The sequence below is a fragment of the Hyaena hyaena genome, unplaced genomic scaffold (assembly GCF_003009895.1).
Source record: "Hyaena hyaena isolate Hyena2069 unplaced genomic scaffold, ASM300989v1 scaffold_7, whole genome shotgun sequence".
Classification (NCBI taxonomy): domain Eukaryota; kingdom Metazoa; phylum Chordata; class Mammalia; order Carnivora; family Hyaenidae; genus Hyaena; species Hyaena hyaena.
This window is the reverse complement of record NW_024080639.1, coordinates 788735-860045: the sequence shown is the minus strand read 5'-3', so window position 1 is coordinate 860045 and position 71311 is coordinate 788735. Positions and strand designations below refer to the sequence as shown.

Below are 71311 nucleotides of genomic sequence, written 5' to 3'. Positions count from 1 at the left end.
GAGACTTCTTGGGATTCTTTCTCTTCCTTTCTCTTTCTCTCTCTCTCAAAGTAAATACACATAAAAATTTTTAAATAAAAATCAGTCTAGACTGTTCATTTAAGCTAACAAATTATGCCAACATCAAATCCGTTGGAGTGATTTTGCTTCTGTCGTAACCTATTGTACTATGCTAAAAATTCTGCCAAAAGTTTGCAGATTTCCTGGGCAGCTCAGTCGATTGAGCGTCCAACTTCAGCTCAGGTTGTGATCTTGTGGTTCATGAGTTCAAATCCCGCGTCGGGCTCTGTGCTGAGAGCTCAGAGTCTGGAGCCTGCCTGGGATTCTGTGTCTCCCTCTCTGCCTCTCCCCCACTCACGCTTTGTCTCTCTATCTCCTTCAAAAATAAATAAACATCAAAAAATTTTTTCAACAATTTAAAAATCCATTATTATATTGCTTCAAAATTCATGCAAAACATAGAGTAGAATGAAGTACGGATTGTGTTGGTTGGTGTCCAATAGAGAAGACTATGTAGAAGACCATAAAGGCCCTCTTTGAGCTCAGAGAACCTCACAGGCAAAAAAGAAAAGAAAAGAGCTTCAACAGGCTAACCACCATTCAGACTTCTAGGTACAAGGGGTGCCCAGCTAGCTTCTATTTATTCCAGCCTCATTCATGCTTTCAAGCGAGGCACAGTGAGGGTTTATAAACGGCACATTTCCTGTGCCACTCGGTAAGCGGCTACTTGGCGGACTGGCTTTGCCTGGTGCCCGTAGGACTGTCACACTGTGTCAAACACTCCAAGTGGCTGCTTTTTTTTTGCCCTGAAACAGGGAAAGAGATAAGCTTTTATATATAACAAGGATTTCCTTAACTGATTCAGCATACCTCCTGCTTCCTGACTCTTGGACCTTCCCAACTGAAATTACATTCAGTTATGCTTTCTTTTTAAGATGTGGCTTCTAAGAGAATGCAATCTCTCAGTCAAATATTGGGGCTCCCAGCACGTTATCTGAAGAACCCCCTCAAGTTCCTCTACCCTTCCGATTCCTGCAAGGCTGAGACAAGCACTGAGATGAATGCAGGCGGCGGAGGGGTAGTCCTGTCCTCCGACCATTTCCTCTTCTCTGCAAGCCCCTGGAATGCCTTTTGAAGTCTGAAGGAGCTCCGTAGGAGGTGAGGGCTGACTTTGGCCTCCAGCAAGCTGAAGTGTTCCGCTACTTAACACGGGGCCACAGCTCCAAATACACCACCAGGATGTGAAATCTACCTGCTTCAATGGTGTTCTTGCCCTCAATCTTTTCAAGCTTAAGGAATTGTAAGAGTAGATGAACTTGGGGGGGGCGGGGGGGAAGGTAGCGAGAGATAGATGTCTTGTGATTTCAGTCCAGAATTTGTACCGTACAGTGAATCTTGGAAGCAGGCCTTGCAGTTTGTATTCCACACCATCCCATGAGTCCGCGATCTTGGGGCGCTTGAGGGCTGCGTGCAACACAGAGCCCAGGGGCACAGGGGCTCTGGAAAGCCGGCCTCTGGAATCTTCGTGTTAAGCACTAATGTTAAGTCAGAAGGAAATGCATGTCCCAGTAGATTCCCCCGACAGTCTCTCAGGCTAAGCACTACCCTTATTTAAGGTACTCCAGAGTATGGGTTCCTTTATCCTGTGGACCAAGGGTTGTGTGCATTGCCGGAAATGACTGGCAGCTTTTTTTGTGCTGGCTTTTGAGCTCCTCTTTACCTGGGTAAGCTGAAGGTTCGAGTCCTACTTTCTTGGGAGGAACTAGCCGCACAAAGTAGCGTTCGCGCTACAGAAGGTCGGTGGCTTGGAAATGTCATTTTCTCCTGAGTGCTCTCAGGAGTTGGATTGAGTAGAGGACCTTCTATGATCTTTCCTTTCTCTGAGATGCCATGACTCCAGCCGGTGATTCTGTGATGCAGAAGTGGGAGGGATGGGGGTGCCTGGGTGTCTCAGTTAAGCATCTGACTTCAGCTCAGGACATGATCTCATAGTTCATGAGTTTGAGCCCCAGGTCCGGCTCCACGCTGTGTGGTGCCTGCTTGGGATTCTCTCTCTTCCTCTCTCTCTCTGCCCCTCCCCTGCTTGTGCTCTCTCATCCCTGTTTTTCTCTCTTAAAATAAAAAGAATTTAAAAATTAAAAAAGAAAAAAAGAAGTGGGAAGTAATCTGCTGGTAATCTACGGTAGAAATAATCTACCGTCATATGGGAATCAAATGAGATCATACATGTTTCACATGTAACAGGGTCCCCGGTACACAGTAAATGCACAATAAACGCGAGCACTCTTTATTTAACATTATGAGTCAACTCCCAACCCCAGAGCATGGATCTACACACTTTTTCCCAAGAGAAACAGATCTTAATCATCATAGCTGGAACACAGATGTGGGGCCAAGGAGGCAGGGAGAAGCAGACAGAATCTTCCACTCTGCACGGATCCCGATGTCAGCTCCTTCAGGAAGCAGCAAGTGGCTCCAGGTCTGGCAGCATGACAAGGTGACACACATAGGTGCTTCGGATGGTAGCCTCTTCCAGGCCAGGGACAAGGAAAACTACACACGTCTTGTGGTCTAGAATGATCCAGCCCTGCTTCGGTTCACCTTGTTTATTCACTCAACAAAGAGGTGCCAAGCTGGTGGCAAAATTTGAGTAGGGTGTGTAAAAGACAAAGCTCGCAGCTTCTAGAGGAGCAGACAAGATGCAGCTCTGGGAGGGGCTTTCTGACGAAGTGAGAGTGGAACTGAGGCCTGAAGGAAAAAGACAAGAGCACCAGGCAAGATCAACCCAAGACCTTGAGGCTGTCAAGGTCACTGGCGGGAAGCAGGAAAAGTCGGTCGGAAACAGCAAAACACCTAGGGGTGGCTCGCCAGGCATCCATGGTCAAGGATACCTCCTTCTAGAATCTTCCATATGGAGATTATGATCTCGCCCTTCCCCAGAACTCTGAGAGCACAAGCAGCCAGCAACTTTCAGAAGCTCCTCAGCTCTTCACTAGTTTCATTAAGATACTCTCTATAGGGGCACCTGGGTGGCTCAGTTGGTTAAGCATCTGACTTCGGCTCAGGTCAGGGTCTCACGGTTCGTGGGTTCAAGCCCCACATCAGGCTCTGTGCTGACAGCTCAGAGCCTGCAGCCTGCTTCAGATTCTGTGTCTCCTTCTTTCTCTGCCCCGCCCCTGCTTGCTCACTCGCTCTATCAAAAATAACTAAACATTAAAAAATTTTTTTAATTAAAAGGGAAAAAGATACTCTCTGTAATTAACCCTAAGGTGGATCAGACCGAAATTCTAGCAGGTCTCAGAAGTTTGCACAACTGGAAAATTACCACCAAAGTCAGCTTCCTGTGCAACAGTTCAGAACATGAGAAGTTGGGGGGGGGGAGGGGGGTTTCACGCACCTGTTTGCTTGCTTTGCCTGCAGTCATTCCCCATGCAGGTTCTTCCCTGGGAATTCAAGCAGTAGGTGCAGAAAGTCTAAGTTGTACACTAACCACAGCGACACAATAAAGAAATTTAATCCTAGCAGCCCTTTTCACTTGACATGGATTAAGACCAAAAACAAAAACAAAAATGGTATCACTAGCAAGCTACTGTTTATTCTGCTTTCCGAACCAGCCAGCGCATGTCTAAGTCTTCATGCACTAGTCTGTCCTTCGGGAAGCCCCGTTCTCCCCACGAGCGAGCATATCTGGAGCACCTGCTTACTGCGCATACAGCCTTGCGAGAATAGCGCTCTTTCAAGGGGAAGCACCTGCTCCAGCTCCTGTGGCAGTTACAGATCAGCAGGACAGATCATGCACATAAATCATGTATGCGACTGGCAATAGCCACCAGGACAGTGATGACCAGGACATCACCGAAGGGTTAGGCAAGGGGACTTAGAACAGATCTCTCCCTGAAGCCATGCCCTTCCTCTATGACCCCTTGTGCATTCTCTCTCTCTTCCCTGAGGATGTAAGCTCCAGGAGAGGCTGCTCAGAAAAAAGATCGTATGTTTGATTGTGGGTGCATTTTGCCACCATCCTGCAGGCAAGGCTCAGTGGCAACAGAGAAGGATGTAGACCGGGGGGGGGCACTCCAAAAACAAGGCACTTTCTCAGAGCCATCCTTGTTTGCGGAGCTCTCCTGCTCATCTCAAAGTCCAACCAAGTCATGATCTCAGGTTCATGAGTTCGAACCCTGTGTCGGGTCCTGTGCTGACAGCTTGGAGCCTGGAGTCTGCTTTGGATTCTGTGTCTCCCTCTCTCTCTGCCCCTTCCCCACTCTCACTCTGTTTCTCTCTCTCTCAAAACTAAATGAACATTAAAAAATATTTTTTTAAATATTTTTTATTTATTTCTAGGAGAGAGAGAGAGGCAGTGTGAGCAGGGAGGGTCAGAAAGAGAGGGAATCACAGACTCTGAAATTGGCTCCAGCTGGCAGTCAGCACAGAGCCCGACGCGGGGCTTGAACCCACGAACCACGAGATCATGACCTAAGCAAAAGTTGGACGCTTAACCGACTAAGCCACCCAGGCGTCCCTAAAAAATATTTTTTAAAAGAACTAATGACATTCAGGAGTTATCAGTTGTGAAAACTTCCCTGGCTGGCTAGAAAAAGAGAAAATCCTTCCTAATATCTCCCCAGCTCTATGGGAAGGCAGATAAAATGAGACGGCACTTGGTGATAGGCCCATGTTCAAATTCTGACTTTCTCAGAATTTGTCAAATTTAAAGTGTGGATAATAACACTCATATAGATTTGTTGTTAGGATTTATCCCAGGTGCTATCAAATTAAAAATAAAGCAAAAAAGATTCCATCAAATTATTAAGAACCTCAGAGACATAAGAGGAGTTGCTGTATCTATGAAACAAGAACAGGCTGTTACAAAACAGGAGCCATTAGAGTATAAAATAGAGCTTTGGGGAAAGTGTGACACCCACGGTAAGAACATTTTCAGGCAAAAATGTTTTACTTCCATGCATACTTCCTTAGAAAACTGTGGAAGGATGTGCTCCATGACAATGAGAGGCAAGAATGAGGAGGACAAAGAACCAAGGACACAGAGTCCAACACAGAAAAGCACAGAGATAATCCTTGACTCATAGCCCCATTCCTTCACCTGCAAAGCCAGCCATCGGCTATGCTCAGCTGAGCCTGTCTCATGTTGCATCACCCTGACACTGACCTTTCTGCCTCCCTCTTGCACATTTAAAGTCCCCTGTGATTACACCGGCCCACCTGGATAATCCACACTAATCTCCCTATTTAAGGTCAGTTGATTAGTGACTTTAATTCCCTCTGCAACCTTAATTCCCCCTTTGCCATGTAATGGAACATAATCACGGGTTCTGAAAATTAGGGCATAGACACCTCTCTTTCCCACAACTTTATACCTTTCGAAGCTGTTTGCATTGGTTAACATAAATCTGCTTTGCTTTTATAATTTAAGATTAAGAGTATTTGATAGAGACTGGGGTGCCTTAGTCAGCAAAGCATGCAACTCATGATCTCGGGGTGAGGAGTTCAAGCCCAAATTGGGTGTGGAGTTTACATTAAAAAGAAAAAAAGGTGAAGAGTATTTGATAGAAGTTTTTTTTAATTTAAAAAGGTTTTAAATTTTCTTTCATGTTTTAATGGTAAAAAGTGTGAGTTTTGCAGGATTAGACAAATGGAATATTCCAAAGAACTGGCAAACTAGAGACATATATAGGTAGAATGTAGCATTAGACAAATGTCATATATCAAACTACGGAGAAAAAAGAATGGACAGTTTACAAAAGGAAACTATGGTTGTTACCAGAAATAAAAGCTATGATCTTTATCTCACACCACACACCTAAATAAATCCCACATGGGTTAAAAGTCAAAATGTCAAAAAACATAAAAGTAGGGGCGCCTGGATGGCTCAGTCAGGTAAGTGTCTGACTTGGGCTCAGGTCATGACCTTGCAGTTTGCAAACTTGAGCCCCGCCTCAGGCTCTGTGCTGACAGCTCAGAGCCTGGAGCCTGCTTCAGACTCTGTGTCTCCCTCTCTCTCTGTCCCTCCCCACTTCATGCTCTGTCTCTCTGGGTCTTTCAAAAATAAATAAATGTTTTTAAAAACCCATAAAAGTAGAAGAAAAGGCAGGAAGCCATACTTGTAATCTTGAGGTATGAAAGGCTTTCTTACCCTTCAATCCATAAAGCAAAACTTAGTAATATTAAAATAAAACTAAGTAAAAATACAAGCAACAGACTTAGAAACAAAATTTAATGAAGTGTAACAAGGAGTCAATAGCCATTCTCAATAGAGATCATCTGTAATTTGATAGGAAAGCAACACTACAGGGATATGTGCAAAGCACATGAACAGGTCACCTCTCCAAAGGAGAACTGTAATAGCAATAAACATACGAAACTGGATTCAAACACACTAATAAGGAAAGACGTGTTACAAGGAAAAACCACAAGTTATTTCTGAAGGCACACTGTATTGGTTAAGAACTCAGACTCTGGTGCATCAAACCTCCAGGGTTTATTTATTTATTTATTTTTAATTTTAATTAATTAATTAATTAATTTTTTAAACCTCCAGGGTTTAAAGCCTAGCTCTGCTGGTTACTGTACTGGTGGCTTTGGGCAACTTCCTTAACCTCTCTGTGCCTCAGCTTCCCTCTATGTAAAATAAGGATGCGGATAATAATATATCTTTTCTTAAGTTTATTTATTCATTCTGAGAGAGAGAGAGAGAGAGAGAGAGAGAGCACAAACTGGGGAGGGGCAGAGAGAGGGAAAGACAGAATCCCAAGCAGACTCCGTGCCATCAGCACAAAGCCCAATGTGGGGCTCGAACTCAGAAACTGTGAGATCATGACCTGAGCCGAGCTCAAGAGTCGGACACTTAACCGACTGCACCACCCAGGCATCCCCTGGGATAATAATGTATCTTAACACATTATTATAAAGATGAAACGAGTTAATATATGTAAAGTGGTTTTGAATAATGCCTGGTACAGAGTAATGTCTCCCAGAATATTAGTTCAATATTTTATCATGACACATGCACAAAGATACGCCCATCTATGCCGCAAACACACAAACAACTAGGCACACTCCAAAGTTCACTGTAGCATTATTTGCCCTAACAAAAACTAGAGATGGATTTTAGGGCTTTTTTTTTAACATTTATTTGTGAGAGAGAGAGAGAGACAGAGCGTGAGCTGAGAAGGGGCAGAGAGAGAGGGAGAAACAGAATCTGAAGCAGGCTCCAGGCTCTGAGCTGTCAGCACAGAGCCCGACACGGGGCTCGAACCCACAAGCCGAGAGATCATGACCTGAGCTGAAGTCCAGCGCTTAACCAACTGAACCACCCAGGCGCCCTGGAGATGACTTTAAATGACACCAACAGGCAATGGATAACTTTTATACCTCCAAACGTGGAATGGCAATTAGCTACTAAAAAGAATAAGGAACATCCAGGCACCAGTATAAGAAGATGTCTATGATAAATTAAGTGGGAAAAAACCAAGTCCCAAATGTATACAGAATGATCCAAATTCGGTTCTTTAAATATATTACATATAATATTTACACAAATGTATACCTGTATGTGCACATGTATACTATGTACAGAAAGTGTTATGAATGTTTGATAAATTATCAAACTGCTAGCAAAGGTGACCATCAAGGAGGTAAGCAGGATCAGGGGCAAAGGGAGAGCTTACCAGATAAACTTCTACATTTTTCTTGTTTCCCTTTTGTGTTAACATAGCATGTGGTTTTCCAAAACTTACAAAAAATAAAATAGATAAAAATCATGATCAGTGAGGATGCATTCTGACACAGAGACAATGGTCAGCAAAAGAAAAGTATGAAATCAAGTCATCTTGCAACCTTTTCTTTTCTTTCAAGAAAAGATGGAATGAGTGGTAAAGGGATTCATCTGGTTGTGCTTCAGAGAGTGTCAGTTTAGTTGTGGTTCTGCAAATACTTTGAATGTGGGCTAAACATGTCAGAGTCCTACATCTTTCAAGGACAAAGACCCTACAACAAACAGCCTCCATTAATCGTTTCCACTGTCGGTACTATTTTGTGAGTTCCACGTCTCCGGGAAACCGTTTGCAAAATTCAAACCATGGGCCTTCAATATTACTTAGATGACATAAACAAATTAAAATAAGACCAACCTAAGCCAGTTGTGTTTATCAACCTGATCCCCTCTGAAAATGAGAAATGAAGTCAAATACCCTTTAATGCTATTTATTAGTGGAGTAATATAATACATTTTGACAAGATGAACAGTTGTAGCAGGCAGCTGTTAAAGTCTCTACGAGAGAGAGACAGCTCTATAACTGGGTTTTAAGATCAGCTCAGCCATCAACTATATCCTAACCAAGTACTTTTATCCCTTTAATTTACGGAAGGAATCCCTTAGGGTCTCCAGCCGTCTACCAGCGCAGCTCATTAGAGCCCAGCATCCAACTTTTCTCATTGTAACACTGAAAGCATTTATGCTTAAAATGTAATTAAACTGAAAACAAACAAGATCTTTATTCCCTGACAGTCCTACGATTTTGAAATTGACAAAGGCGTGAACTTATATAGGATTATTTAGAAAGCACTATACATTTCAGCCACTTAGGGCAAGACATTTTGCCCAACCGTTGATCCTGCATGCAATTAGAAATCTAAATACTTGGGTAACGGGTTTCTACTGGGAATTAAACTTGCAGATCTCTTACAAACGAGTAATGTGGTAAGACTTGCTGTCCAATGAGGTGTCTTATTGAAATATCCCAGGCCAGTTCACTTGTCACGGCTGTCGTCTCAGCCGCTCGCACACACAGTGTATAGCTTTCATTACGAAAATAGAAATTTGTGTCCTAAGTGCTGTTACATTACTAATGCTAAATATTTAATTCCCCGGGGTTCCAATTATGGTCGAGTGCTGGCAACACTGATTCTACTTTTTAATAACAACTGTAAAAGCAATTTGAGCATTTTTCAATTAATTAAATACATAGCGAACGAGTAACCTCTTGTCATTTTGCCCTCCAGGACCTGAGCTAATTGGTGCAGAATAAAATGTTTTGAAAATTAACTGATATTCCGGTCGGCACAGTTATACCATTAAATTACAGTTTGCACGATGAAGTTTGTCTTCTCCTAGTTCTACTCAATAGAGTCTGCAGATGTGAGAAAGTACCTACATGTTATGTAGTTAACGGTGCCTCTAATTAGAGCAGAGTTGAAAGTCGAGTGTAGTTTCTCTAAACACCAGTCAGTATCAATAAATGCTCTGTATTGTTCCCAGATAAATGCAACAGATTTCAACAGAGGAAGGTTTCCCGGATTTCATTCCATGTATTCGCAAGTTAGCTTGGCCATTTAAAACGTGTTTGCCCAGAAGAATTCCTATCGTTAATTATATGCACACCAAAAAAAAAAAAAAAAAAGCCCCCAAAATAGAGTCTGACAATTTCTGTCACAAGAGAAAGTTCCAAACCAAACGTCTGGGAAAGTCGGTCCTTTTTCAACGCGCTGGTGTGGTTTCTCCTCGTACCGCAGAACAATGTCATAAATAAGTTCTCAATTGGTTTCTCAGCTTTAAAAGTATGGTGAGGATGAATCATAAAAGCAGATGCTGCTTTACCCACATTTTTAAATGAACCTTTTTCTGAAGTGCAATGAAATCTGATTAAAGAGACCATCTCCTTGTAGAAAAACGTCTCTGACAGGTGTTCTTCCAGCTCCAAGCCTTGATTGGCCGTAATCTAAAATCCATGCTCAGAAAGCGAATGCCTTTTCAGCAGCTGTCTTTCTAACGGAGATGATCCCCTAAACAGGTTTCACTGAATTAGGAATCCCGGCAAAAGCATTATGGCTCATGGAATAAGACACGGAAAGTGAAATTAATCACTCTGGGAGAGAGGGGGAAAATAATAGGGAAGATGTAATCATTTCCATACTAATTTTTAGGGTTTAAGTCTTTAATATTTTGATGACTTTTAGTAACATCTTTGAGAAATGAACTTTAATTACAGGATTAACTTGAGAATACCCGTCTGCTAATACAAAGGGATCAGCCCAAATTTCTGATTATTTGAACTAAAGTAGATAATGAGAGTATTTTAGAATCTCGGGGGCTGGGGTGACTTTTCACAAAGTGTTTCCAGTCTGCCAGCAGATACACGCCCACATGTAAAAAAGAAAAAGTACACATCTGCTTAAAGCTTATTTCAATACTATTCTATATAAAAGGTAACATCTTTCTTTTTTAAGTTTATTTATTTTGATAGAGAGGGATAAAGAGTGAGCAGGGGAGGGGGAGAGAGAGAGAGAGAGAGAGAGGGAGAGAGAATCCCAATCAGGCTCCAGGCTGTCAGGGCAGAGGCTGATTCAGGCCTCAAACCCACAAACCATGAGATCATAACCTGGACCAAAGTCAGATTCTTGTTTTATTTAAATTTTTTAATGTTTATTTATTCTTGAGAGAGAGAGAGAGAGAGACCGTGAGTGAAGTTGGGCAGAGAGAGAGGGAGACACAGAATCTGAAACGGGCTCCAGGCTCTGAGCTGTCGGCACAGAGCCCGACGCGGGGCTCGAACTCATGAACCGTGAGATCATGACCTGAGCCGAAGTCAGATTCTTAACCGACTGAGCCACCCGGGCGCCCCTAGAAGGTAACGTCATATCAGACCTTCAAGAACATTGGTTTACCATAGCCTATCGTCAACAATTCTTAAAACAAAAACCCACAGAATTTGTAAATGACATATTAAATCCAGTGTTGCAAGTTATCGTATTTCCAGCCCAAAGAACAGCTTAACTTTTAAGATTTAAAAATAAATATAAAAATACAGTAGTAAAGATACTAATTTGTTTTCTTAAAGAGATTTCTTATGCATAGTAAATTATTCTGAAAGAATTTACTTAGTTCTGAAAAATAAGGACTTTAGTAACAGACTACTACTTTGTGTCTGAAACACAACTAAATGAAATAATATGTACCTCCCTAAAGCACTAGACAGTTATCTATGTAATAACTAAAACTGCTATATTTCAGCTTAGGGTCCTTAAATGATCACACCCTACTGACCAGGTGGCCTTCAGATCTCAGAAAGGCAAGACCAGGATCATAGCTCATTGAAGAGAAGAGAGTTCTTTACTCAGGATCACATGTCCATCAAATTCCCCTCCTCTTGCTTTGAATGATCTGACATTTCCTATACTCAGCGCACTTGGCATCCCCGCTCTGCATATTGAGAACTAAGTTCCAGCTAGTACTCACCCATGCGATCACTTAAGAGTTGGGGGTGGGGAAGCTCCCTGGTCTGGGAAACAGAGGATCTGAGCTCAGTCCCCAAAGCGCTGACACTAGTATGACCTTGGGCAAGTCGGTGGCTGCCCGTGTGTCTCCGGTCGCCTGGTTCTGACATGAGGAACAATATATTCTGAACAGTGCTATTCTGAAGACTGGATAAGAAAACACGTTGAAAACACCAGAGAGGCTCTAAAGTGCCAGGGAAATGTAAGATAACAGGACATCCAGTCTACCCTTCACCTACCAGTACTTTTTTCTTTTTTAATGTTTTTCTTTCTTTCTTTCTTTCTTTCTTTCTTTCTTTCTTTCTTTCTTTCTTTCTTTCTTTCTTTTTTCTTTTTTACAAACAGTTTATTGACAAGTTGGTTTCCATATAACACCCAGTGCTCATCCCCACAAGTGCTTTTAACAGCACATTTTTCATTCTGCTATTGTGCAAAGAACCTGATATTGAAGGTGTATGTAATGTATCCACAATCATGTGCATTTAAAAATTAGAACAATTAAGGACTCCACAGTTTTGACTAGAGAGTCTCATAGAATTAAGGCTTCAGCTTTAGTCTCAATAAATTAGGAGCCAAAAGAACATATGTTGAGCATTTTACTAACAAAAGGGAAAGAAGGGGCGCCTCGGTGGCTCAGTCGGTTGAGCGTCCGACTTCAGCTCAGGTCATGATCTCACAGTTCGTGGGTTTGAGCCCCATGTCAGGCTCTGTGCTGACAGCGCAGAGCCTGGAGCCTGCTTCAGATTCTGTATCTCCCTCCCTCTCTCCCTCCCTAGCTCACACTCTATGTGTCTCTCTCTAAGATAAATAATGAAAAAAACTTTTTTTTTTTTTTTTTAAAGAAAAAGAAGCAGCAGGGCAAAGAAGAAAGGAGAATTAGCAGGATCTTATCACAACATACTCATCATTTAATAAACTATGAACTTAAAATGAGGCCTGCTTTAAGCCTGATTCTCTTTTCTAAGGAGTGGTCGACTAGCTCGCGACTTTGCAGACGCGAGGCCTGGGGCTCCCCTACCCTGTAAGGGACAGTCAGCTTCTGCACAGCCCTGGCAAGCAAAGCAGCATGCTGAGGGAAGGAGTTAGAACAGACGCCCCCCCCCCCCCCCCCGCCCCCCCCCCGCTGTTGGCTAAAACACACAGAGAACAGGCATGTAAGGGAACAAGGGTTTTCACAGGGACAAGAGCTGGCTGCAAATTAATATACCGCTGCGGTATCTGAGCCGCTAGTGGGGCTGGAAACCCTCTCTCAGGTCTGCCTGTTTTTTAACAAACGCCATCCCTGGTCCCCAAGTCCACGGAAACATCAGCAATCTCAAGGGGAGAGGAAGGACCCCAGATAGGGCCAGTGAGAAATACAGAAGTCAGCAACTGAAGAAGCAGGATTGTTCTGACAAATGGCAAAGAGACGAAGAACAAACCGAAACCCCCAATGTCCGTTAGTGAGAGCGCAGTCACACAGTACAATCTTACTGATGAGTGCGAGTTACCATCAGAGTTCATGAGACTTGGCTTTCAAAGAGAAGAGGGAAAGGCATGATCCATTTTTGAAAGGTTTCCATCACAAGCAGTTAATGTTGATTCTTACAACTTGGCCATCTTGTATAACCCACCCCCCGAGGGTTCCAGATTATCGTGGTTTTACTGTAGTTAGATAGTTTTATGGTTAATGTACTGCGGTGTAAATAAATACAGCTTAGCCTGAGTGTCTCCACTGAAAATATGTATGTCATAAAATGACAAATAAAATAGGTCAGTAACCAAAGCCATCGTAAATAATTGAAGCATAAAAGGACATGGCATTAGAATACACTCAAACTAATTCTTTCTGAACCTGAGAGTACATTTATTCAAAATGTACTTTGAAAGGTAAAACTAAATGTCCAAAGATAAATGGTGAGAAAGGGGGTATAAAATTGCTAACTTACACCATCTTGATAAAATTGAAATAATTATGTAGCACCCTTGTCAGAAGAGCCTATAGGAAAACAGACCTAACTTATGCATCTGTGTGATGACCAACAAATATTCTACACCATCCTTGTTTGATTTTATATCATAAAGATATACTAGGGGCTCAATGAGTTGATCTTGAACTGAAATATAATTTACAAGTGGTTTGGATGCCCTTTAAAAAAAGATAGAAGGGGCGCCTAGATGGCTCAGTCTGTTAAGTGTCTGACTTCAGCTCAGGTCATGAGCTCACGGTTTGTGAGTTCGAGCCCCACATCGGATTCTGTGCTGACAGCTCAGAGCCTGGAGCCTGCTTCAGACTCTGTCTCCCTCTCTCTCTGCCCCTCCCTTGCTCTGTGCTCTCTCTCTCTCTCTCTAAACTAAATAAACATTTTAAATAAATGAATGAATAAAAGATAAGAGATACCAGGATTATTACCCACGTTTCTTGGGTGTGGTTAGACATCTAACGCACAAGGAAAGAGACAGAAAGTAGTCTGAGATCTGAAAGGACCCAGCTCCACTGATGGCTACAAACGACACACTGACTTTGACCACGTCTAAGAGCAAGAGCTGCCGGGTGAACAAGCTCCTGCTTAGGTTCCCTTTCAGGGTAGGGGACTGTGGCCAGTCTGAAGGTAGTAAAATATCATCAGGAGATGATGAGGACAAAGTCGGGGCTCCAGCCGCACAGCTCCCCCCTCACTAGCATTACCAGTGAGGCAAAACATGTCCTGATTTGTGACTTTGAGGAAGTAGGAAGGCAGGGGGACCTTTATAGAGCCTCTTGGGGGCAGATGGCTGTGACAAAGGCTTACTTCCGTAAGCTTCCTTCATATCCCTGCCTGATGCTGGCTATGTCATGTTTTTAGTAATCCCATTGTTTTAGATTTTAATTGATGGAGCTATTTGGTTTTGGCATTTTATAGAGTATATTACGGTGGAAACGTGCATGCTTGCCTTTAATGTACACTGGCTTAATGTATGCTTTGCCCTACACTCTATTAACTCAAAGACATTGTAACCTTGGCAGTTTTTCACATAGGCTGTGAAACATAGACAATCTATCTAGACTGTGGACACGTGCATCTTCTAAGCACCAGCCCTACCTTAGTTTACAAAAAGTTTAACTTGAGTCTCCAGGTACCAAAGCCCAGGCAGAGTCCAGCTGCTATTCCAGAATCGCTTTATGGTAATGTTTCTTTCCCAGAGGGTTTCATGGTAGGAATCTCATCTGTCCATGTCTATCTCATGAAGACTTGGGTTAAGGATGAATTTTACAGGCACTTAGATGGTGTTCAGTGCATGACATGCATCTCTCACTCTACCGTTAAAGGACATTTCATGCCTCTGCTGCTGATTGGCAAGTAGAAGCAGATGACTTACTGTTTGTGCTGTTTGGACAGAAAGAAAACAAACAAACAAAAAACTCCAGGGATTTAGAAACTCTAAAGGTAAATCCAGAGAGGCCTCTGAAACGCTGTTGAGAGACGGGGCAGAAGAAGGTGGATACTCTCCTTTGAGCAGGGGTTGACAAACTACCATCCATGGGCTAACTGCTGCCTGCAGCCTGTTTTGGTAAATGTTGTTGGAAACGCTTTTGTAAAAGTGTCATTGGAACGCGGCCATACCCACTCGTCCATGGCTGCGTTTGCTTTGCGGCGACAAAACAGTTGTGACGCACGTTGTCTGGCCCACAAGCCTAAAGTATTCACGATGTGGCTCTTTAGGGCAAAAGTTCGCAAAGCCCTGCTTTATTGGGTCTGTCTCTGAGAAGGATGGGAATCCTGGGAAAAGTGCATCCACCCTTGAAAGCTACTTCTCTTACCACCGACCTCAGTTTGCTTTGTCCCTGCTCTTCCCCAAGCTGTGAGATGTCCAGATTCTGGTTTCAGAGTCATTTGGTAAGTGCTCCTACCTAATGGCCTAAAACTCATTTCCTGTTCCAGCCGCGCGATGCCCGATGAAGACACAGAGCCATGGAACTATCAGAGGGGGGGCTGAATTTGCAAGTCGCCCTTTCCAGTCCCACGCTCTCTCAGTACCCCTTAAGCAGCCGGGCTCCCGGCCTGTGCCTTTGACATCAAGTAGCGGAGAGTCTCAGAGAATATGAAAGGTGAAACAGGAAAGGGTGTGTGGTATTTCACCAGAAAAGGGGTGAGAGGAGGAAGGGCCTTGCAAACAGAAGAGGTGATAGGTGCATAGGCATGGATGTGGTAGGGCCTGCTGGGGTCTCCACTCCAGGAAAGCCAGCCGCCCTGGGAGGAGGGTGCACGGCTGGACTGGTAGAAGGCCTTGCTAAAAATGCCACTGGTCAGGTGGTGGTGAGCAGCCTTGTGAGTGGTGCTGGGTTGCTGAGGAACATTAGGCAGCAGCGCGTCTGCTTCAGGATTTAAGCAAGGGTGTCACGTGATCAGATCTCCATTTTGGAAGATCCCTCTGACAGCAGGGGTGATGTGGACGGGGGATAGATAGGGGTGTCTATGCTCTCTCTGTGCCGTTGCACCATCCCGACCGTGTCTATTTCGAAATTCCCTAATCATCCTTCTCTATGTACTCCAGGCAGTTCGACTTTCTTCCCAGGGCACTCAGGGCACCTTCCAGGCAGCTGCAAAAATATATAGTTTCTGCCCTATATCATCATTTTTCTCACCTGGTCCATGATTTTCTCTCGCTCTGTAGTGATGGACCAATGATTTCTTGTTGCTTTGTTTTGCTTCTAATTCCAGGCCTCTGCAGATCAGTATTCTTGTAAACTGCAAAATTGTGCAATTGGATATCATTGATATATCAATGTCAAATTGCTCTACAAGTTTCTCAGATCTTTCTCCTATCTTCGGTATTTATCCTGTCACAGGCTGATAATAAAGGGGTGTGTCAATGAATTCAGTAAAGTTGCAGGATACAAAATTAATATACAAGAATCAGTAGCATTTTTATACACTAATAGCAGATTTTCTGAAAAAGAAATTAAGACATCAATCCCATTTATAACAACAGCAAATACAAAAAAAAATACTGAAGAATACATTTAGCTGAGGAGGTGAAAGATCTTTACTCTGAAAATATGAGACATAGATGAAAGAAATTGAAACCGACTCAAATAACTGGAAAGGTATACCGTGTTCATGGATTGGAAAAATTAATATTATTCAAATGCCAATACTACCAAAAGATTCAGTGCAATCCCTACCAAGACTCTAATGGTATTTCTTTTTTTGCAGATACAAAACACGTTCCTAAAATTTATACAAAACCACAAAAGATCTCCTGAAAAATCAAAAGAATCTTGAGAAACAACATAGCAAGAGGCATCATACTTCCTGATTTCAAGCTATATCATAAAGCCTTAGTAATTAAAAAATATGATACTTGCATAAAAAAAGCAAATAGATAAGTGGAACAGACTTGAAAGCCCAGAAATAAGCCCAAGCATATGATCAATTAATATCTGACAAGGGAGTAATTTGATAATTACTGGGGGAAAATAATCTCTGCAGTAAACAGTGCTGGAAAAATTGGAAATTCAAAGGTAAAAGAATGAAACTTGACCCCAATCTTATACCAGTCACAAAAATTAACTTAAAATGGATCAAAGATTTAAATATAAATTCCTAGAGGAAAACACAGGATAAAAGCTCCTTGACTTGGGTCTCAGTAATGAATTTTTGAAGAGCACACCTAAGTGCAAGCAACAAAATAAAAAATAAATAGGTGGACTATATCAAACTAAGAAGGGTATGCACAGCAAAACAAACCGTTAGCAAAGTGAAAAAATAACCTATTGAATGGGAAAAAAGTATTTGAATGTATGTGACATTTCCATGTATCTGATAAGAAGTTAATATCAAAAATAGGGGCTCTTGGGTGGCTCAGTCGGTTGAACATCCGACTCAGCTCAGGTCATGACCTCGCGGTTCATGGTTTCAAGCCCCACATCAGGCTCTGTGCTGACAGCTCAGAGCCTGAAGCCTGCTTCAGATTCTATGTCTCTGTCTCTCTCTGACCCTCCCATGCTCATGCTCTGTCTCTTTCTCTCTCAAAAATAAAATAAACATAGGGGCACCCGGGTGGCTCAGTCGATTAAGCATCCAACTTCAGCTAAGGTCATGATCTTGTGGTTCGTGGGTTCGAGCCCCATGTTGGGCTCTGTGCTGACAGCTAGCTCAGAGCCTGGAGAGCCTGTTTCAGATTCTATATCTCCCTCTCTCTCTGACCCTCCCCTGTTCATGCTGTCTCTCTCTCTCTCTCTCTCAGAAATAAATAAAACATTTAAAAAATTTAAAAATAAATAAAATAAAATAAACATTAAACAATTTAAAAAAGAAGTTAATATCCAACATATGTAAAATATATAAAGAACCCCTACAACTCAATAGCAAAACAAAAAAAAACAAAACCCAAAATAAACAAATAATCCAATTAAAAAATGGGCAAAAAACATGAACAGACTCTTTCCAAAGAAGATACAGCAATGACCAATAGGTACATGAGAAGACGCTCAACATCACTAGTCATTAGGGAATGGCCTGTTAGAATGACCATCGCCAAAAAGACAAGCTATAACAAAGGCTGGCATGTATGTGAAGAAAAAGGAGCCCTTTTGCACTATTGGTGGGATTGTAAATTAGTACAACCACTCTGGAAAATAGTATGGAGTCCCGTCAAAAAGTTAAAAATAGAACAACCAATGATCCATCAGTTCACTTGCTGGGAATATATCCAAAGGAAATGAAAACTCTAACTTAAAAATCTATCTAGACACCCATCACACACCTACTGACATTATTTATAATAGCCAAGACATGGAGAGAACCTAAGAGTTCATTGATGGATGCCTAGGTATTCATATTATTGGCATATTATTTAGCCATAAAATATGAGGAAATCCTACCATATGCAAAAACATGGATGGACCTGAAGGCATTATGCTAAGTGAAATAAGTCAAATGAAGACAAATACTAAGTGATCTCACTTATATGCGGAATAAAAACACACACAAAAAAACCAACCAAATACCAGAAATCCAAACTCAAACTCATAGGAAAAGAGATCAGATCTGTGGTCACCAAAGGCAGGGGGCAGGGAAAGGGGAACTGAAAGAAGGTGGTCAAAAGGCACAAACTTCCAGTTATAAGAAAAGTAAAAACTAGGGACGTGATGAACATCATGACCACTCCAGCCAACACTGCTGTATGATGTACAGGAAAGCTGTTAAGATAGTGCATCCTAAGAGTGTCCATCACATGAAGAAATGTTTTCCTTTTTACTGTATCTACAGGAGATGATTAATATTAACTAAACAATCGTTTCAAACTATATATAAATTGAACCATCATTTGTCTACCTTAACCTTGCAGTAATGCATGCCAATTATTTCTCGGTAAAACTGGACACTCCCCACCCCCCCCCCACCAAAATGTTTGTGGACTGTTTGTTTTATCAGAGCCTACCAGATCTACGGTAAAGGAAATACCCACTTATAGTTGGCTCTAGTCTTTCATAATGAGGAAGGGAAATGTCTAACTCCAGCCCAGCCTAGTCATCCCATCCCAACCTCAGCAAGGTGGGTGGTGGCGGTGGTATGACTCAGAACTTGTGAAGTGTAGGTAAGGGGCATATGCTCACTGAAAGGTTGAGACATAATTACAATTCTGTAGAATGGCTCCCCTCCCTCCATGCCTTATCACCACATTAATAAAGTCCTATTTACTATAGTTTATTTACCCAGTACCTTATGTCTGACTATCAAGAAAAAATTATAAGGCACACTAAAAGGCAAAAAAACACAACTTAGAGAGACAGAGCAAGCATCAGGACCAGACATGGCAGAGATGTTGAAACGATCAGAATGGGAATTTAAAACTAAGATCAATATGCTAAGAATGCTAATGGATAAAGTAGACAGCATGCAAGAAGAGGCGGGCAAGGTAAGCACAAAGATGGAAATCCTAGGAAAGAATCAAAAGGAAATGCTAGAAATATAAAAGATTGTAATAAGAATGAAAAATGTCATTGATGGGCTTATAAGTAGATTGGACACATGCTTGAGGAAAGAATCTTGAGGATACCTCAATAGAAAGCTCCAAAATTAAAAAGAGAAAAATTACTGAAAAAAAAAAAAACTGGAACAGAATATTCAGGAACTGTGTGACAACTATAAAAGGCATACATATGCTTAATGGGAATATTGAAAGGAAAAGAAAGGAATAGGAGAAATATTTAAAGTAATTATAACCGAAAATTTCCTAATATTGATGTCAAACACCAAACCACAGATCCAAGAAGCTCAGAGAACAATATGTAGGATAAAATGCCAAAAAACAAAACAAAACAAAACAAAATCCTCACTACAGCTAGATGTATCATATTTAAACTGCAAAAAATCAAAGATAAAAACAAAATCTTGTAAGGAACTGGGGTAGGGGGAAACACCTTACATCCAGAGATACAAAGATAAGAATCATATCCTACTTCTCAGAATCATGCAAGCAAGAGAGTGGAATGAAATATTTAAAGGGTTGACAGAATGAAAACCCCACCAATCTAGAATTCCTTACCCTAAGAAATCTTCCTTTGAAAGTAAAGAAGAAACAAAGACTTCCTTAGACAAAAATTGAGATAATCAGTTGCCAATAAACCTGCTTTGCAAGAAATGTTAAAACATGTTCTTTAGAGAGAAGGAAAATGATATAGTCAGAAGCTCAGATCTACATAAACAAAGGAAGAGCATTGGGAAAAGAATAAGTGAAGTAAAATAAAAACTTTAATTTTTCTATTCTTTTTGTTTAATAAATGTTTATTTATTTTTGAAAGAGAATGAATGGGGGAGGGGTAGAGAGAGAGGGAGATAGAGGATCCAAAGCAGGCTCCTCGCTGACAGTGGAGAGCCGGATGCAGGGCTTGAACTCACAAACCATGAGATTATAACCCGAGCAGAAGTCAGAGGCCTGACCAATTGAGCCACCCAGTCACCACTAACTTTTAATCACTATTCTTAATCCATCTGACAGATAACAGTTTGTTCAAAATAATAATAAAAATTATTAAATAATAAAAATTATTAAATAATAAAAATTATTAAATAATAAAAATTATTAAATAATAAAAATTATTAAATAATAAAAATTATGTATGCACATATATGCTTATGTATGCATATGTATAAGTTAAATGAATGATGGCAATGATACAAGAGACAAAAGGGGGGGAATTAGGATTCTTTTGTTACTATAAGGTCCCGGCACTACCTATGAGGTGGCATAGTGTTATTTGAAAGTGGACTTGTATTAGTTGTAAATGTATATTGCAAACTCTAAGGCAACCACTAAAAAATTATTTTTAAAAAGAGGTACAACTGATACACTAAGGAAAGAAAATGAAATAACATAAAATGGTCAGTTGAAACCATAAAAGGTGGGGGGAAAAAGTTGAAGACCGAAACAAGAACAAAGAACAAAAGTAAAAAATAGAAAATCGTGACAAATATGGTCGATACTAATTCAACTATATCAAGAATCAGACTAAACATCAAGGTCTAAATATCCCAGTTAAAAGGCAAATACCATAGGAATGGGTTAAAAACTAATAAATGAAAAGAAGAAAATAAACCTAAGCCTATTTTGTCTATAAGAAACCCACTTTGAATGTAAAGATACATATAGATTAAAAGCAAATAGATGCAGAAAGATATACCATGCTAACACTTATTAAAAGAAAGCAGGTGTGGCTATATTAATTTTAGACACAGCAGAGTTCAAAGCAAGGAATGTTATCAGAGATAAAGAGGGACATTACATAAAGATAAAGGGGTTAATTCTTCAAGAACACATAATAATCCTCAATATGTATGCATCTAACAATAGAGTCAAAATATGTGAGGCAAAAACTGAAAGAACTATACGGAGAAATAAATAAATCCATTATTATTGTTGAAGACTTTACCTTCTCTCATAAATGAACAGACCCAGCAGGTAGAAAGTCAGTAAGGACATAGCTGAACTCCATCACCATCAACAAACTAGATATAATGGACAGCTATTGATTATACCCAATAACTGCAGAATACACATTCTTCTCAAGCTCACATGGAGTCTTCACTAAGGTAGACCACATTCTGGGCCATAAAACACACCTTAACACATTTAAAAGAATAGGACTCATACAATAGCTGCTACCAAACCCCAATGGAATTAAACTAGGAACCAATAACAGAGAGGTGGAAAAATCAAATGCTTGAATATTAAACAACACATTTCTAAATAACACATGGGTCAAAGAAGAAATCTCAAAGGAAATTTCAAAACATTTTTAACTAAAGGAAAATGAAAATATAACTTATCAAAATTTGTGGGGTGGAGGGAAAGTAGTGCTTAGAGGAAAATTCATAGCCTTTGAATACATATATTAGAAAAAAGAAAGCTCTAAAATCAATAATCTAAGTTTTCAACTTGGCGCATTAGAGAAAGAAGAACAAATTAACTCTAAAGTAAGCAAAAGTAAAGAAATAATAAAAATTAGAGCAGAACCAATTAAATTAAAACTAGGAAATCAATAGAGAAAATCAATGAAGCCAAAAGCTGGTTCTTTGAAGAGATAAATGAAATTGATAATCCTATAGCCAAGCTAATTAAGAAAAAAAGAGAGTGGATACAAATTACTAATATCATAAATGAAAAGGGGACATCCATGCAGATACATGACACTAAAAGGATAATAAAGGAATTCTATGAACGTCAGGTTCACAAACTTGATAACCTAGAGGACACAGACCAATCCCTTAAAAGATATAATCTGCCAAAACGTACCAAGAATAAACAGACAATCTGAATAGTCCTATATCTATTCAAGAAATTGAATCAATAATTAATAATCTTCCAAAACAGAAAGCACTAGGCCCAGATGGGTTCACTGGTGAATTCTACCAAACATTAAGACAGAAATTGTACCAATTCTCTACAGTCTCTTTTGGAAGACAGAAACAGAAGGAAAACTTCCCAATTCATTCTGTGAGGTATTACCATAACATCCAAACCAAAAAAAAAAAAAAGAAAAAGACATTTAAACTCTACAGAAAAAAACAAAAACAAAACTGTAAACCAATATCTTTCATGAACACAGATGCAAAAATCCTCAACAAAAGATTGGCAAATTGAATCTAACAATATATAAAAAGAATTATGTAACACAGATGCAGAATTATACACCATGGCTGTATAAATGGAATTCATGCCAGGTGAGCAAGGCTGGTTCAACATCAGAAAGTCAATTAACGTAATCTGTTAATTGATCAATCAATGGGCTAAAAAAGGAAAAGAAAATCACACGATCCTATCAATACATGAAGAAGGAGCATTTGATGAGATCCAACACTCATTCATGATAAAAACTCTCAGTAAATTAATAGAATAGAATTTCCTCAACTTGATAAAACATGTCAACAAAACCCCCTTTAACCACCATCATACTTCATGGTGAGAAAATAGAAGCTCTCCCATTGAGATTAGGAGAAGGCAAGGGTGTCCTTACTCATCACTCCTTCTTAGCAATGTACTAGAAGTCCTAACTAACGTAATTAGACAGAAAAAAGAAGTACAAGGTATACAGACTGGGAAGGAAGAAATAAAGCTGCGTATGCAGATAATATGATTGTCTATGTGGAAAATTGGAAATAATCAACAGAATAAAACCTGGAATATGTATTTACAGCAAGATAGCTGGATATAAGTTCAATATATAAAAGTTCATTGCTTTCTTATATACCAGTAGCAAGGAAGTAGAATTTGCAATTACAATTTTAATGAAATAATTAGGTATAAATCTAAGAAAATATGTACAAGTTCTATATGAGGAAAACTACAAAACTCTAATGAGGGAAATAAAAACTAAAGAGAGATAGTTCATGTTCATGGATAGGAAGACTCAATATTATCAAGATGTCAGTTCTTCTCAATCTGATCTATAGATTTCATGCAATCTCCATCAAAATCACAGAAAGTTATTTGTGGATATAGACAAACCAATTCTAATTTTTTTTCTGGAGAACCAGAAGATCCAGCCTATCCAACACAAGATTGAGAGAGAAGATGGAGGACGGACTCTACCCAACTTGAAGACTTTGTGAAAGGTAGTGATAAGAAAAGCACTGGTAAGAGACTAGGTGAATAGATCAATGGAACAGAAGAGAGAGCCCGGAAAGAGACCCACATAAATCTCATCAACAAATTTTTGATAAAGGAGAAGAGGCAATACATGGAGCAAAGAGTCTTTTCAACAAACGGTGCTAGAACAAATGGACGTCCACTTGCAAAAGATGAATCAAGACACAGACCTTAAGCCCTTCACAGAAATTAATTCAAAATCAGTCACAGACTTAAATGTAAAACATAGGATTATAAACCTCCTAGAAGATAACATAGGAGAGAGTCTATATGACATTGACTTGATAGTAACTTGTTATATATCACGAAAGCCATGATCCATGAGAGAAAGGATCAATAATGCTGGATTTCACTAAAATGGAAAATTTTTGCTCTGTGAAACACACTGCCAAGAGAATGAAAAGACAAGCCACAGACTTGGAAAAAACATTTGTGAAAGACACATCTGATAAAGGGCTGTTATCCAAAATAGACAAAGAACTCTTAAAACTCAGCAATCAGAAAATGTGCAACCCAATTTAAAAGTGGGCCAAAGATGTTAACAGTAATCTCCACAAAGATAAACAGGTAGCAGGTAAGCATATGAAAAGATCGATACACCATATGTCATTAGTGAACTGCAAAGGAAAACATTTATGAGATCCCACAACACACCTAGTAGAATGGCCAAAATCCAAAGCACTGACACCACCAAATACTGGCGATGATATGGAGCAACAAGAGCTATCATTCATTGTTGATGGAGACGGAAGATGGTATGAGCACTTTTGTAAGGCACTGTGGCAGCTAAATATAAAACTAAACACTCTTATTGTACAACCCAGCAATGGTGCTCCTTGGTATTTACCCAAAGGACTTGAAAATTTATGTCTATGCAAAAACCTGGACACAGGTGTTGATAGCAGCTTTATTCACAATTGCCAAAACTTGGAAACAACCAAGATGTCCTTCATTAGGTGAACGGATAAACCATGGTCCGTTCAGAGAATGGAATATTATTTGGCCCTAAAAAGAAACGAGCTCTCAAACTGTGAAAACACATGGCGGAATCTTAAATGCATATTACTAAGTGAAAGAAGTCAATCTGAAAAGGTTACCTATTGTATGGTTCCAACTATATGACATCTGGAAAAGACAAAACTATGGAGACAGAAAAAAGGGCAGCGGTTGACAAGAGTTATTGGGGAGGAGGGTGGAGGGATGAGTGGGTGGAGCCCAGGAGCTTTAGGGCAGTGAAACTATTCTGTGTGATGCTATAATAGTGGATACATTACATTATACCTTTGTCCAAACCCACAGAATGTACAGCACCAAGAGAGAACTATACTGTAAACTATGCAGTCATGATGGTATATAAATGTGGGCTCATCGATCCTAACAGATGCCCCACCTTGGTGAGGAATGTTGGTTTTGGGGGAGGCTGTGCATGTGTGGGGAAGACAGTATGTGGAAATCTCTGTATCTTCCACTCACTGTTAGTGCAAACCTAAAACTGCTCCGCTAATAAAGTCCATTAAAACAAGAAGCTGTGATTTCTCAGGCTGTCCACCACACTTGGAGTTGCACCGTGTAGACTGTGGTCTTCCTAGGTACAGAGACCTTGATTCCTCTGCCCTGTGTCCCTACGTACCTGATCATGGGGACAGACTAAGGGGTGGGATTTAAGAGGTTTTAGAAGATAAAATTGACCCAACCCAAGCATGAGAGTAACACTGACCCGATTTGGTAACTCTGGCAAGAGCAATGTCACGGACCAATACGAAACGTTCAAGAAGGCACAGAAAGAAGGAGGCTCGGAACAGAAAGAACAGAGGAGGGGTGATAGGGAGCTATCCCAGGAGACAGCTGGGAATCTGAGAGCAGGGTTCGAGCAAGGGAGCTGTCCTGAAGGGGTGGCAGCACCTCGGAGAGTGGTAAACTTTGTGGTGACTGCCACATCAAGGGAGGTGGCCTACAAAACCAAAAGGGGCGGAGGCCAAAGAACCCAGAGACAGCAGTGCCTCAAAATCGAAGACACTGCTACATGCCCAGCGTGGTTAGGTCCAATGAGATTGAAAACCATCAGATCCTGGCCTTTGAGTAACTAGAAAACCAGATCGCGTGAGATGAATGGAAAGTGAGAGTGCAGCGAGCTAACACAAAGCCATGTTTCCACAGACACATCTTTCTACAAGCTCACCAGTCATGGAGGGAATGTTCTCAGTGGAGCTTAGAGGGAGAAACTGAATCTGCAGAGAAGGTTTTAGAACGGGAGCAAATGAGGACACGAAATTAAGCGACAAGAGAGATTTTTAAGATCCGGAAGACAGCTATGAAATCAGGAGAAAATGGAAAAGAGAAAACAAGTGGTTAGCTAGACAGGAGACGAGCCACCCATTCTGGAAAACGAGGGACAGTGGTAAGTAACGTTCGGCACGGAGAAGGCATAGAAATAATGTATTGTGGTTTGCTCAAAAATGATCTCATTTGGTCTTACCTGATGAGGGAAGGACCATGGCCACTGTGGTCTCTACTCTGTGACTCATGTTGTCCAGGTTCCAGTGCCTAGTAGGTGCTCAGTAAGTACTTGTAGAATGCTTGCCTGAAGTGGCAAAAGCCAGAGAAGGTGCATACTAACCAATGAAACATATGTTGGAATCGAAACTTATCGAGTTTCCCAAAACAAAAATATTCTCCAGTGCTTCTTTCTTGGAAATGTTTTGCCTCCCTCCATCTTGAAACTTCTACGCATGATTGCAATTTAGTACACTTCACCTTTTGGGGACAACCTTGGCTGGGAGCACTCCCTTGACTTCCTTGACCTACTTTGGAATCCCATCTTTTGCAAAAGCAACGTTTCCCAGGAGGATGGAGCAGCTCGTCTCTGACTTGATTTTCACAGCTGCATCCCATGATTTAAAACACACACACACACACACACACATACACACACACACACACACACCGCTAATAGTGAAAGAAAACACATTTTTATTTTGCAAAATTTTCTCATTAAGAGGAAAAAAACAAACAAACTGTACCACCGTTAGAAAGACAGATTTGTTCCCTGCCTGCTTACTAGACTGTGAGTTCCAACCCGCCCCCCACCAGGCTATTCTACTGGTGCCTCAAAACCAACTGTTTGGTCCACACTGTGTCTTTTTCTTCCTGTCACACCTACTCTCCTGGGATCTCGGTCTCAGAATACCAATGCCACGCCCTGATAGGTTAGGCCCTGTGGACACCCTCGTTGCCATGGTTTTCTCATAGGAAACCAGTCACCAAGCCCATTCGTATATGGCATGTCAAGGTTTCCCATCAATCCTTGGACACCTCCCCTTCCCCGGCCACTCTCTTAGCTCAAGCAACAGTTTGCTGTCACCTGAACACTCACCCGCATCCATCACCCAACTAGTGTCTCACCACCCAATCTTAATGGCCCCCAATGCACTCCTCCCTGCCCCCCAGGCCCCCCACCAAAGGCGGGATCTCCTCCAAGATGGAGCCCAAGCTCCTCCTCCTCCTCATCAGGCATAGGAAAGGCCCTCGACAGGCCTCCCCCTCCCCCCCGGGTCTGCTGCCTCTCCTCTCTCTTTCCCATCTCCACACACACGCTTCCTGCTCTTCTCAAACTTCTCACACTCCCAAATGCATCCACCCCCACCCTGGTCTTTGGTTTTTGCTCCCCATGCCTGGGGCCCTCTTCCTTTGGGGCTCAACCCTAATGCCCCTCTCCTCCGGGAAGCCTTCCTTGACCTCGTCCGCCCTCTGTCAGGCTTGGTTAGGAGTTGCGCCCCTGTGGTCCCACAGCATCTGGCCCCCACTCCTACCCTGCTGCGCTGAAATGGTCTGTTTATGCCCCGTCTCCACCGTAGAGGCCAAGCCCTAAGCTCCGTAAGCGAGCACTGCGTGCTCTTCTCCGAGTTCTCTCTGGGCCTGAGCCTGATGCCCACTTTGCGGAGTTCAGGGACTATGTCATACTCCTATTTGGTTCCCTGACTTTTCTCACCTGCTTCGGTACAGCAGGTACGCATAGATGGTAATGAACGAATGCAACACTCTGTTGGCTAAAATTCAGTTCTGAGATGAACACACTTAACCTGGCTAGTTATACCCATAGTTGGCGCCCCACTGTCGACATGACTTGTACAGATGGCATTTGTCCCTGACGTATGTAGAATAAGATATACCAAGAATAGGGACAAGCGTTGTAAATTGAATTTCCAGAAAGGGGGACAGGCATCTTGATCTAAGCCTCATTTGCTTTGGAGTCTAGAGATTGTCGTCATTACTTATTGGCCAGTCATTTCATCTTCTTGGGACTCAAGTTTCTTCATATGTAAAACAAAGTCTTCTCCAGCTTCCAAAGCCTGCATGAGGAAGGGGCCTGCTATTTTTACGCAGGGAGTGTGAAAGGTATTTTGCACAAGAAGGCTCCTCGGAAGAAATAAAACACTCCATCAATGTGCCAGGCTACTCCTGCTCCAGTGAATTTATACATGAGTTTAAAGATGGTGAGCGGGTTAAGATAATTTAGCAAGAGGTTGCTCTAAAAACATTTTGTACAGAATATACATATAAACAATTATGGACAAAATTATAAAGTGCCTGGCATTTTAAAAGAAGAGGCAGAGAATATAGCAATCAGGGCAGAGTCGGGAAGTCTAGTGGTAATCAACCTATGATTTGCAGTATTTGTAACAAATTAAAAAAAAAAAGACTGACATTGCACTGCTCTGTTTATTTTTTAAACCGCTAAACAACATTACAAGATGATTCTGCAATGTTTCCTCTTCATGCATAGGCGAGACTTTGAAGTCGCTGACCTAGTGCAGCCCTTTTAACAAAACACGATTCGTTTTGGCCTCCTCCTTGGCAATGCTATCCATTAGGGTATATTGGGATCCATATTATTACATGTAAAATCCTGAGGATCTTTACGTTGACGTCTTTTATAACCACTCTGATCAAATCTACGATTTACATAAATGTAAAGATACTCAACAGATCCTTCAGTCTCTTCCTTTTTCAAGTTCCCAAGTAAAACGGGCTTCAGTGATATTTGAACTTCCAATTTTAGCTTCCTAAAATTTGGTGCATATTTAGAAAAGGCATTTAACTCTCTTGCTACCTGGAGCACTTGAAAAAAAAATGATGCACAGAAATACTTGTATTTTCTTAGCTTACTTAAAAGAGGTCCTTAGGAAAGCCATCTGCTGTCTCTATACCTTACAAGTCTTTTCTTTATGTAAAGTTTTATCTACTTGTGATCTTGCAGTTTTAATTTTGGAACTCTTCCAAAAGAACCTTAAGTTCTTTTGTTATTTTAAGCCTAAAATAAATGAACACTTTAACAAGTATGATAGTTTTATAGGTTATGCATTTCAGACACCGGGTAAGTGTAAGACCTCTTATTGCTTATCAAACATACAGGGAGGAAAATAAAATATTGTTTTACACATACACGTACACTGGCAGATTGAGGCTTACAAGCTAAAATGTACTTCCAAGCCTGTTTTAGGAGGAAGAGTATCCGTTTGTTTCTTCACTCAACCCCACATCTGTAAATTCAAATATTACTCTTTTAAAAAAAGCATGCCTCATTTCTGGCGAGTTGCTACAACATAGGAAGCTGTTAAATAGACTTTTGGGCAGTGACGTACCCCTCCGATGCCCCTGGAAATTCTAGCCAGACCAGATTCCACCTCACATTCAACAAACCACACAAGAGCCATTTCCGTCTCCTTGCTGACATCCTCCTCCGCATCCGTTCTAGTATATGCTCCTTCGAAGTTCAAGTCCGCCATCTTCCGCGAGGCCTGTTTCGGCTGTCTCCTGAGTTCCGAGCGTTCTGGATTTCTAGTAATACACAATCATGTTGGTATCTCAGTTTCTTCTTACCCTTTCCTCTGTCCCCACCCCCTAACCGATGCACTATGAGAACCAGGCACTCAGAGTAGAGGGGGCACCATATTGCCTTCTTTACTGTCAGATTCCCAGTACCCAGAAGTGCTAGAACACGAGGTGCTTAAGTAGCTGCTTAATGATGAGTGACTACTGGTATTTAAAGATTGCATGTGTACAATGCTCTCTTTTTTCCAGGTCGTCTTTAAGGGCAAGGGCTATTTTATTGTCTTCAGTCATTTATATCACTGTGGTCATGAACATAACGGCTGAAGATGGAAACTATAAATAAAAGCATGGAAAGACCGGGGTCCCCTGAGCCTAGCACCTCACTCAAAAAAGCTAAAGATTTGTAATATTGACTTTTGTTAGCAGGATCATTGTAACCCGTAAATGGCATCCAATGTTTCTAGAAAAAGACATGGAGCTCCGTCTCCGGTGCCAGTTCTAAGGTCCACGTATATAATGGTGGGAAATCAGAGTAAAAAATGTCCTTGAAAGTCTTTTCATTGGTTCACCCCCAAAATATGGCATCCCCAGTTTTGTACATGTCTCATTATGTCAAGGTAAGTATTTTTTAAAAAAAACAAAAAAAACCAAAAACCAGTGTAATTTCCATCACGGTTGGGACCAGAGCTGTTTTTCCAGCTGGCATCATATAAAGTAGTTGGATTTTTAGGAGTCATCTACTAGGAAAGGCCACTTTTTGGGTTTTATTTCCTTCTATTTCTTTTGACACAAGTCTTCTAGCTGAATTAAAAGAGCATGAAATGCAACACCACTGAATACAAACTGTTAAGATGATGAGTTAATTCTACAAATAAAAACTGCAGGCAAGATCCTAGCGACAAAGACGCCAAGTGTATCAATTCGGAAGCTGTTAAGACACATCCTCTAATGCCAAGTCTGTGCTAACACTTGGAAAGTCCCCCCCAAATTTCTCCAAGTAACCTGGGAGCTTTGCAGCACCTTCCCTACACTATATCCCTACCTCCATCCCTTTACATATGAATTGTTTAAAAAAAAGGGGGGGAGGAAGCCATTTTTTTCAAAAGTATCTCTCCAACAAGAAGAATAAAATCTGGGTTGTGGAAAAATGTTTTTGATATCTGGCTACAAGTTATTTGAGATAGTCTGCATATTTTTAAAGTCAGAAACGAATCCAGTTCAAGCAAAAACACCGCAAAAATGTCAATGTCCGCCTGGTCTCTCCTTCCACACACACACGTAAAATCAAGTCAAGTCATAAAAAGAAAGGCTCTATGTAATTATCGTATGACCCACAATTGCACTCCTGGGCATTTGTCCCAGGAAAAATGAAAACTGATGTTCACACAGAAACCTGTACATGAATGTTTATAGCGGTTTTATTCGAAGGGGTCAGAAACGGGAAACCACCCTGAAGCCCTGACTGGCGGTTACGCAGTGTGCGGGACGCCCGTACCATGAAACACCAGCCAACCATACGCCAGACTACTGGTCCATGCAAGCTGAAGCTCTAGGAAAAACGTGCTGAGAGAAGCCAGTCCCAGAAGGTAACACACTATAGAATTCCACTTCTAGAACATTCTTGAAAAGACAAAATTATAGGCATGGAGAAGAGACGAGCAGTTGCTAGGGTTGAGAGGGACAGGAGAGAAGGAAGACTGGACATGAAATGGCACTAACGGAGCTCCCTGTAGTGATGCAAACGTTGTGTACCTTGACTCTATCGATGTTAGAGCCCGTTTTGTGTGATATTACACGTTACATGTAATAAATGTCAGTATTGGGGGAAAAGGGGTAAAAAGTACAAGGGGTCCCTCCCTTAGGTAGGACGCCTGCATGTGAGATCTATAATTATCTCAAAAATAAAGTTTAATTAAAAAAGGGAAAAGGAGAGATTGTTCTAGCTTAATAAATTTACTTTGTGCTATTCAGAGCCGAGCTTCAGAATACATCACAGCGCCCTGGATTCTTGGTAAAAACTATGGAAGTGGAGGAAGTACAAACTGGGTCAGTCGCAAACAGTAACTCCCAACATTTCTACAGGTGTCACCGGCATCCGTGATTGTCCCCAGTCCCCTCGCTGAGGACTCTCTCTGCTCAGACTCCCCCCTTGGAGTGTGACATCCCAGAGGCCAGCAGCATCAAGCCTCCCGTCTTCCTACCGCAGCACCACAGGCCACAAGGCATTTCCCAGTGGCAAGGCAATCCCGTGAGTATTGGGGCTACACAAGTAAAAGAACTCTCTGAAAGAACTGGATGGCATCTTCTTTACCTAAATCAAATATGCAAACAACGTAACAAATGATCTGCCTGTTCAGGTGATATCTCCTTGTTTCTGAGTGGAGCTCATTTATTTGGGGGGAGAGATGTTCTCTTCCAGGCGGACTAATATAGGGAAGTAAAAGATACGTATGGATGCCCTTCAAGTGTTGTTTTCTCCCCTCAATGTAGCGAGTGACGTTGGACCGCTAGAGGGGTTGCTATGACAGAGACGGGGATTTTGCTTTGAACCTTCTTTTTCAAGGATAAACACTCATTCAATCCAAGAAAGACATTTTAGGAAATAAGTCAACATACAGAATTGATTTTATTCTTTCTGTACTTTGATGGAAACAGAAGATGCTTGGTGATACTCTACAATACTAGTCAGTTCAAATAAAATTGATGATCGCGACGTGAATCGTTCCGCACGACATCTAAGGGTCTTAACCGGGAGAATACTGGCATCTGTAAGGGAGAACATCCAAAGTTGAAACCCCTTGCATACTTAATTGTTCATGTCCTTCGTATCAAGGTTGCACAGATCACAGGAAAGTTCAAAGACCAAGAGCTGAATCTAAAAGAAAAAGAAAAAAGTCCATTTATTGTCATGATCACTGTCCCTGTCAATCTCCCGGCATCCCATACCTCACCCGCCGCACTGAACTCTGCCATGCGGCCCTGTGCTTAGAAGACAAGTCACTCATCAACTACGTACGCTAATGAAAAATGCTACCTTTAGGAGGCATTCGAACACCTCAGTAATAAGGGAGAGTATTTCCTCTAGCTGTAAACTTCGGAACATTTTCGATATCACCTTAGCCAGGATGCGCTGGACGTTTGCAAACACTTAATGCTACAGTCTATGCACGCTGTCGAACTGCCCTCCAAAAGTGGTGGCAGGATTCTGCAACTGGTGGAGGTCACGTGGAAAATAGAATTATATGCTAATTTGTTCCTATATTAAGTTATCATAGAAGGTCAGACCAAACGCGGCAGAATGAATTCTGGAAGAAAAAATTAACTAAATAGATTGGTATGCACCGTAGCAAAGTAAACTGTTTATCTTAATAGATACAAATACAAGAAAGGTGGTGTTTTTTTGAAATCTTTCAAAAAAATAAATGTGTTAGCCAACCCCAGGCAATGACCTGCATGGTTTAAAAACACTCTCTGTAAATAATTTTTCCCTAAAGAAGAACACGGGTATTTTGTTTGAAGGGAAATAAAAAAGAAGAAGAGTAATTTCCCCAAGAACAAAAGCTCTACTTTATCTACATATTTACCAAAACTTAATTCAAATAAATCAGTAGCCCTATACACACACTGTAAGATGAACACAAGGTTTAAACTACATTATGGGGTCAAGACGTGCTGAATACAATACCTTTATTATTTAACTCCAAAATAAACTAAACTGCAATATAGATGTTTTCCTTAGCCTCGCTTTGTCTGGGGGGGGGGGGGGAAGGCTTTCCTTAAAAAAATTATTGAGGAAAAAAAAATCTATATTCATTTCTTTTTCTAGAAGGCATATCTAGAGCCATTGCCTTATCCACAGATAAGTGGAAGAGATACTGCATCAACCTAAAAAAAAAAACTGTAGAGCAAATTAGTAATTAGTGATCGAAGAATTTGGGCTACCAGTTTCATATATGATGATGGCATATCCCTCACATTTCTATTTTCAAAGGTCCATTTATAGAAAAAGGGAAAGAATTTGGGGGTGGGGGGTGGAGCAATCAGAACTTACAGCATCTGAAACCATGGGATCCGTATTTTCTAAAGCATCCAGGCTATTGCAAAGCACAGCTAAGACGGATGACAAGATGTCTCTTTTTCCACACCCTTGGGCAAATTCCTGGGGTGGGGGGTACTGATAATTTTTGTCCCAGAGGCTCTCCTTTCTTCCATTAAAAGAGATGTTTATATTTTTCATTTTATTGCAACGTTTCCAATGCCATCCTACGAGCAAACTAGGACTCACAGGGAGTCATGTGAATTTTCTTTCAATTGGAGCTCATTTTTAATTTTTAAAGGGACTTTACCTACTGCTTTTAATAAGATTCTATTACTATTAATTCTCATGAAAGACACTGGATTCCCATGAGTATCCGTCTGACATCTTGTTCAAATACTTACTTTTCTGCTATATATGACCAGCAATGTTTACCCTATTTCCTCCTTACCCCGTTGGAGATGAAGATACTCATTCAGACACCCAGTCTTCAGGCTCCTCGATGGACTATAAAATATAGTTATATACTTCTCTACTATTATTCTTGTCTGAAGGACCTTATGTATTGGTATCTTCATCCATAAAAAGTTGAGAATTCCATTTAAAAAAAGCAGGGGAGGGTGTTGGGAGGTCGGGGGGGTGGGGGGAGAGTCGGACACAAATGAAAACATGCCCTGATGCCTGAGTAAATTAATCTTCATTCCCACTGAAAGCAAGCTGATGTCCAGGGACTGGGAATTATTCTACCATAAAATATGGCACATTAAATACTACAATAACCCATTTGAAATGTCTTAAGGTAATTATTGTGTCATCCACGAAATGATCGTACATATAGTTATATTTTAATATTCGGTACTGGAGGGTCTAAATGCAAAATATGTTGAAACTGTGGAAATAAGAAGTCAGGTCAAGATAAGATCAAGCAAATCAAATTCTCTGACTAAAAGTAAGACCCAAAATAAGATGTGAAAAAAGAATCGATAAGAGGAAGGGCAAAATATTTGGACCCTGGCTGTTATCACAAACGACACTATCATTCCCGATGGTTTGCATAGAAAACTCCTTATCTCTGCGAGCTAGTTGAAAAGAATGGAAAGCTTCTTACAGCCAGCTAAAAAGAAAGTCTTTACCAGGCTCCTTGAAAAAGCTCATTTTCACATTACTCAGGCTTCATTATGCTAAATCAATATTCGTTTAGTCACTGGGGTTATTGACATATTTTAAAATAAAAGTATACCCTTCAGCTACTGCACTCATTACAGGTAATTTGTCTTGTCAGAGAGCAGGGAATATTATCCTAGTCTTTCAGCGGCTGACAGCCCATGGAAATACCTCCCCATGGTTACAACTGTAAATAATTTTAAGGTAAAATATTGAAAAATCAATGACTGTTTCCTGCAATCTGTCACAAACAAATCAATCATAATCTGCACTGCCAGAGAGTATGATTTGAAGGAGATGGGAGCAGATGTAATTCTTGGCTGAAATCTCTCATTTCAAAATCACTTCACATAATGGTGTCATCATTTAAACACTTAACAGTCAGCGCAACTGCCACTGTAACATCTAGTTGGACGAAACCACAAGGAGGAGGAGGAGAAAACGCCATCACTAGTACGTTAACAAACATTTAATTTAAATGGTGGCTACGTTAGTAAATTTCGGCTGCAAACATTTTCACTTGCCCTCTTTCATAGGCCTACGTTCATCAAGGCTGCTTTTCTGCGTTCTAGTGCTTAATAAATTAGCCGGTGCCCCCAAATCTGCCTCTCCCACATGCACCTTTTATTTCAAATGTCCGCTATGGAGAATAAAATGTAGAATTAATAAATAAGACATCTGGGTGGTCGAACATCCAAGATTCTACCCATAAAACAGAGACAAAAAAATGGTGTCATAGGTGTCAGGATTATACTTTTAAAGTAGGTTTAAAGGTCTCAGTTGCCTGGATATTAAATTTTATATTTTCCTTCTATTAATACATATTACATTTCAACTTTGTAATACTGTGGCATATTTTAAGAGGACCGGCAAGACCCAGTCAATTTGAAAATACCCTTGCGTTCTGCACACAAGCTGTAGACCGGTAGTTTAAAAACGGAAGCAATAACCCAACTAGCTGAAGTGTAAAAGTTGGTCAAGGTCATAATGGTGAATAATTTTGTAAATGTAAACTGCTTTCCAAGTAATCATTTTGATGTCACCTTTTTTTTTTTCTTTCTAGGCTCCATTTTAAGTGCTTCCCAGGCTTACAGCCTCTACTGAGGCATCAATACAAGAATCAGATATCGGTGTACTTCCCTTTCTTGTTCTGTTCACCAGCTACATCATATGATTTACAGATTAAAGAGTCTTCTCTCTGCAGGTTTTTGTTTTTAACTGCACACTCGCCCCTCTCATGAAGAACCTGGTTTTAGCTACCACACTGCCTACCGATTTCCTAATTATATAATCGGACACCATGAAACCCCTTATTGTCCTAGTAATATCCCTCCATAGGTATAATTCAGGAAGTAGATATTTTTGGTGGCTAGAAAAGTGTATCGGTTTTCTTCAGAAGGAAAGAAAATAGATAGAAACACCATTCCACAGCTTAAGCCTGTACAAACATTCTTAGACACAGTCACTGGGCTTTTATAAAAGGGTCTTATGCCCTGTTCTTAATTTCACCTGCATATTCCATGTGGCAACACAGCACAGAAGCTTCTCTTACTGATACAAACAGTTTCTTCGAGGATCTTAGATTCGTCCTTTAACACTAACGTTAGATGTTGGAAAATGAAAAAGAAAAAAGAAAAAAGAAAAAACCCACACGGGTCAATTATCAAAGATCTCATCCAGAATAAACCCGAGGCCTCCATTCCATGCGAATCCCTGCAACAGCTGCAGAGGAAGCAGCAAGCCAACCTAGTGAGAGGAAAGGGAAAATGTGACCCGGGGCCTGGGATTACAAGGAAAATGGAAAGGGATGGAAAGGGGTGAACAGGGAACAGGGCCCGCCCGCACGGGTCCCCGCACCGGAGTGGCCTGTGGCCGGGCCCAGCTCGCTCCCAGGCAGGGTTCTGGGACCAGGTGCCAGTCACCGAGTCTCCCACGCAGGGTCCAGTCGAGGCTGGCAGTAAATGGCCCTGGCTCTGCAGGGAAGGCGACAAAGACCGGGAGGTGTATGCTGACAGCAGAGCACCGTGCTAAATGCACGCACATCAGCCGCAAACCAAAATGATGGCTCCTAGAACGGGGGAGGCCACCCTCACTGCTCTGATTCTCAGAAAGAAGCTATTTTAAGGGTGCTGAGTCTGGCTGGATGAGATTTCTCAGCTCTCCCGGCCCGGCCCGCAGCCCCGGGAGCAGCAGCTCCAAACTGAGCACGGGGTGGGGGTGGGGGGGGTGGCTGGAAAATCAGATCGTTCTGTAGCCCCGCATTTAAAGACATTGCTGTCTGGCAGATAAAGTTCTTATATGTAATAACTGCTCGGGATTACAGAGGAAAGTATTCTTTTAAAAGAGATAATATTACCTCCCTATCTTCAGAATCTCCTCCTTCCGATAGCCGGTACAGTAGCTCCATTATGAAGTGCAGATTCTTAAAAAGAAAAACAGCAATAGTTAGCTGTATCTTTCCCTCCACTTCCTTCCTTCGTGGAATTACAATTTAATTACCAATACTTCAATTGGTTTTATTCCCGAATAACACATTTCTCAAACGGCATACCCTAGCTATATCCACTGGCGAACATTTAGTACAACCTCCTCAGTGAATCAACCAGAACCCATTCCTGTTGAAAGGATGTGTTTTCTTCATCGTGTTTGTTTGTGTTTTTTTTTTTTAAATAGGGGACCTTCCCACCTATTTTATATAAAAGGGATCCTAGTTTCAATAGATTTGGACAGCATTAATACCCATGAGATATGAATCTTAATAAATTTTGGCTGACGACAGGAAACCAAACCAATAGGCATATATGTTTAGATTTTTCCTATTTTAGGCTGGGGGGGGGGCGGCGGACCCAACAAAGTAGATAAAAACGACAACAAAAAAGATTAAGCTTTAAAGGCAAACAGAGGAATCCCGTTGCCCGCCGCTTAACATTTTCCTTACGTTCGTTCGTCTTGTGTATTTTCTAATTTGTTGTCATCTGTCCCCTTTGGGTCACACTTGAAACCCCATCTTTGTAAGACCCAATCAGCGACAGGGGAACACAAGTGTGTGATTTGAAACTAATTACATATTCCTTCATCTTAGGCTAAAACTCACTTTAACCTCTCTGAAAGTTTTCAGAGAGGCATTTGTGGTGCTGCAGGCCGTACTAACTAGGGTGGCCTTCAGTTTAAATGAACGCTTTTTTCTTTGGTCACAGAACCATCTTACTTAACAAAATGTTCTTTATCGTTAAATCCAGTTCCTTGCCCCTCTCGATAGACAACACGAATATTCGGCAAAATAATTCGGTCTCCTAGCTTTTCTCATCTGCTTGGAGTCAGCAGCCCCCCCACCCCCCATTATGATGAGAGATGACAAGTTTTACACACACCTCACATTAAAAGAGTTTTGTATTGATGCCCGGAGCTGATACTCCCATTACATTTATTCTTAAAAGAGCTGGGTAATGAAAAGAACCAAGAATCGTAATTTGGCATAAACAGATCATTTCCTTTAAGTAACACTTCTTTTTCGATCAGACATAACCTCAGTCTTGACATTCATGAAAAGCACTGAGTTTATAAATTCCCCATCCAATGACATCATTAAAAAGAAGTTACTCAGTGTATTTCCTCGAATCAAACCTGTTTCTCTTTTACTGAATGTTTAATGCATTTAGTAGTTTTAATAATCAAAGGCCTCAAGTGACATTCTTTGCATTCTGTACTTAGTTCCTATTATCAATATAAATACTTTGGTAAAGCCAATGCTGAGACTATTTTGAGTTTACTTCACACACACACACACACACACACACACACACACACACTGTGTTGCAGACACTCACTTGCAGATGAGCCTGCGGATATGGAAGGAAAACATTCAGCCAACATTTGGAGGAAACTGATAGTTCAGAAGTCAACTTGGCTGCAAACATCCAAATGTATTAGGGCAACCTCATACTTATAACTTGCACATAAAAAAATGGAAATGATTCTGTTTGAAGAAACACAGCAGGCTGGTTAAATACTTTGGGGATACTAGGCACGAATAACTAATCTAATTTCCTCCAAGGTATCACTCCATATTATGCCAAATAAACAAATAAAGGCTGTATCAAGGTGTGGAGTATCGTTAGCCTGAGAAAAGGCTGGAAGAATGAATCACATAAATGATAACTGCAGGAGAAAATTACATTTCCTTCCCCTGAACAAATGTTAAGTGCATCCTTACTAATAAACAGTTAAGCTTGAACTACATTAGAATATACTGTTTTTCAGTTGTGAAGCATCTAAGTTAATTTGCCAAGCTAAACTGGTACTCAGGTGTACTTTATAAGAATACTGCACATTTATGCAGAAATAAGTTAGAAGTGTCACACTTCAGATCTGTGTTGTGACAGCAAACCACCGTCACTACCGACCAAGAGCAAATCCAGTCCAGGTTTGTACGTCTCCTTGGAGGCAGATTGGTGGCATCTTTTAAGAATGATTATTCTCTATAAAACAGCTAAGAATATACCAAAAAGGTGTTAGGAAAAAAGGAGCCAATCAAATGTAGAAACTGTAGGGAAATACACACAGATATTGAGCTATTGCCACACACAAAAAGGCTGGGCTATCTCAGAGTTACAACATGATTCCAAAATGCGATACTGTGTTCGCATTCTATTTTTAAAGGCCATGTTTAATTCACTTACGACTACAGGATTTCAGTTACTTGCATGGTATCAACTGAAGCACGTTTACATTTTTCCTAAGATTTATCTATAATGTAAAAGTATATGAACAATTATTCGCTGTTATTCATTAAAACAGACAATAGGCACTTAGTTCACATTTGCACTTCATTTCTTTTGACACAGCATATAAAATTTGAAAATAATGCATGGGTAACTGCATTGGGATGCCAGCACAAAAATTTTGATGGGGGGGGGGGAGGTGGGGGATAAGAAAAGCAATTATCTCAAAATTAATGCTCTTGTTTGAGTTTCAGCAAACAAATCTAAATAAGGCTTTCTTTGATTTTAGTTTGCCATGTAATTCTAGCCAGCTAATTATCTTTGGAGTCACGAATGAGCTGTGACTCTACACCTGGCTTCTCCGATCATATGCCCACGGCCTCCTTCACTTTCATTTCCTCTTTCTACATCGAGTTTTAATATTAAAGAAAAACACTCACATATCTTATATACACACTAATGGACAGTCAGCTTCCAGGAAATCATGGGCTACGAAGAAAGGGGGGAAATCTTAATGCAATACTTATGTTAAAGGGTATTAGGTGCTGGGTAAGCCAAGGGTAATAGAATCAGCAGCATCGTCCTTACATTGTTTTTGCATTCAGAAACCTGAAGTAAAGGAGAGTCATGTTATTTTAGTGATCACCCAGTTATGGTTCAGATCCTTGAGCTAATAAGAGGCTAAATGCACCATCTCCACTGGCTCATAATTCGGATTTGTAGACAATATTTCGGAAGAGACAAAAGAGGGTTTTCTTTTTTCTATTTCTGGAAATAAACACAAGGCATCGCGTAAACAGCTAGGCTAAGTACTTGCTCATACGAAAAGAGAAGCTATTTTACATCATTAAAACATTCTAGGAGACGGTTTTTCCAAAATATAAAGCGGCATGAATTGCTCACATATTCACAGTTTAATTCTATCCTTGATGCTGCACGTTAAGCCGGCCGTCCTCTAAAGATTGATTCTGCACACTAATAAATGTTTGCTTAATAAGAGACTGTCCCATTTCTGCATTTCTCTCTAAATTAGTAACCATTTCTCCGCAAGCATGGCGCACAAAGAAAGCTGACAAAGGCACTGGCCAAAAAGCCACAAGTAGTATTCCTGCACGCCAGAGCACTTAACACTAACCTATCCCTTCTCTCTAAAACTTCTGTTGCTGCCAAAGCGCTCACAAAATCTGGAAGCTCGAAGACAGGTTTCAAGTGCAATTAAATTCTCCCAAAGCAAAACTGTACAAAAATATGCTGCCCTTCTTATGTCACCATTTTATAGACAACATTTTCTCAGGATCTTAATTAAGATAACGATGCACACCTGTGTCAACATTCTCTGGCAGGACAGCCTTATCAATCATAATCCTTTAAGTACACTCCGAAACAGCAAAGCGATATGACAGAAGCAATCTGTTGCCTTTCCTGGTGCTGGTGTTGTGTCTCTCCCACAAGAATGATGAGATCTTTAAAATACAGCAGACCTACTTTTATGAGTCTTTAAAGTTTTCACTGTAAACAGTTATTACACTAAATAAACAGGAATAACCTCTTTTGCACTCGATTTACACAATGACAACCGTACAGCCAAAACTCGAAGAGCAGGGTCCGCTGCCATGTCTCGGCAATACAACTGTGGATCTTGTTTTAAAAGCTTTAAAGGTTAAGAGTTAGGCAGAAGTGGATCCGTGAGGACGCGACAAACCGAAAAGCCTTTAGGAAGTCTTAAAATCAGAATTTCTTTTAAGTTCTACGTTTAAAAAACAATTGGGGCGTATCTATCCCTAGCCTGAGTTAAATGTTCAGAAAGGTACAAACGCAAGAGTAAGTCCCCCCACGCCCCCTCCCCGGCAAGAAAATGGGTCATCTTGGTAATCTGAAATACGAGGGAGATAGATAGCTCCCACCTTTGCTGGGGGGAGAAAGCTTCAGTGACCAGAGACTATTGAAAGCACAGCTAACAAGTAAACAGGTTCCCGGAGTGGAGAAGGAAGGGAGGGGAGACGGGACCTTAACCGTCACCACGACCAAGATCAAAAGGTAAAAACCTCGTGTTTATCAGCAAAAATATAAAGACTTTCACATGGACTTGGAGAAAACCCGCCAGATGCTATCTGAATCCCATCTGCCTGCTAATGATCAGTTCTTCCATTTCACATATTAACACAAGTCTGAGGCGCCCGGCGGCTGCGGTCAGCCAAGCAGCAGAGCCATCAACGTGCAAATAAAGCAGAAAATAGAGACATCCTTAAAGAAATGAGTCTTAAATTTGACGCAGAGCGGAGGTGACAGCCACAGCAACAAAACCACAAATTCTAAATGCTTCAAAATCTTTCAGGATTCTCTCCAGTCCTTGACACCAAAAACAAGACAGTGAAAGGAATGGGTGGGGTGGGGTGGGGGGGCCGATAGCCTAGCGGCCCAGAGTGGCAGAATGATGTAATGAGGTTGTCTGTGTGACAGACTCCGATTCTCGGTGGCACAAACCTCCACGGCTCCATTTCAGACAACAGCACCCTGGCCCAGAGCCCAGAGGGTGAAGCGGGCGCGCGTGGGTGAAGGGGACACGCCCACGCGCGCCTGCCCGCAGACCGTGACCTCAGGCGAGGCCAGCCCGACACTCACTCGGCCCACGCCCGGCGGGCGGCGCGCGGGGCGCCGCCGCGTCCATCCGGTCCACGAAGGGACGCGGACGCGGCTCGAGGGCCACGCGGCGGGATGGAGGACCCGGGACTCACCTCTCCTCTGCGGCGCGGGCGCGCGGGCCGCGGACGCTCCCTCGTGGCTGGCGCGAGCCCCCGGCGGGCGGCGCGCGCGGGCTGCTACCGACCGTTAGCGCGAGGGGCTGCGGCGGCGGCGGCGGCGGCGGCGGCGGCGGCGGCGGCGGGCGGAGCCGGGGGCGGGCGCTGAGGAGCACAGGAGAGGCGGGAGCGAAGGGAGCGGGGCGGGGACGCTCGCCGCGACCACCGGCTTAGATCGAGCCCGACAGGACACCTCCCTTGGTTGCCCGAGAAGCCACCATTGGCCAGCTGCGCGCTCCCTCCCGCTCGAGCTGGCCCGGCAGCTCGGCCTCAGTCTCAGCAGGCTCACAGCCACCCGGAGCCCGGCTGCGCCCGCCTCCGCGGCCGTCGGCTTCTCGTCTCCATGACAATAGCGCGCCGACGCCCCGCCCAACCCCACCCCCTCGGCGCTGTGACTCGGAGGGAAGCGGGATCGCGTCGCCGAGGGGAGGAGCCAACAGAGGCCAGCGTCCAATTACAGATGGAGGCATGGAGGGATTGGGCGGGGCGGACCGAGAGATTTGCTGAATGTCCGCTTGAGGGGCGGAGCCAAAGGGAGAGCCGAGGGAGGGGAGGAGTTAGCGCGCGTGCGTGAAGTCCAGCCGCCAAGTGTGTCCGAGTGTACAGCGTGGGTTGGTGTGCGGGGACTGAAGCTCCGGAAATAAAGTGCATCCTGCTTGTGAAAGTCATCGCGGGAAACGGTGCAGTTGTGCCTCGGCTCGCGTGCGGCCCAGGTTTATAAAAGGCCACGAAGTCCCTGACATCCCGAGGTCCCGTGGAGTGCCCAACACTGTGCCTGCCCCTGTTTTGGTTCACCAGCGCCCCTGTCTGTCCCAGAGATCGAGTGCGTCTGTGGCTCGCGGCGGCGCGGGGTGGAGACACAGGCGGGAGGTCTGTTTTGTATTCTCACTGTGTGGCCGTCGTGGGCAAGAGCTCTGCCTGTGACTCAGTGGTGTGTGTTTGCCTTGCCAGCGCCTCGCTAAGCAAACAGTGGTTGGGTTGGGCAATGCCGAGCGTTTACAATGGAGCGTGGGCGGGCGCTAAAGTGCGTGTTAAGGGTAAGGGGGCCCGCACCGTCCACCACCAACCACCACCGGCCTGGCAGGGGGAGCTGCGGATGGAAAGCCGGGAGAAAGAGACAGCGAGTCGTGGCGGGGGCGGGAGGAGTGGGGCCCGGAGCCCACTCCCGCACAGCTGCTTCTCCGTCGGGCAGCTCATGCCCACTACCTCTGCTCTGGAGAAAGGCTACCCGCGTAGTCCCGCCTCCCCCTTCCCTCGCGGTTGGACGCGGAGTTGGTGGAAGGGAGGCCGGGCCGGAGACGTGCAGATGTCCAAGGCCTGTCTCTTCGCCCACCTGCTGCTGCTGCTGCTGGCGGAAAGGGACAGTCGTCCCGGACCCCCTGCGCCCCGGACGCAGGCATCCCTCCGTCTCTCCCAGGGACCTCCATTCCAGGTCTCCAAACTCGCTCTCCGGTTCCCCGGCTAGGACGCGAAGCCGGGAGCGAGTAGGCGGCGATCCGCCTCGGAGCCCGGCCTCTTGGCTAACAAGAAATCCGCTAACTTCGCGGTTTACTCTGGCCAGCACAGGGCACGGCGTTCGGCGGCTCGCAGTCCGCCGCCTCGTCGCCTTTGTGCTGCGGGGCGGCCGGACTGGCCCACCAGGGCCCGCCTTGCGTCGGAACTGCCGCTCCAGCCCGACTTAGCAGGGAAGGAAAGTTGGAAGAGATCGGCGCGCCTGGGATGTGATTGTCATCCTGGGGCCGGCGCTCGAGAGTCTGAGAAAGAGAGAGAGAGGGAGAGAGACCCGGGAGAGGAGGGGCGGGGGGGGGAGAAAAAGAGGAGGGGGAGAGGAGGGCCGCGGTGGAGAGGCGGGCGCGAGGGAGGGGCGAGGGGAGCGCCAGCGAGCGGGAGAGGGAGCCGGGGAGGAAGAGGGAGAGGGCGAGGCACGCCTGGCGGCCGGGTTGGCTGCGGCCGCCCAGAGGTTCCTGCCAGTCCTCCCACCGACTACACCCCGGGAAGGAGGAGCTTCAGGCGCGCACAAGGCGTCAGAATCCTCAATTTCCAACTTAGCATCTTGGCAGGACCTTTGCGAAGCCAAAAGCAGAGCCCCCCAGTGCAAAGAGCGAGGGGGAAAAAGAGAAAGCAGCAAGGGAGGGCGGGGTGGGGGGGGAACGCAGCCGGGGCGAGCGAGGCGCGCAGAGGAGCGGGCTCGGCAGTCGCAGCCGGAGGCGCGCGGGAAGCCAGCGAGGAGGCGCCGGGGGCCGGAGCCCGGGAGCCGGGGCCCGAGAAGCGGCAGCCGGGGGCAGCCGGAGGCCAGGTGCCCGCCCGCTCGCCCTCGCAGGGCGCCGCCCGGCTCGTTGGCGGCCGCGGCGCGGCGCGCCCCATGCCCGTGTGTGGCCATGTCCTACCCGCAGGGCTACTTGTACCAGCCGTCCGCCTCGCTGGCGCTCTACTCGTGCCCGGCGTACAGCACCAGCGTCATCTCGGGGCCCCGCACGGATGAGCTCGGCCGCTCGTCGTCGGGCTCCGCGTTCTCGCCCTACGCCGGCTCCACCGCCTTCACGGCGCCCTCGCCGGGCTACAACTCGCACCTCCAGTACGGTGCCGACCCCGCGGCAGCTGCCGCCGCCGCCTTCTCTTCGTACGTGGTGAGTGAGCGGGAGCCGCGGCGGGCAAGGGCAGCTGGGGCCGCGCGGGGCGGGCGGGGGCTGCGGGGCACACGGGCCTCGGCGCCACGGCGGACCGCCCCCGCCGAGCTGCGCGGCCCCTGCAAACTTGGGAGACCGACTCGGTCGGCTTCGCCCGGGCCTCCGGCTCAGGAGTTGCTCGGGGAGCAGAGCCGCCTCCTGCTTGGGTCTCCGAGCTGGCGGAGAGGGGTTTTTTTTTGGGGGGGGGGGGGGGGGGGAGGTCGCTGCAATCAAAGAGCAGCACTCGGTTCCAACGTGAGCTCCAGGCCGTCCTGCAAATTTTAGTTCATTTTATTATTTTTTTGGTTGTGCCATTTTGGAAAAGTAGTTCAAAAGAAAGGGGCCAGAAATCCGCGCAGAAGCGTGCTAAATCTATGTAAATGTGTTTGGCCTCGCCTTTAATTAGTCCTCCAAAATGTTGCAAATCCGTAATCCTATCTTCGCAATCCGATTTGGAGGTATTAAATTTCTGAAAAGTCGGCCGAGCTGCGGTGCATCCGGGATTTTTCGGCCGGGTGCACTTTCTGGAAAAGCGCGGTGGCTTCGGTTTGGGGTAACATTTTTGGAGGGGTGGGGAGTGCCGGGGCGAGGCTTAGCTTTTCCTTCGCCTTTCTCTGTGGGGGTAAAAATGCCTTGACTTCCCGTGCTCTCCCTCTTTGCGCCTACCGTGCAGCCACCCAGGCACGGGTGCAGAGTCGCTGCAGCCGCCCAGGCCTCTGTCTGGGTGCAGGGCCCCGCCGAGGTGGCCGGATCTGCGCCTGGGGGGCGGACCTGCCCCGGGCACACGAGGGGCCTACAGTAGGGTGCCGCTGGGGCCAGGACGGCTTCAAGCGCCCCCGAAGGACTGGAGCCAGGAGTTGGCGCCCCCGCTGCCTTCCGAGGAGGAGGTGCCCCTGGGTCTGAGCCCGCCAGCCTTACCCCAGGGATAGCCTGGAGCCCCGGCCTCACAGCTCGCGCACCCCCGGGGACGCAGGGAGAGTGTGCTTCGGTCGTCTAGGTGGTACCGGGGCTCCAGGCCCACTCTCACCTTCTCTCTGCGTGTTCCTTGCAGGGCTCTCCCTACGATCACACCCCGGGCATGGCAGGCTCCTTGGGGTACCACCCCTACGCGGCGCCCCTGGGCTCGTACCCGTACGGGGACCCCGCGTACCGGAAGAACGCCACGCGAGACGCCACCGCCACGCTCAAGGCCTGGCTGAACGAGCACCGCAAGAACCCCTACCCCACCAAGGGCGAGAAGATCATGCTGGCCATCATCACCAAGATGACCCTCACCCAGGTGTCCACCTGGTTCGCCAACGCGCGCCGGCGCCTCAAGAAGGAGAACAAGATGACGTGGACGCCGCGGAACCGCAGCGAGGACGAGGAGGAGGAGGAGAACATCGACCTGGAGAAGAACGACGAAGATGAGCCCCAGAAGCCCGAGGACAAGGGAGACTCCGAGGGCCCCGAAGCAGGTTGGTGGACGCGGGAAGGGGTGTGTTGAGCGGGCGTAGGAAGGGAAGGGGGGGGGCTGGAGGTTGGGGGCAAGGGTCTCTGCCTCTGCGGCCGGGGACCTGGGCCGCGCCGCTGGGCCTCCGCGCCCCTTGACGGCCTGGGGTTTCTCCCGCAGGAGGAGCGGAGCAGAAGGCGGCTTCGGGCTGCGAGCGGCTGCAGGGGCCGCCCACTCCCGCCGGCAAGGAGACGGAGGGCAGCCTCAGCGACTCGGATTTTAAGGAGCCGCCATCCGAGGGCCGTCTAGACGCTCTGCCTGCGCCCCCCCGCGCCGGCGGGCCCTCCCCGGCCGGGCCAGCGGCCGCGCGGCTGGCGGAGGACCCGGCCCCTCACTACCCCTCGGGCGCGCCGGCTCCGGGCCCGCACCCAGCCGCGGGAGAGCTGCCCCCCGGTCCCGGCGGGCCCTCGGTCATACACTCGCCGCCGCCGCCGCCGCCGCCGCAGGCGGTGCTCGCCAAGCCCAAACTGTGGTCTCTGGCAGAGATCGCCACATCCTCGGACAAGGTCAAGGACGGGGGCGGCGGGAGCGAAGGCTCTCCATGCCCACCGTGCCCCGGGCCGGTGGCGGGCCAAGCCTTAGGAGGCAGCCGCGCGTCGCCGGCCCCGGCGCCACCGCGCTCCCCCTCGGCGCAGTGTCCCTTTCCAGGCGGGACCGTGCTGTCCCGGCCTCTCTACTACACGGCGCCCTTCTATCCCGGCTACACGAACTATGGCTCCTTCGGACACCTTCACGGCCACCCAGGGCCAGGGCCAGGCCCCACAACCGGTCCGGGCTCGCATTTCAATGGATTAAACCAGACCGTGTTGAACCGAGCGGACGCTTTGGCTAAAGACCCGAAAATGTTGCGGAGCCAGTGCCAGCTAGATCTGTGCAAAGACTCTCCCTATGAATTGAAGAAAGGTATGTCCGACATTTAACGCGGGCTGCGTCGGTCCCGGACTTTGCTAATTTATTAAAAAAAACATGGCCTTGGCAGTTATTTTTCCATCACCAAGAGAGAGAAACAAAACTACCCCTCCTATTAAAAAGTTTATAGTTCATGGAGATGGATGACATAAAAATGTAAACATCTCCACACACAAAAAAATGTCTTAACCAACCGAAAAGAAAAATTAAAAAAAAAAAAAAGGATTTGTATTAAATCTTATTCTGTATATTTAATGTAGCATTTTTGTATTTAAATTGATAATTCAATATCTTTGAAGTAAATTATGAAATTAAGACACCTGTACAGGCATTTAATGTTTTTTTTTGTAATATAAATATATACATTTGTGTTTCCCCCGAAACTGTTTCATAGTTTAAAAAATACAAGTTTAATTTAATTTTTTACACCTATTGATTTTTCTGGGTATGAGCTAAAGTATTATTACAGAAAGGAAACAGGTTATACTCTTAGATTTAAAAAGTAAAAGAAACTGCAGCCGCCTTTGTAAAATGCAAAATATTTAATTAAAAGAGATTTTAACATAATCAGAGCCACTCATTACTTTTTAGAAGCCTCAATAAACTGTCCATCGCCTTGGACAAAAGGTGGAAACTGCAACTTTGCACGCCCCCCCCCCCAAGTGGGCAATGAAAGCTTCCATAGAACTTCGGCGGTGCCAGGGGGGAAACCGTAATTAGGCGGCAAGCCCCGGGGACCCAGGCCCTGAGGGGAATGCAGATTTGGATCTCTGACGCCGGTGGCTTGGGGGAGATTGGACCCTGGAGGAGGGAGAAGAGAGACCCAAGTGTGTGCCCAGAAGGGAGAAAAGATGGCAAAGCCAGCTAGAGACACGTACCACCCGAGCTCCATCGCTTAACCTAATTACTTCCAATCAGTGTCGTGTTTTATGCAAAGCAATCAGCTGGTGAACTTTGCTAATGAGTTCGATTTTATGCCGGATTTAGCCCTTATTACTATTTCAAAGGTGCTGTGGGCTAAGGCGGGCGGGGAGCGTAAGGGGATGCCAAGGAGAAGGCTTTCCCAAGTCACTCTTTTCCCTACCCCTTCAAAATTGGGCATTGATCTCTTCCTTGAGTTTGATTAAATTAGTAAATGTTCCAGCCGCGCCAGTGCGGGTGGTAGGCGGCCCCGTAGATCCCCGCGCAGCAGCGAGGCTGGGGCCGCGGGACCGGCTAGGGGACGGTTCCCCCCTTTCACAGGTAGGTGTCACACTTGTCCTGAATTACAAGCCTGCACTTTGCAGAGTCGGGGATTGGAGACAGTGGGCGGAGTGGGGGAGGGAGCACCACAGTCGCTTGGGGGCAGTGAGGGGAGCCCGGAACGGCCCGGAGGGCGCCCCTGCCCCCCCCCCCCGCCTCCGGCCCCGCTCCCGCACGGGCCCCTTTTTGGACAAGTGGCCTTCAAAAGTTCGAGGACACTTGCCCGGATAATGAGGCTGTTGTGGACTCGATCAGGCTTGTCGCGTTGGCACTTTTCCTGTAGCTGATTCAAGAGTCCAAGTAGCCACAAAAGTACTTTTTGCGATTTTATTTTCTCGTCTGAATCCCGCATGCTTCCTCTCAAAATGAAAAATCAGGGTGAGTCTCGATCCCGAACGAGGAAGAGACACCGCCCTGTGCCCGAGGCCCGCCAACGCTGTCGGTGTTATGGTCTCCGATTTTGCGCGGGAGAGTTGGAGCCGCGGACGTGTTTCACTTCGTGGGAAATTTTCGGCGGTCGGGGGAGGGGAGGGTTTATGGCAAAAACATACTCCGGCGAGGGGAATTAATTTGCTCTATTAAACCCAAGCCAGAGTGGAGAGAATGTGTTTGCACATAACACCGCTTTAATTAGGCTAAATCAGAATGCACATATTTGCATTTCTGCTCAAGATGACTTTAACCCTGCTTGATTTTTAACACCATCCCCCCCCCAAACTTTCACCAGAGTTTTAACTTTTGCTTTTTTTTTTTTTTAAACCCGCGACGGGGCTCCATTAACTTATTCGAATTTAAACAAGCTTGAAAACTGCCTTGTCCAGATGTTTTTGCAAACAGCAGTCGCCTTAAGAGTTTAAATTAGTGAGAAGATTCACGCCGGGAAAGTGGTTTCAAAGCTGGAAGTGCAAGTGATTAAATATGCATGAGACGATCGTATTTTATTTTGTCCCTTTAATTATAAATGATTTTTTTTTAAACAATTGAATTCCAGAGATGACTTGCCCTACCGCCACCACCCCCGCCCCCGCCCCCGCGCCCCAGCCCCCTCCACCCACCCCCGCCGACAGCCGGGTTCACAATCAGCTTTTTCCCCCCTGTTGAATATGCAGCCCCGGGAGTCACCTTCTCTTCTAAAAAAGTCAGAAGAATAGGCCAGTCCGCTCCTCTTAAGAGAGAGTTTAAGGACGACGTCAACTCCGCGGGGTTTTGGAAGCGCTGGCCCCAAACCCTGCCCAACGATTTTAAAAAGAAAATTACAGGCCTCCTTGCGTTCCCGGGAACATGCAAATGGCGCGGCGCGGGCCTCCAGAGTCCGGTCGCCGAGGCTCGGGGCTGGGAGCCGAATGCCCGCGGGGCTGCCTGGGAACCGAGCCGCGCGCCCGGGAGCCGGCGGCGCTTCTCCCCGACGGGGGGCGGTGCGCGGGGCCTCCCGGCCGGGGAGCGAAACCACCGGGTCTGCAAGGCGGCTGCCCGAGTCGCTGCCCCCGGTCCGTATCCCTCCCGCCCTTGGCCTCTGCAGGGTCTACGGGTTTCTTTGCGTACTTCGTCGTGAACACAAGCCTCCAATTAAGTCTGGGGTTCTCTCCTTGCACAGCTGGGGTTCGTGGCCAGTGGTTTCTCTGGGGTCCGGAGACTTTCCAGTTTGGGAAAGTCCGGGGTTTAGACAGTCAGATGTCTCCCGCGTTTAATCCCGGAAGTAGTTCCGTGTCTTTACTGTCCCAAGTGCGTCCTCGAGCCCCGCTTGGCCGCGTCTTGGGCCGTTTCAAAGGCACAGAGCCTCGGAGGCGCTGGGGGGCGCGGGGGGGGAGGGGGATTTCCGGCGTGCAGCGGGGTCGAGGTTTGTTCGCAGGCTTGGACTCGGGCGCGGAAGTTGCGCGAGGCCGCACCTAAGATACCTGGGTGCTGGGGCTGCGCGGGCGTTGGCCACCTGCGCTACACTGCGCTGGGTCTGGCCCCCTCGAGAAGCGCTAAGCTTGTCCCTTAGGGACTAGGTGGGCTCTATCCCAGGCAGCAGGGGCAGCGTGGGGTCTCTGCAGTCAGCCCCCTGAGGCAGCGCCAAACCGGAACAAGCCGGGTCCCTTCCCTTACCCCTCTGTGCGGGGGCCCGAGTCAATTCATGGGATTTGGGGGTGGAAGAGACCACAGCCCAGTCAATCCCCGAGGGCGCAGAAGCGCATACTGAGGACAGGCTGCAGTAAGGGGTCCTGCCTGCTCCTCGACTGGGGGTGCTAGGGCCCGAAATGGTGTTCCCTGGCCTGCGTGTGGGGCCTGCGTCGAGGCCTTCTAGTCTGCAAGCTTTTCGGGGCCTCTCATCCTGCGAGAGGTGCGCGGCCCTCGGAGGCTGGTAGGTTGCGGTGGGAGGGCCGTCCGTGCAGTTTCACAACCGGCCGTGCCTCCCAGCCCACCTGTCCCCCACAATGAGCTGCCAACTCGGGCAGGGGCAAGGAAGGGCGCTCTGCAAAGCGCCCAAAGTGAAAGGACTGTGATTGCGCTCCCGAGAGGGAGCCGGACTCGGATGCAGTTTAGGAAGGGCGCCGCCTACTGGTCCCCGGGCGCCACGCGGTTCGCAGAGAGGAGGAGTTAGGCAAGACCTGGCTGTGCCCCCCACCCCCAGCGGGGTCTTAGCTCTGAACCCCAAGCGGGTCGAACTGAAAGTGTTCCTCTGCGCCACTCTCTGCGGCTCGGGTCCCACGACCCAGTTAGTCTCGGAGATCTGGAGAGCAGGGCCCGCAGCTAGAACCGTTTTAACCCTACGGATTCCCGCCACGGTTCGGGCACAGGCACGGAAACCAGGCAGCAGGGAATTGAGAAATATGCCGACGGCTGCACCAGTGTGCGGGTGGGGGGAGGAAGGGGGCGCAGCAGTGCGCAGCCCAGGCGGTGAGCCAGTGTTTCGGCTCCGCTTCAGGTGCGCGTTTCCGTTTCTGCGGGCCTTTCCACGCCAGGGCTCCGGACGCCGCGCAGTTTTGTTTCGCCCGCGGTTTGGCACATCTGGGGTCTACCACGCAACCGGAGCCCCCAAAACCGTTTCTGTCTTTTGACCTGTGGGCTGGACCTCCATAAGAAAAGGAAAAACAAAACTACCTTCTCATTCTTAACAACCCTCCTATTTCGAAAGCATCTTTAATGAGGTCGGCGTGGCAAAGCAAGAGGCGCTCAGCTGGGCGTCCCCTTTCACCCTTCTAGAAGCGCTAAGCGCTCGTATCAACTTGGTCTCACCCTGGTGCAGAGATCTTGGGGGAGAGCGGAGGCGCGCCCTCGGCCTGCCTCTTGGAATCCCTTTCCACTCCGCCACCGAATAGGAAAATCGGGCCCGAGGGAGACCTGGCCACCTGCCCTCCTTCCAAAGTGACCAAAGCTGCGGGACTGTCCCTAGACCTACCCCGCAGGCCTCCCGCTGCGACCAGGCCAGAGTTGGGCTCCTTTTCGTTTTCGTTTAAATGCGACTGATGTCCAGGGCCCGAGGCGGGACCCAGGTTGTGGCCTAACGGAGGATCGCTTCTGGGGCGGGGATGAAGGTCTGGCTGCACCCCCTGCCCAGGCCGACTCCTCCGGGCCTCGAGGGGGTCTCTGGCCTTCTGTCGGCCGCAGGCCCCAGCTCGGGGTCCCCAGGGCCGCCCTCCAGGCTGCGCTCGTTTCCGGCGCCGGGACGAGCCCAGCGCGCACAGACGCCACTTTTCCCAGTGAAATCTGCTTTTATTTGCTCCGAGCAAACCCCGGGCTCTCAGCGCTCCCGCCTGATGGATGCAAATGTAAATGTGCACTTATTTAATTGGATCAGGCCCCAAGATAAAAGAGATAAACGGCTCCCCGTTTGCTAACTTATTTTCCGAGGCTTGCAGCGCCGCGGAGGGGAAGCTAATGAAGGAGCTGCGCGTCGCTGGGCGCTCGGGCTCTCCACGGTCAGAGCGCGCTGGCGGGTAGGCTCCGCTGGGCCTGCGGCTCCCCGTCGACCGACCTCCTCTGCATGGGCCCTGCCCGCCGGGCTGGACGCCCGTGGGACCTTCCGTGCTCCAGGATCCGAAAGTGAGAAGCGCGGCGCTGGCTTCGCGTTTGCAAATACCCCACTCCTCGCCACAATTTTCTCGGGCTCTTTCCCCTCTCCTCTCTTACCCAGCTCTCCGTGCTGGAGTCAGACTGGCCCGGCCCATCCCGTAGAAAATGCTGTCTTGCTCTCCGCGCCTGGCGTTCTCTCTCACTTCAGGTGGCCGTTTCAGAGAGAAAGACGCTAGGGCCACGCAGGAGGCTGGGCGCGGCGCACCCCCGTGCCCGCCACCGGGGTCCGGTGCAGCCGCCCTTCCTACAGAGGGACCCCCTTCTCTGTTCCCAGATGGCTCTCTTTCGGAGCCTGGAATTTCGTTCAGAATCGTCAGGAAGCCATGGATTGCCCCCTCCCCCCAATAACGTATGCACGCAGTACACACAGCTCTTCAATAATTTCAGGGGGTCTCGGGACCCCGACATCTAGACATGGGGGAGCGGGTGAAGGGCCGTTTGACTCTTCCCTCCTCGGGGCTAGAGTTCAGAACGTCAGCGCAAGCGCCTCCTCCTCAGCCACTCTCGGTCCGTTACCCAAATTGGAGCCTGGGATTTTTCCCTCCGCCAAATTTCTCTTCTGTTCGGAAGGGCTGGGGAGGAGGCGGAGGTGGGTGAGGACCGGAGGCGGACAGGAGAGCCTGCGGTGCTTGGGGGGTGTAAAGGAGCCAGGGGAAAGGGGCGCCCTAGTCGGAGACCTTCGCCAGGTAGTCCCCAGATGCTAGGCTGCGCAGGGCCGGGAGGCTGAAGCAGGGGAGGCTGGCCGGGGCTGGCCGGGTGAGGCTGGGCGGCGGGCTGCGCCCCATCTCCGACGCGCTGATGGATTGGCTTGTCAGGAGAGCTCTGTGCGCGGAGCCCATCAGAAAGCACTTACCTCGCTATACTGAAATTACTGTCTTTTCAGGGGCTAATTTGTGTAACTCCCATGGAGGGGCTTGGAGGGGGTTTGATGAGGCATAAAATGATGATTAATGAATTTATTGGCCGCTGCTCATCAAACAAGGGCTGGAGAGCTCCCGTCTGCACTGGTGGCCTGGCGGCGGCGCTCAACACAGCTGGGGTTCGGCCTCGGTGTGTGTGTGGGGGGGGTCCTCAACGCTGCAAGAGTTTTCCCCTAGCCCCTGGCCCTGGCCCTGGGCGCTCTCCTTGACCTTAGCTGCTTTCTGCTGGCCACAACCCTGCATTCAGGGCGACTCCAGCCATGCCACATCGCCCCCTGCAGGCGGGCGACTGGGGCCTGGGGAGGAGGGAGTGGGGAAGGGCTGGCTCCTGTGGATGCGGGCCCAGAGAGGGTGGCAGCCTCAGCCCCTTCATAGCTGGGAAGAGTGTGACCAGGGAACCCCAGGCATGTGGGGTGGAGTCGTAGGCTGTTGTGGCTTATTGATTGAGTGCTTGGGCCTTAGTGGCTAAGGACTGCCTCTGCAACTTACTAAGTTGTATGTCTTAGATCAGATAACCTCTCTGAACCTCAGTGGCCTCACCAGTAAAAGGAGGCCTGCAACACCCCTGGCTTTTTGAGTGGCACATAGTTGTCCTTCAGTATAGGCACCCTGCCCCCGCCAAGTCCGCTGTACCTTTGACTCCCCACGACACCCTGTCCTGCTGAAATAGTGCAGGAGAGACCTTGGCATTGACCTCTCCAGTGGAATGCTTAGATTAGCCTCCAGGTTAGTGTAGTTCTGCTTAAACTATTCTGTTCGCTTCCTCCGATGTATACTAATTGAGCACCTACACTATTCCAGATGTGCCGTCCCAGAGGCTGAGGGTACAGCCGTGAACAAAACAAAGCCCCTGCCCCCCCGGAGGGGGAGTCAGAAAGTAAACAAATGCATGTGATAATGGCTTCTCCCACTCTCCAGGTGAAGAGTATTAGCAGAAAAATGAAGTAGGGTGAGGACATGGAAGGGAGTATGCTGAGAAGTATCCATTACAAGGCATGCTTGAGCAGACACGGAAAGAAGTTAGGGCATAGGCCATGGCCATGAAGATACTGGAGGGGAGATTTCTAGGCAGAAGGAATCGCAAGTGCAAAGATCCTGAGGTAGGAACAGCCTTGAGCAACAGCAAGGGGATCCCTGTGGGAGATGATGAGGTCAAGGCAAAGCCAGGTTCAGGTTGTATAGGGCTCTATTGGTCCTGATGAGATCTTTGGGTTTCATGGTGAGAGATAGAGGAAGGAAGAGAGGGTTGGTCTCTGAGGGGAGTGACAGGATCTAACATATATCTTCAAGGCAACCCCGGGCGTGAGGAGCTGGGGCTTGGGGTGGGCAAGATGGAAACAAGGCACAGTTAGGAGATGGAAAATCTAAGGGCAGGGGGGCAGGGGGCTGAAATGCAGTCTTGGACCACGGCCGTAGCCAGAGAAGTGGGGAGAAGTGATCAGGCATCAGGTGTAGGCTATTTGTTGAAAGTAGAGTCAACAGGCTTTGCTGATGGACTGAAGGGGGGGCAGGGGGGGGATGGTGAGTGGAGCAGAGTTCTGGATGCTTCCAGGGACTTGGGCCTGAGCACCCAGGGGCTTGGGGCATGCCATTTGCTGACATGTCCTCTATAAGAGAGGAACAGGGATTGTGTGTTTTTGTTTTGTTTGTTTTTAGAGAGTGGGGGGAAAGTGGACACTATTTGACCTGCCTTCCAACTGCTTTGGCTCAAAAGAACTGCTCTAGGGGACAGTGGCAACCTGTAGAGTCCCGGGCAAACCCTAAAATGAACAGCTGCTCTTCTCTGACAGCAGATACTTTAGGGTTCTCTGACCACCACATCTCCCCTTTGATTTCTGTCTTTTCTCTCGTTCTTTTTTTTTTTTTTTTCTTTTTTCTCAGTCAGTGGAGACACTGAGGTTCAGAGAGTGAAAATGACTCGCCCAGGCTCACACAGTGAGTTTCCAGGCATCCCCGAGCTGGGTACCCAGGTCTGGCTCCCTCGGACGCCGTGTTCTGTCTGTCTGTGCCTCACCCCAGCTAAATTCTCTGGGATATGTGTATTTTAACAGAGAGCTGGAAACAAAATGCCTTAACAGAGAGGAATGAATTTATAATGGTGCAATCTCAGACACTGTGACAGGCTGTCAAGGGAGATATTTTTAGGCTGGGCCAGGAAACATCTTAGCCCTCCTCCGAGCTGCTGGAGGACGCTGCCTCTTCAGGACTCCGTGTGTGAAGTACAGATGCGGGAAACGGTACTAAGGGGCCGTCTCTCCCAGATACTCAACAGCAAGGAGGAGCTAAGACTGTTCGCCCGCGCCAAGGACAGTTTGCTTCCCTAAATAATTGCTATCTGGAAAGATCTGCTCGTTTCTTCCGTTGGAAGTGACTGTCTGCCCCCCCCCCCCCCCGACGCCTTTATCCTACATGATGCAAATGAGAATCCATGATCCTGTGGCCCATAGGTTTACAGACCAGCTACCATCGAACAGAGATCTTGAGCAGGGGACAAGGTTCCAAATCTCGTGGAACTTCATATATTTGTTTTTGAATTCCTTCCTTCCTTCTTCCTTTCTTCATGTGTCTGCTTGACTGTTTTTTGTTTGTTTTCAATTCTTGATTCCTTGCGGTGGATATATGGTCGTCAGCTTAGGCATTTTTTTTTTCTGGAAAACTCTCAGTGGCTTTTCCCCAAAGGACCCCCAGCCCCCTAGGAACAGCGTCTTGACATCTTTCCTGCAGAGTGAGACATCTGTTTAGCCCTCGATTCCAAATAGCCTCACAGCTCCACAGCATCGTAGACACCTTCCCAGCTAACTGGGTTTGACATCAGACTTACCACACAGTTGTCATTTCTGAGCCTTTTTTTTTTTTTTAGATCCCAAACCACAAGGTTTTTTTGTGTGTCTGTTAGTTTTGTTTGCTCTCTATTTGTATCCGCCATCTAAATCCCAACCCTGTGGTAACAGGCGACTCTCTCTCCAAATACTCATACGTGCAAAGACGGTCATTGGGCGTTGAGGACCGATTTTCCTGGATCACAGAAAAGCATGGATTAATGGTGACTTGGAGAAAAGGGCTCATTTAGAATAAACACCACCTCTCCACTCTCATGAAGAATGTGGTAGAAAAATCATTGGCCTGGTTTATTTTGGTCAGTGGAGTTGTTTATCTCTCCAGATTTTTTTTTTTTTTTTTGCCTCCCTTAACTCTCCTTTTCCTTTTTAATTTTCCCCTTTCATCTGGTAAACACCTGACAGGTCCTAGACCATGCAGAAGGCATGTCTGAGAAGGCTTCAAGGGACTGGAGTCTGTGGACTCAAAGAAGGAGCCCTTGCGTTTGCTCGGTGCTCCTCAATGCCCTCGGTGCTCCGAGGACCCTCCGATCCCTGCCATAACCTCCGGCCATTAGCAGCTCCCGTTTATGTAACAACTTCCTTGGAGTTCTGTCTCTGTTGACTTCTTTTGAGAGGAATATTTATACCGCTGCTCTAATGGAAAAGCAAGTATCATTTGCAAGTATCACAGAAAACAATTGTTATTTTTTAACTGTTTTTTTTAATGTTTTTTATTTATTTCTGAGAGAGAGAGGCAGCGTGAGCAGGGGAGGGTCAGAGAGAGAGGGAGACACAGAATCTGAAGCAGCCTCCAGGCTCGGAGCTAGCTGTCAGCACAGAGCCCGACGCGGGGCTCGAACCCACGAACCATGAGATCATGACCTGAGCTGAAGTCCAACACTTAACCGACGGAGTCACCCAGGTGTCCCGGAAGACAATTATAAAAAGCGATTCGTTGAATGAAGTCCTTGGTCCCTGGGCCTTGAAGGTGACCACCATCTCTCGGTTGGATCCCCCAACCCCACGCGTCTCTTTTGCAGGCCACCTGGGCACCACTTGGCCCTCCCTAACGTCATCTCACGTGGCCCCGGAGATGTGCTTACCGCCCTTTGGAAAATACCAGCCTTCGTTTTGTAGAATGGAGGCCCTGCCTTGTTCAACGTGCTTGAGCTCACGAAGCTGGTTGGGGACAGAACCACGGGTGGCTGCCTCCCGCCCCCGCCCTGCACCCCCCTCGCAGCTCCTCCTCCCTCTGCTCCCTGTGCTCCTTGCTTCATAAATCCCTTGTACTGTAATCCGCATCTCCACGTCTGGCTTGTAGGACGCAGTACCGAAATCTGGAGGATCTTGGCGAACCTGCTGGGCCATCGCTTTCGCTATCACCCCTGGGTCTGCAAGCCCCAAGCCCCTTTTCTCTTGAATGTGGGTCACTCTTTCTGGGGGGCAAGTGGCCAAGACCAGCAGCCCTGTATGCCTTTCCACACCACAAAAGGCTCTGGAGCTTCTTTCCTTCTTCAGGAAAAGGAGAGGGGGCCCAGCTTTGAGCAAAGTTGTGGGCGACGGTGGACTTGAGGGGGCAGGTGCCACCCCCCCGTGACAGGTCCCTGCCCGCAGCAGTCCCAGAGTGGCCTTTTTGTGGGAGGCTCCCACCCACGCTCCTCTTTCCTGAAGCCACCCACGGTGACACGTGGTCACCCTGTTTACTGCTGATACGTAGGGGACCGTTGGGCCCCGGGCTCTACTCTTGCCCCTTCCTCTCTTTTCTGCCCGGGTGAGGGCCCTCCGCTCAGCTCGCTCCACTGGGTCGGCCCTCCCCTCGCCCCTCCCCTCTGTGGAAGGACTTTAGAAGCAGACTGACACACCCCTCCTTTCCTCATATGCCCTCACCCCATAGGTCCCATAGATCCTTCCCAAGACCGCCCCCTCTCTGCTGCTCTGGTCTGAGCCTTCGCTGTGTGTGGCACGGACTCTCACCTAGGACCCTGACGCCACCGCCCCAGCCCCCTTTACCGACGTGGAGCCCAAAGCCTGGCGTGTCCAGAGTCCACGTTAGTGGAAATGGAAACAAACGGATGAGTCCGGTGCCAAAGCACTGGTTTGCATTTTCTGTACCCGTGGGAATTTTGAAACAGCTCTGGGCTCAGACAGATGTGAGTTCAGATCCTGACCGCAGTCTGTCACCTTGAGTGTACTCGTGAGCCTGATTAGATGGCTGAGAAACCTAAACAGAGAGGCCCAGGAGCCCTGGTGATTGAACAGGGGGGCTTCAGGGCCAGCCTAACTGGCCTCCATTCCCGTCCGTGCCATTTGCCTGCTGTACAACCCTGGGAAACGTCCTTAACCTCCCTGAAATCCCAAGCCGTCATCTGTAAAACAGGGATAAGAACAGCATCTACCTGAGAGGTGAGGATTAAATGTGACAATGTGAGCCAAGCTCCCCAAAGCACATGGTTGACACTCCATAAGTATAACCTTTTCCTCATATTACTCAATAAATATCATTTCTGTTAATGGCAAATGACTCCACCTAAGAATTTCCAAAATCATGGGGTGTGGTTTTCCCACGTCTTAACTACCTCACCTCTTTTTTTGCTGACCAGCAACAGTTAAGATGTCTAGAGTTAAGGAGGGAAAAAAGCTTATTTTAAGAATCACTCCTTGGAACATTATTTCATTACTTAAACTTTCTGCTGACTCATCGCTTCCTCGGTAACTGAGTCTTTCTTTACCAATAACCTTAATTACATCAATCACTCATTCCCCAAACCGCTGAGTAATGAGAAACTCCGAGAGGTGACACTGTGGACTTCTGTCACACAAGCAAAGGCCTGCAGAGGGGAACTCGTTTTCTTTTTTTTTTTTTAATAGCAATCTGTACTTCAAAGAGAGGAAGCATGTTTAGCTTTCATGATTCACTATCTGTCCATCTATCTCCCCATCCATTTATAATTAGCAATCTCCATAGCAGGAAAAAATGACAATTCATAGCTTCTTGAATTTAATGGAATGGAATTCGTTTCATCTTCTGACATTTTTTTCTTTTTTTTTGAATTGTAAAGCCCATGCCTCCACCTTGCGGGGGAAAGGGCTATAAAGTATACGATGGTTGAGAATTCGACACCAATTCTTTGCTGAAAGCTGCTCATCACATGCTTGAAGGGTTAACGTGTTACCTACACAATTATTTTGTTATCAATGATAATAGCCCTTACTGAGCTCCTAGTATATGCTAGTTATTATACTGAAGGTTTTACAGACGTGATCTCCGGAGGGCCTCATCAAACCTATGGAGTGGATACTATTATTATTCCCACTTTACAGATGGAGACATGAAGGCACAGAAAGATACACTTGCCTGTGCGATACAAACCCCTCGGAGTGTCTGGCCCTTATTTTCTGTGGCTCTAGATGGCTGCTTTTTGCTGCTTCAGGCAACAGCTGATTTTCTGGCTATTCGCGGCTCACTTCTGTGAGTAGAATAAGGCACCTGCTCTTTGCTAAAGCTGAAACGTTGTCTGATGCTGCAGGGAAGCAGTGACCCTTAATTAGATGAGGGTAGTAGGGTGGGTAGGGCACTTCTCACAAAATCTTGCCCCCAGATGCACGCTTTTCCTTTCTTGTCTCGCCTGTACACCGTGTCCTCTCCCTCCTGGCCGGTGACGTCTAATAGGTCTCTCTGTCTCCAGGCTTTCCCCACCTCTTTCCATCTGCATACTCTTCCCTTATTAACCAAGAGACAGTAGCCAGCGGAGCTACAGAAGGTTGTAGAGCAGAAGAGCGCCAAAAAGCTGCACTTTGAAAGATTAAAAGTCCCGTTCCCTCTCTGTCATTTGGGGCTCTTCATCACGCTGACCCCTCTCTTCTATGGAGGCCCCGTCTCCCAAGGCCCCTCACGAGCATCCTGTGCTGTGGTCCCACCGGCTAAATAAACACTCACTCCCCAAGCCCTTTCCCCTGGGGTTGGTTTCTTCGGCTCAGAGCAATCCATCTCAGTCACCTGCCTCAATCCACTCATGCTTCCGCGATTGAGCTCCAGGGCTTCTAGAAGCTTCTAGGCTTTCTCAATGGCCCCAGCCTGCCCTACTTTCTCTGCACGTGGGGCTGAGGAAGAGACAGCAGAGTGTATTGGCTCTGGAGTCAGAGAAAGTGGGGTTTGCACCCCACCTCTACCGCACACTAGCTGTGTGATCTTGGACAAATGTCTTAATTTCTCAGAGCCTGAGTTTCCCCACAGTAAAGTAATGATGACAATATCTGTGTCCTGGAAGTCTGGTTAGAATAAGTGTGAACCTGTCTGCAGAGTGTTTTGGGAAATCATTCGTTCTAGCACCACCTAGAAGGCCAGCATGTTGGAATGGAAACAAGACAGTTCCAGAAAGCCCACACTTCTGCGAGCTTTGAGCTAGCTTTTCATCTTTGCACGTGTGCTTCCGTAACCAGAGTGGTTCTAAGCTCCCAGGGTCCACTTGTCTTAAGCCAGCACTGCACTGTCTTCCCACGGCTTTGCTGTACATCTTAACATCCGGTGGGGCAGTCTTTCCTCTTGGTTTTTCGTTTTTGAACCCATCTGACTTAGCTATTTGGGGCCATTTATTCTTCAACAGCAGTTTTAAGATGAGTTTATCAAGCGTTTAAATCATTTATCCTTGTACCCTTTCCATCGAATCGGGGTGAGAGTATCCGGGTGACATTCTGGGAATACAGATCGAGAAAGTTCTATCAAGATCTGTGTCAGGCCCCCTGGGAATCTGTTCTGAGGCCAACCTGAGGGCTCCGGTGCCTTACCATGGGTGGAAGGGAAGAACAAAGGCCCCTGGTGGCTCTGAGACAGGGTCCAGAGGGCTCAGGAAGCCCAGTGTGGCCATATCCGGTGAGAGAGTTTGCCTTAGTTTTTAAATTTTTTTTTAATGTTTTATTTATTTCTGAGAGAGAGAGACAGTGTGAGCACGGGAGGGTCAGAGAGAGAGGGAGACACAGAATCTGAAACAGGCTCCAGGCTCTGAGCTAGCTGTCAGCACAGAGCCTGACATGAGCACGTTGTGACTAAGGGTGCACGCCTAGGAGCCTGGGTTCCTGTCCTCCATGTTTACCTCCCACCTGCCCCCCGACCTGCGTCAACAGCCACGCCATCTAGAAACCTGTGAATCAGCCTCAGCTTTTCCCAACTTCTCCAAATCCTCACCTCCAGCTACCAAATCTGAGTAATCTGGATTCAGATTTGGTGGATTCCACACCTCTGGCTTTTCCCTTGAATCTCGACTTTGCTTCATTTCTGCCATCACCACTGTGGTCCAGGCCACTGATCACTGTCACCTCGCAAAGGCCCGACTCCCCCCACCCCCAGCGTTAGTTCTGGGTTGATTTTCCCCACTGAAGATAGAGTGCATATATAATGATATAATTCCCTGCCTGAAATATGTAGTGGCTCCCTATGGGCCTCATACAAGGTTCAAGCTCCTAAGTAGGATGTTCCTTCAGACTTTATACTCTAAACCTGTAAAACTGTTTTCCATTTCTGTGCACTATTTGGCCCCTGGGCCTTTGCACATGCTGTTCCTTCTGCCCGGCATGTCCACACCCTCACGCTGTCCCCACCTTTCTGTAGTCAATCACTATGTAGTAAAAGGTCTGTGCTTGAAGTTTTCTCTTTCCTCAGTATTCTGTCTCTCTCTGTGCTAAAGGCATATAGCAAAGGGTCTGCAAAATATACCAGTTGTGTGACCTTGGGTATCCAATTCATTTCTGCAGTTCAGTGTGTCCATCTGTAAAAGGGACACAATCATAGTGATAAGTCCATCGCAGGTGGACACTTTGTTTTTATTTTGTTAACTTTTTAGAAGTTTATCTCTTTATCTTTTTTCTTTTTTTTTTTATTTTTAATGTTTATTTACCCTTGAGAGAGTGAGAGAGACAGAGAATGAGCAGGGAAGGAGCAGAGCGAGAGAGGGACACAGAATCTGAAACAGGCTCCAGGCTCTAAGCTGTCAGCACAGAGCCCGACTTGGGGCTCAAACCCACGAACCGTGAGATCATGACCTGAGCCGAAGTCGGATGCTCAACCGACTGAGCCACCCAGGTGCCCCAGTTTATCTCTTTATCTTGAGAGAGAGAGAAGGAGGCTGAGGGAGAGGGAGGCCAAGGGAGAGAGAGAGAGGGAATCCCAGGCAGGCTCTGTGCTGTCAGTGAGAGCCTGATGTGGGGCTTGGACTCATGAACTATTAGATCATGACCTGAGGCGAAACCGAGTCAGACGCTTAACCAACTGAGCCACCCAGATGCCCCTATTTTTTGTAAAGGAAACTCTATTCCTGATGTGTGGCTCGAACTCACTACCCTGAGATCAAGAGCTGCACACTGTACTGACTGAGCCAGTCAGGTGCCCCTGGGTGGACACTTTAAAAGTCAATGTATGATTCATTATCTCATAGGATCTGGGGGGAGGAAGGAAGGAGACAACTGCCGGCAAACTTCGTAGATCAGTGAAGGCTTTACCAGAGGTACAAGGGTCAGCTGTAGCCTTAAGGGATTGTCAGCGAGATCAGACTCCTAGCACCACAGCTGATCACTCCTTGAGGGCCATTTCCTTCTTCTTTTTCCCTGAAGGGCCCCCAACTTTGTTTGGGGGTGGCAAAGTGCCCAGCCGTGGGGGATACACTATTTATGTCTAGGCCAGTTGTGATAACTTCATTCCCCTTGGCCAGATGCCTACTTTCCCAGCATCCCTTGTGGCTAGGTGCCCATGTGACCAATTCTGACCAATGAGACGTGAGAAGAAAGCTAATCTTTCTGAATCTCAATCTCTTGTAAAATGAAGAGGTGGAATCAAAGAGCAGTAATGTTTAATCTCCTCCCCCCTTTTCCTTAAGTAGAAGACTTCCCTGTTTTGGTTCCAAACACATTTATATGTGGAATCCTAAGATATATAGCAAATAAAGTACAATTGCTTTGATTGAAAGGGAAACTAAAAGAGTGTAGGATCCCCTTCCTGGCCTCATAGCTAGCCCATGAAGCAGGTCTACAAAACAACATTTGGAAAAAGCATCTCCATACCCTGTACTGGACATGTATTTTTTTATTTGTTTATATTTTTGAACACCCATTCTAGCCTAGCATCCTGAATTTCCCTCAAGAACTAGCCTTCCCCTCCCCTTGGTCCATATAATTTTGATGAAGTGAGTTTGAGTCGCGTTCCTGGGATGGTCACATGACTTGGGTCTGACTAAACACTCCATCCCCCTGGATACAGTGATTGGTTCAGCTATGTGCACCTGACCCAGTTTGGTCCAATGAGATTGAGGCCTAGGATTAAATATTGAAAACGGAAGAGAGGTAGAAGCACTCTTTTCCCATTGGGCGTGAACCCTGGTACTATGAAATCTGAGAGCAACATCTACATGGCAGGGAACAGAGCTGAGAGGTGGAGAGAGGGCAGACTTTCGAGGCTTTGAACCCTTGGGTTAAGCTTCGCCTGAAGACAAACAGACCTGCGGCTGGATTTGGGGGGTTGTGAGTTAATAAATTCCCTCCTCTATAGTTTGAGTTTCACCTTCAATGCAACGCAAAGAATCCCAACTAGCATAGATCTGTTCCAGATTCAGAATCCTGGAAACTCTGAAAGCTACCTTTCAGAGGAGGCTGTTCACAGATTCTCCAGGTTTTCTTCTGGGCACGTGGTAGAATTGTATTTGTCCAGTCATTCTGCATGGGGAGGGCACCGTGAGATTCCCTTTGCCAATGAAACACGCAGAGAAGTGATGCATGGGGATCCTTCGAAGTCAGGGCGTGATTTACCATTCTCTTTCTCTTTCCTTCCCATAATGATGTTTCAGATGGTGGAGGCCCCATCAGCCTGGGTCCCAGACTGAGGACAACGTGGAGCAGAGAGCCCTGCTGACCCTCGTCGGATCTATACCGTGAGCAAGAAATAAACCTTTGTTGATTCAAGCCATTGCAATGTGGGGTCATTTGTTACAACAGCACACCTTAGCCTAGCCCTAACGATACACTCAGAATTCCTCTCCTTCTCCTCCTCCTTCCCCTCCCATCTCCCTCCCTCTTTCTCTCTCTCTCTCTTCCACTGCTGCCCCGCTCTGCCCAGCAGTCTTACGTAACTTTATTTCTTAACTTATCTTCTGTCAGCAGACTTGTAAAGGTTCCCACGATTGTTCATCTACTGCCTTCCCGGTGATATCCGAGTGGACACCGGCAGGAGATCACCAGCCTGCCCCAACAAAGCCGTGCCCCTGGCCTCCCTGCCAGTGCCAATCAATTACAGCCGTCAGCCCGTCATCCGCACCGGCGCTGGCCTCGGCAGGCCGACCTCCTAATCATATTATTGGACTCACAGGGCTCTGAATCAGACCTCCTCCATTCATTATATTATGAAAACTGACAAGCCCCTGAAGTTTGTGCCGTCGTATTCGTAACACAATCCTCTGCCAAGATTTAAAAAGTCAACAATTAAAAAAATGATATATGTTGGCCCTTGTTGTTAGTAAGCAATTTCTGGAGCCGATCAGTTAATTAAGCCAACGCACAGGATTCTGCAGCTGGGGTGGAGGTTTGGCAATGGCTGTGTTCTTTGGAAAGCAGAAGAGTAAGAGGAAAACATTCCTGCAGCTAGAATATGATTATCATCATTAGCATATATGACACTCTTATAGCTCAGGGGTCTCAAACTTACCTGCCGACGGGGGCCAGACAGGCCATGTAAGTGAGCAAAGCGGCCCCGCACAGGAGTGGGGGGGCTGTAGGATACTTTGCAGTGATGCCTCTTCAACCTTCAGTTCTAGCTGACGGTCACCGTACACGAATATAGGCCCCGTGTCGCTCGCTCCTTCAATATTTCTTTCCCTCTCAAAGAAAGCTGAAACCCGTGCAGATTACCAAACTCCATCACACTGTCCCTAGAATGCTGTCACATCCAACCTTACTGGGCAACCGCAGGTAGAATGTTGGATAGTGTATAACACAGTCACGCTTATGAGCCCTTCCCCTTCTGCATTATCCCCATTTTACAGATTAGGAAACTGAGGCTCACAGAGGTAAAATGGTTCACCCAAAAGGATACCGCCAGACTCTAAAACCCAAGTCTATACCTTCTGTCTCCAGCTCAGCCTCGACGCCAGCTGTCTCCTCACAGCTCAAAGATGTGGCAGAGAGGCGAATTGTCCACCAGAGAGCCATGCTTCTACTTCCCTAGCGCAGGCGGTCTGGCGGTGGCGGTGACAATCCGGAATGACGTTTCCCAGCCTGGCCTCTAGGTGAAGCCACCTGCCATGTTCTTGCCCACAGATTTTGATAGGAAGTGATACCTCCCAGTGGCGCTCACTGTTAAGAAGTGAGTGTGCCCTCCTCACCCTCTCTTTCTCCTTTTACAGCTTGTTGGAGAGGGACGCACCCACCTTGGGAACCATTCTGGAAAATAAAAGCCCCTCCACCAACAAATCTCCTGAATCATCTTTTGGAGAAACGGCACCTCCACTCAGGAGCATCCATTTTGAACGTGACATCAGGAGTAAATAAAGTTGCATTGTATTTGAGCCATTATACACTTCTGGTTTTATATGTTGCAGCAACCAGCATGGCCCTAACGATACAGGAATGAATGGAGTTTTAGAAATCTAGTCTTTTTTCTCCTTTCTGTTTGGTGGGAGGAGTTTATAACGGACAGAGTCATTCACTTCTAAACAGCGGGTCTTGGGTGAGAAACTGAGTTTGGTTTCTGGGGCTGGGGGTGTCGTGGCCCCGAGTATCACTGACTCTTGCCCCCCCCTTCCCCCTCCAACCTGGCTTTGAAGAAGGACTCGTTAGGATTTCAGCTGAAGGTGAACATAGTACCGCTGAGCCCTCCTGGAGGAAAATGAAAGACAAAACAAGCATTTGGCCTGTCTGGGCCACACACCCTCAACCAAGATAGGAGTCAACATGTTTGGGAACATCAAAGACAGTGTGATATCTTAAGCATAAGGAGATTAACATTTACAAAGGTTTGCCCCTCGGCCTGTTCCCAGGAATCCAGCAGACAGAGCCAGAAGGGACAATTAACATCACCCATCTGCATCGGGGTCTTCTGGAATTTTGTATTAAAGTGTGGTTGGTTTGGTGGGTTTTTTTTTTTTTTTTTTTGAGCCTTCTACTGGATCCGGTATGCAAGAGGTGAGGCCTGGTGTCAGAGTGGAGCAAGAACCCTTTGCACTTAGGGAAATGCTAGAAGCTAGCACAGGACTGGCCAATGACAGCGCAGGCACTGAGTTCTGGGAGAGAATTCTGCCCCGACAGGTACCAAGCCATTTACACTCAAGTAAGAGAAAGAGAGAGAGTCTGTGCACCTCTTCTGATGTCGGGAACACACAGTGCCTCTCAGGCCAGCCAGCCGGTACAAAACAGGGCTGAGACGGTCTGAAGGAATGGCGGGGGGAGGTGGGGGGCGGTGAGGCGCTGGTTCCTCTCTTTGAAGCAAGAGGCCAAGAACATCTCAACACACTCCAAGTACCAGCAACAGTAGGCAATGGACGGGGACCAAAATCCCTTACAGCTGTTGGAAACCATACCCTATTCAGAGATAATTGGCAATTAGTTAAACAACTCCTGTTTAAAACACTCCTCCTCCCCCACCCTCAAAGACAGCTGTGTTTAAAAAGGGGCGGGGAGAGAGTTCTCAAGAAATGTGGAAACCTAATCTTCAAGTCAATAAAACAAAACAGGGCCCTGGGAGTAAATGAGTTGGAGGATTTAAAAATACGTGTAGGCGGTGGTGCTTCTTTTGAAAATCCATCGCTCTGCTTTCCCCCAGCGGTGTCACCTGGTGGTCAGGCACGCAAACTTTGGGGGCAGAGAGATCTCGGTCTGAGGGGCTGCTGTGCCATTTGCCAGCCATGGGAACTCGGCATGTGTCTTACACTGAGTTCTTAAGCCTCTGTTTTCTCATCCGCAGAATGGGGATGACAGTAATGGCCCCGTGAAGATTATATGAGACGGTGCAGGGAGCCTGGCCCCAAGTAAGCACTCCAAAGTGTGTTAAGCACTCACGCTTATTCAGATCCAAATTCCTTAGCCTGGCATTCCAGGCTCTCTGCAGTTTGCCTTCAGCCTACTCCTCAGAACTCTTCCCCATTTTCACGGTCCCTGTTAACTGGCCAACCGCAAGGAACCAAAAGGAACTTCCAAAAGGCATCTTCCCCTAGGCCTCAGTTTCATGATCTGAGAAATGAGATTGATGAACTGGATTCTCTCTAGGGTCCCTATGAATCCTGTCTTCCCACCTCACATGTCACTCTTACCAAGTCTTCAAGGTCAGGCGCCAACACCACCATGAAGCCTTCCCTCGGAAGGAGTTGATTTCTCCGTGTAAAGCTCAGACTAGAGTTGCAAACCGGTTGGCCTGTTGATCGACTTGCGCTCTATTTTGAAAAATCAGGAACGAGGGCAACAGAATTGGGATTTCCAGCTTCTCCAAAAAGAAGTCAGAAGCCCTGGTGATCCTGGCCCTACTACTACTATTCCTGAACAAAAACAACGGTCTGGAGATGGGTCGCTGCTGCCCCCTACAGGTGGGGCAGGCGTCTCTCGATTTTTTTTTTCCACATCTGAGACTTCCCTGATTGACTTTAACAGCCTGAGCCCTGTAGGCAACTGAGATCTCTCCTCCCCCACCTAGTCCTCCCCTTCCTCCTCCTCCTCTGTCTATTTTTATCTTGTACGGGCTATTTCTTGCTTTCTCTGCCTTATGCTGGAGTTATTGATGTTCATACACATCTTTATCTCCTCTGCTCCAGACTGTGAGATCCTTGGGAAGGGGCTCTCTTTTCTTCCCCTGTGAAGCCCAAAGGCCCTGGCCCAGTGTCCGGCTTCAGAAAGGGAAATGAGCAAGGTCCCTGATCCATAGAAGTGTCACCCCCTAGTGTTGGGCAAACCAGTGCTGTGACTGAGTGGTGAGGGAGTAAAATAATGAATACGTGATGAAGATGTGCACTTATAGAGCACCTACTGTGTGCTTCACACTGTGCAAAAGTAATTTCCAGATACTAATTACTCATAAAATGAGTGTACCTATGGATGGATATCAAATGAAAGGGTCTCTCGGTGTGGTTCTCTGCTCAGGGCTGGAGACGCTCCTCCCTGGGAGTCGTGAACAGACATTGTCGGCTCTGAGCTTGATAGGGCCTGGGACCTCTGTCCGTTAGAGATGCCCTCACAGCAGTGGAGTGGGGATCTGGGAGACTGATGGTTCCCAACCTGGACACATCGTTCGTCATCCAAAGAGCTGCCCCAGGCCTCAGTGGAACCCCGAGACCAGTAGACAGGTGACTATCACCTAGCAGAGCTGGATTATCTTCCCAGTTTCCCCTTTCGTGTCACCCAGAGCATCAGTTAGGGTCCTATTCCCCCAGGTGGGAGGAAAACACTGTGCGTTTGAAAGTATTTGCAGCCATCTGCTTCCTGTGTATGGTGCTTTAGAGCTTCAAAACGTTCCGTCACTGGTTATCTACTTTCATCTTGAAGAGTGACCCACTTCTCTCCCTCCTCATCGTGTCCATTAAGAGGTACGTAAAACCTCCATCACTTTATACCCATTTCACAGATGAGAAAACTGAGGTCAAAATGGAGGAAAGGAACTGCTCTAGGTCGCACTGGGAAGGCCGGGATTGTAACCTGGATTTCTGGCTCTTTCTGTGGTTCATTGCAAAAATGTACTTGGGTGGGGAAAATGTACCAATCCATTGGGCACCACTGTCATATCAACGCAGAGGGGAGCGTGGCGGTTGTGTAGATTGAGGGTGCAGAGAAGGTGCAAGGAAGAGAGTCCTGATGGGACTGTAGCTGGGGAAGGCCCTGAGGGCAGGGGCCTGGGAAGCAAGAAGTGCAAGTCCCATGGGAACAGATTCTAAGAGAATCAAAGAGAACAGGAAGGGGCCTCGGGATCCACGGGAGGAGAGAGGAGCGAGAGGAACGGGGCTGAATGACTAAGAGCACAGTGTCTGGAGCCGGGCAGGTCTGGGTTTAGATCTCCCTCACTTCTAGCTGTGTGACCTTGGGCCGCTGACCCAAGCTCTCTGAACTCAGTTTGCTCATCCGTAAATAGGGATCGTGATTGTCCCCAGGCTGTTGTGAAGATGGACTGAGACAGTACACAGTAAGTGCTCAATAACTGCTAGTTGTCACAGCTACCAGCCACTTTGACCTCCTGCCTACGCCCTTGAGAAAACAGGCTCCGTCTCTAGTCACACAGCAAATAAGGGACAGAGACTGGACCTCCTGCCTTCCAGCCCACTGCTCTTCTTCTTCGTCGTCGTCGTCGTCGTCTTCTTCTTCTTCTTCTTCTTCTTCTTCTCCTCCTCCTCCTCCTCCTCCTCCTCCTCCTTCTTCTTCTTCTTCTTCTTCTTCTTCTTCTTCTTCTTCTTCTTTAAAGTTGTATTTGTTTGGAGCGGGGGGAGAGGCAGGGGGAGAAGGAGAGAGAGAGAGAACCCAAGCAGGCTTCACACTGTCAGCTCGGAGCCTGATGCGGGGCTTGAACTCATGACCTGAGCTGAGATGGGACGTTTAAGCAGCTGAGCCACCCGGGTGCCCCCGAGCCGCTGCTGATCTAACACACTGGGCAGCATTCTGGGTGGGCGCTCTGGGGGCTCCTGAGCCAGGGGGGCCCACTCCCCAGCCAACCGACGCGGTGCCCACTCTCTTCACTACTGACGACTTGCTCCAGTCTCGGCAAAATTTCCTGTTGGCATAAAAGCCGGGGCAGAGGACCCGTTTCACGTCCCCTTCCGTCCCTCCCTTCTCCCCCAGAAATAGGCTCTTTCTTCCTCGGTGGGAAAAACGGATCCTGATGGCCCCCTGCCCCCCTGAAAAGGCCCCAGGACAGCTCAGTCCCCCCTGAGCCCCAGCCCAGCCCCCCCATTCCAGCTGGTGGCCCGTCTCCTCCCATTACCACCCCTCTTCCTAAGCCCGCTGCCCTGACCCACGTCCTCGCTGAAGTTCAACTGTACCCCTGCCTCCGAGGCTGAGGAGGGTCAACCATCGCGGGGCCGTGGAGGAGTGTAATAGAAATTAGCCGGAGCCAGAGAGAGAGGCAGATGCATAATTTATGGTATGGTGGAGTGTGAGTGACAGGCAGCAGCGGGGGGCCTCAGCACCTTATCGATCCTTTCAAAAAACCTGAGAAAGGGCCCCGTGCTGAGGGCCAGGGGAGGCATGGAAGGTGCAGGCGGGGGCAAGGCCATTAAGGACGCACTGCGACCAGGCTGGCTGCCGGGGTGGGCGGGGGGGCTCCGGCAGGTGGGGCACACACGCGTGCCTCCGATCGATGACACCATGTCAAAACATAAAATGTATGCTTTGGCTCTTAAGCCAAATGTGCGTGAGATTTTTTAAAAGCATTGATTCAGGATGGATCAATGGAAATCGAGGCATATTTTTTTTTCCTCCTTGTGCAAAAAGGGGGTTATAACACTTTGCAGAGAGGCCCCCGCCAGGGGTGGCAAGAATAAATGTTCTGTGAGGAGTGCCTTCTTCTCCCCTGGCCACCGGAGAGCTCTGGGGGGAAGGTCAAGGTGGGTCGCCCTGGCTTTCCCTCCCACCGCGGAGGCGCCCGCTTTCCTAGGGGGTGAGGGCTTCTGCTTCTGCACCCCCAGGCGGGGGGCTGCCTTCCCTTCACCCAGCACCCACTGGGTCATCATTCAAAGATAATTCTAGGGGCACCCGGGTATTTCAGTCAGTTAAGTGCCAGGCTCTTGGTTTTGGCTCAGGTCGTGATCTCAGGGGTTGCGAATTCGAGCCCTGCATTGGCTCTATGCTGACAGCTCAGAGCCTGCTTAGGATTTCTCTCTCCCTCTCTCTGCCCCTCCCAGGCTTGCTCGCTCTCTCTCTCCCTCTCTCAAAAACAAACAAACATTAAAAAAAGATCATTCTATTCTTTCTCTAATTTCTAAGCAAATCCCGCCAGCTCGACCTCCAAACCTTAGCCAGGACGGCCCATCCCCCAAGTTTTGCCGTCTCCACCTGGTGACACCCCACCTGGACCGTGGTCTCCGTGTCCACGCCCCACCCAGCAGCCAAATGGCCCCAACTCGCCCTGAGTTAGATCGGTCCCCCGTGAACCAACCCCACATCTTCCACCCGGACCTCACCTCCCACCCACTGTCCCATTTGCTCACAGACCCCCTCAGAGATGCCTTCCCTCCTGCCCAACCTCGTAGTGCCCCAGCCCACCCCAGCCCTGCCTGCCCCTCCCAGGACCCCCCTTTTTAAATAAACA

At 46.8% G+C, this 71311-nt stretch overlaps 1 protein-coding gene and 2 long non-coding RNA genes across 4 annotated transcripts; 2 read left to right on the top strand and 1 right to left on the bottom strand.

Moving 5' to 3' along the window:
• Window positions 1–31842: 31842 nt before the first annotated feature.
• LOC120238359 lies at window positions 31843–42307 on the bottom strand. 2 transcript variants are annotated; one of them, XR_005530198.1, is made up of 3 exons: window positions 41892–42307; window positions 36792–36857; window positions 31843–32110 (listed from the first exon to the last, which is right to left on the bottom strand). It is a non-coding gene; the product is annotated as an uncharacterized LOC120238359 (long non-coding RNA). The 2 variants fall into 2 exon arrangements; XR_005530201.1 differs by lacking the exon at window positions 41892–42307 and adding an exon at window positions 41779–41842.
• Window positions 42308–44332: 2025 nt separating this feature from the next.
• On the top strand, window positions 44333–47123 carry IRX5 (iroquois homeobox 5). Its single transcript, XM_039241989.1, has 3 exons — window positions 44333–44581; window positions 45672–46077; window positions 46233–47123. Exons 1-3 carry the CDS (start codon window positions 44333–44335, stop codon window positions 47030–47032), a joined length of 1455 nt encoding a protein of 484 aa, XP_039097920.1. The 3' UTR covers window positions 47033–47123.
• Window positions 47124–52791: 5668 nt separating this feature from the next.
• LOC120238312 lies at window positions 52792–63974 on the top strand. Its single transcript, XR_005530179.1, has 3 exons — window positions 52792–52826; window positions 54041–54339; window positions 63888–63974. It is a non-coding gene; the product is annotated as an uncharacterized LOC120238312 (long non-coding RNA).
• Window positions 63975–71311: the final 7337 nt, after the last annotated feature.

What these genes read in the sequence shown, in the direction of transcription:
- IRX5 (XM_039241989.1), top strand. Translation starts at nt 44,333, where the DNA reads ATGTCCTACCCGCAGGGCTACTTGTACCAGCCGTCCGCCTCGCTGGCG. An exon ending in CCGCCTTCTCTTCGTACGTG is followed by an intron (nt 44,582 to 45,671) that starts GTGAGTGAGCGG and finishes TGTTCCTTGCAG; the next exon opens with GGCTCTCCCTACGATCACAC. An exon ending in CTCCGAGGGCCCCGAAGCAG is followed by an intron (nt 46,078 to 46,232) that starts GTTGGTGGACGC and finishes TTTCTCCCGCAG; the next exon opens with GAGGAGCGGAGCAGAAGGCG.